At 52.3% G+C, this 60,948-nt stretch overlaps 2 protein-coding genes across 3 annotated transcripts in view; one reads left to right on the forward strand and one right to left on the reverse strand.

Moving 5' to 3' along the window:
- The window catches only part of TMBIM6 (transmembrane BAX inhibitor motif containing 6), a 17,600-nt gene extending 7,953 nt beyond the window's left edge, over nt 1-9,647 (forward strand). For both annotated transcript variants that reach the window (XM_037514692.2, XM_037514693.2), the window contains exons 3-10: nt 1-85; nt 2,724-2,844; nt 4,637-4,685; nt 4,769-4,866; nt 5,048-5,127; nt 5,864-5,964; nt 6,403-6,478; nt 7,734-9,647. The exon at nt 1-85 is cut by the window's left edge and continues 24 nt beyond it. In XM_037514692.2, the coding sequence (XP_037370589.1) occupies nt 1-85; nt 2,724-2,844; nt 4,637-4,685; nt 4,769-4,866; nt 5,048-5,127; nt 5,864-5,964; nt 6,403-6,478; nt 7,734-7,757 (634 nt within the window). In that variant the 3' untranslated portion in view covers nt 7,758-9,647. The remainder of the gene's footprint in view (nt 86-2,723; nt 2,845-4,636; nt 4,686-4,768; nt 4,867-5,047; nt 5,128-5,863; nt 5,965-6,402; nt 6,479-7,733) is intronic.
- Nucleotides 9,648-31,426: 21,779 nt separating this feature from the next.
- On the reverse strand, nt 31,427-60,258 carry NCKAP5L (NCK associated protein 5 like). The gene is made up of 13 exons (XM_037514694.2): nt 60,183-60,258; nt 44,017-44,077; nt 42,164-42,321; nt 41,914-41,982; nt 41,773-41,811; nt 40,938-41,057; nt 38,532-38,645; nt 34,712-37,332; nt 33,649-33,811; nt 33,333-33,414; nt 32,709-33,017; nt 32,491-32,633; nt 31,427-32,185 (listed from the first exon to the last, which is right to left on the reverse strand). Exons 3-13 carry the CDS (start codon nt 42,287-42,289, stop codon nt 31,973-31,975), a joined length of 3,999 nt encoding a protein of 1,332 aa, XP_037370591.1. The 5' UTR covers nt 42,290-42,321; nt 44,017-44,077; nt 60,183-60,258; the 3' UTR covers nt 31,427-31,972.
- Nucleotides 60,259-60,948: the final 690 nt, after the last annotated feature.

Here is a 60,948-nt window from a genome sequence, read left to right on the forward strand (position 1 = left end):
GAAGAAGGTCTATGCCAGTTTTGCTCTCTGTATGTTTGTGGCAGCTGCGGGGACCTATGTCCATGTGGTCACTCATTTCATCCAGGTAAGAATACTTCACACTCACAGTTAGTATAACACATTAGGAAGAAACAAACTCAGTATGGTATAAACCTATACCCCTCCTTAATCATATTTCATAGTTTGGGATCTGAACTCATCAGAACCAGTCATTAAATCTGGGCTTGTAGAACCATTTAAATTTTCTGGCTGCTCTGCCCTCTCTAGATAACAGAGGGTCTTAACCCTGACACTGAGTCATGTGCCTGCTGACGTACAAGACCCCCAGCCACTGAGTAGAGGCATGATATGCATGTTAGGATTCTTCTACACAGCAACCTTTTAACCTTTTCTTCTGTTCTTCTTTTTGCCTGAATGACTGGAACACTTGGGTACAAAAAACTGATTGTATGATTGTCAGAGACAGGGTTGAGACCTTTAACGAATTGGGCCATTTTGCTCTCTGATCCTTTTATATTTACATGGTGAGTGAAAATCTTCAACAAACTCTATGTTAGGGGAGTTTGGATTTGGCCACCAGGAACAGAAGGAATTATCAAAAAGTTTGAAGCTCTTACTAGCCAAAACTTAAAAGTGTCCTTTTTAGTGTAAGTATAGGCTGTACCTGTATTGGCATATGTCACTATTTTTTTTTTTTTTTAAAGATTTGTTTATTTTATACAAGCATTGGGTACAGTCAGAAGTGCGGGAGGGTGAGAGAATTCACCAGAGCCAGAGCGGGGAGCAGAGCAGGCAGAAGGACCGAAGTACACTGCTGAGGGGAGCAGCGGGCGGCAGGAGAGGTCTGCGCGCCATGTGGGACCCTCCTCCAGTGGCCGGGGAGCAGCCGGGGATTGAACCGGCGCTGCAGAGGCTGCGGGAAGCTTCGCAACACAGAGCTCAACCGCTGCGCCACCGGGGAGGCCCGGCATATGTCACTATTAAGGAGAACTATCTTTATGCTCTGGCTTTTCCACACAGAGATAGACAAAATTACTCCAGACACTCAAAGAACAGCACTTAGTCCCTGGAGTTTAAACTAAAACTATTCCACCTTTTAGGCAGAAGTGACACTTTAGATTTCTAGTTGTGTGTCTCTGTGTTTTCAAGTAGTGTAAAATAGTCATCATTATTTGTAGATTTCATATTTGTGAATTTACCTACTCACTAAAATTAATTTGTAACAAAAAAATCAACATTCATGGTGTTTTTATGTACATTTGCAGTTATATTCTGAGCAACAAATAATTTGACTTCCCCACTGTACCATGTTCTAGCTGAAGTTAAACGATGCAACACACAGCCTTGTTGCAAGCTCTTTTACTATAAACGAGTATCCTTTTCATGGTCTATTTCGTACCAATTTTTTTTGCATTTTTGTTGATAATTTTGTTGTTTAAAATGGTCCCCAAGCAGAGTGCTAAAGTGCTATCTAATGTCCTATGAAGACTGATGTGCCTTGCAGGGAAAACATATGTGTAGATAACCATTGTTCAGGCATGAATTACATGGTATTGGCCATGCGTTCAATGTTAATGAATCAACAATACATTATTAAATAGGTGTCTTTGTCCAGAAAACATGTATAAAATAAGGTTGTAAATGATCAGTGGTTGAAAATGTTGTGATCAGAGGCTTGCAAGAATCTAGCCTTTAATTCCTCCAGGAACAATTGTTCATTGTTCACTAATTCGTTTGTTCACATGCCTTTTCTGTGAAAAATGGCAATTGACTAGCTCTTCACGGAAAGCTGGCGCCTCATTGTCTATATGTATCCTTAACAGTTTCTCACTTTTTCTAATGCCTGTAGCTTTTGCAGCTTAGTTTTTATAAAAATAATTTTTTTCTTACAAAACTAACATGTTCATTGTTGAGAATTTAGAAAACAGACTAGTGAAAATATATGGGAAATACAAAGCATCTTAATCCCACCATCCAGAAATAACTACGGTTACCATTTTGGTACTTACCCTTTGTCTCAACATTCAGGCTGCTGCAGCAGAGTACATAGACCGCGTGGCTTAAACTACAAACATTTCTCAGTTCTGGAAGGTGCAAAATCAGAGTGCAGACAGAGTTGTTGTATGGTGAGGGCCTGCTTCGTGTTTTGTAAGTGGCCATTTTCTCGCTGCAGCAGAAGGGGCAAGGGAAGATTCCTTTTCATGAGAGCAGTAATTCCCTTTTTGAAGGCTCCGCCCTTACAACTTAATCACCTTCCAAACACCTTAAGTTCTTCCAGATGGAGGTTAGGATTTAAACATGAATTTTGGGTGGACCCCAACATTCAGTCTGCTTTCTCACACATATTTTCTCTATGTGTATATGTCTTCCTGTGTATTTTGAAGTGTTCACAAAGGGATCATTTCTACTTGTTCTACAAATTGGAATGTGCTTTTAAAAACACCTATCACTCTGCTTCATCTTTTCTATTTTTTGCGCAGGGCTCATAGCTTGACTTTTAGGTAGTTGTAGTTGATGGACTACCCAGCCCGGCGAAACCTACAACACCCACTGTGGTCCTTCAACGCTTCTGGTTTCTTTCCTCAGCCTCCACCGCCTCTTACATTGTCTCTAGGTTGAAGGAAGTATTAGGAAGTTCAGATGATTTGCACAATGAAGAAGCAGTGAAGTCCAGAAAATTTGTTAGTTTTAAGTATTTAATTTTTTTACTCTGCATCTAACAGGCTGGCCTGCTCTCTGCATTGGGCTCTCTGGGCTTGATGCTTTGCCTGATGGCAATACCTCACAGCCATGAAACTGAGAAGAAAAGGCTGGCGCTTCTTGCTGGATTTGCTTTCCTTACGGGTATGTTAAGGGATTAATCTAATTTTGCGGGTACTAGAGTGACTTTTTTTTTTTTTTTAAGATTTATTTATTTTATTTATACAAGCACTGGGTACAGTCAGAAGCACGGGAGGTTGAGAGGATTCGCCAGAGCAGGGAGCAGAACAGGCAGATGGATGAAGTACACTGCTGAGGGGAGCAGCGGGCGGCAGGAGAGGTCTGCACACCATGTGGGACCCTCGCCGGTGGCCGGGGATCGAACCGGCACTGCAGAGGCTGCAGGCAGCTTCGCAGCCCAGTGCTCAACCGCTGCGCCACCAGGGGAGGCCCTAGAGTGACTATGTTTTTAAAGAATTACTTCTTTATTGTAAGATTTTTGCGTAGAACAACTGGGGCGTAGGCCAGAGGTGCGGGGGTGGGGGGTGGTGGTGAGAGGATTCACCAGGGATGGAGTGGGGAACAGGAGATCCACTGAAACACACTGCCAGGGGAGCACCGGGTGAGACAGGAGAGGTCCACTGCGCTGTATGAGTTAGCTCCCTGGCTGGGGATTGAACTCAGGCTGCTTCAGCCAACGTTGTGGTAGCGCTGAGACTTTAATCCCTAGACCACCAGGGAGGCCTAGGACTATATTGTTAATATCTTTTTAGACTAAGGCCTGAGAGTTGTTTTGTTTTTTTTTTGATTCCCTTCAACTGGCACACTTAATGTTGTTCAATCTTCTATTTGAATATATTTTGCCTTGTACTGCTTTCTTCATATAGGTGAACCTTGCTTCCCCATCTAGAGGGTAAGCTCTGTGACTAGTGACTCTGACTTCTGCTTTTGTATCAGAAAATAAGCATTTGTGTGCTTGAATGAATAAAGTTCAAAAATTTAGGTGGCTTGACTTGTTAATGGTGGAAGATGTGGGAATCACATAGGCCCAAGATTCAGACTTCTTCGGGCGCATGCTGCTGGCGTGGGGCTGGGACCCGTGGCAGCTCTCATAGGCGCATCAGTTTGCACCTTGTAGACGGTTAATTAAGCCACACATTGAGTTCCGTCATAGGTGCGTATCAGCTCTGCTTGGCTGAGTCTCAAAGAATAAAAGCACGGGGAAGCAGGACTCAAAACTACATAAAATACTTCCAAAGCAACAATTGAGTACAACTCGTTCTAAGTGAGTCTGATATATATGGTGTTGAAATTCTAGAAAGGAAGGGATTTAGAGATTAAGATTTTCAGATCAGCAGAAGCTGGTGTTTGAAGGCATGAAGAAGTAGATTTATCAGAAGGAGATGGTAGAGTAGCCAGAGGAGAGGAAATGTTGGCGCGGGAACAGATTGCTGCTGTGTCCTCTTGTTGGCAAGTGTTCACCTCCAGAACCGGTCTGGCCTTTTTTGCTACAAAGGCATTCAGTCCTACATGATGACTACCAGGTGGCTCACCACTAGACTCTTTGCTCTCTTTATCCTTCTCTTGTATTTGAATTCCTGATCTGGCCCACATCATGGGCTCATGTCACTCCTTTTTGGAATTTTGCAGCCTTATGACTTGTCTCGAAAATGTTTGCTGTGTTTGCTCAATTTTTCCTGGTGTCATCTAGGATTTTTAGCTAATAGGACAGTTTTTGCATCTGTCAATAAAATAACTCAGTTAAATTTACATTCTCTTAAAAATAAGGATGGAGGAGAGATTGATTTCTTTTGTACACATTTCATGTTTGTCTTAGGAGCATGGCATACCTGTGCCATTACGTCACCAACTTTTAGGTGAGTGTCTTCTTCAAGAATTGATAGTAATATTGTGCCTGGGACTTCTTGTTTTCTAGGAGTTGGCCTGGGCCCCGCTCTGGAGTTGTGCATTGCCATCAACCCCAGGTGACTTTGTCTTCTTAGTTGTGTGAATATACCCTTTGACTTCAGACCTCTGGCCCTCGGTCTAATGGTCTTTTCCTTAACAGCATCCTTCCCACCGCCTTCCTGGGCACAGCAATGATCTTCACCTGCTTCACCCTGAGTGCACTCTATGCCAGGCGCCGTAGCTACCTCTTTCTGGGAGGTAAGTGTGAACTGGCAAACAGTGGAGAGAGTCTCTGCTCTAGCAAGGATTCTCACCCAACTTCTTGTGACTGTTGAGATTGAAAACCTTCATTTTCAGTGGGGGAAAGTAGGAATGATCTTACTGGCATTGCTTTGCTTTATTTTAGCGTCTCTCAAGATGACTTTGTGTTGTCTTACAGGTATCTTGATGTCCGCCATGAGCCTAATGCTCTTTTCTTCCTTGGGGAACCTTTTCTTTGGATCCCTTTGGCTTTTCCAGGTAAGACTGCATATAACTTTCTAGGACCATTTGCCTAACTCTAAAGCAGACTAAGAATCCTTCAAAATACTTTTGTTGGGAAATGCTCGTGAAGCCTCCCCTGTATCCCTCCTGGGATAGAGCCTTCTGCTACGGGTGAAAGGTCAGACTGACCGGGCATTGCACATTTGTCAAGAGATGGAGAATTATTCATTTTTCTAAGGCCACTTCAGTGGTGGCTCCTTGTTAAAATGATTGAAACTCTTCCAGTGGCCTAAAATATAAATGCAGAATTGTGCCTAGGAAAGTAATGTGGTCTTTACTGTAGACTTTAGTTTCCATGACTATTCATGTCTCTGTGGTTAGCATTTTTTTTTTTTTTTTTAAAGATTTATTTTCATGCATACAAGAACTGGTTGTAGACCAGAGGTGCGGGGTGGGGTGGGGTGGGGTGAGAGGCTTCACCGGAGAGTGGGTAGCAGAACAGGCAAATCTACTAAAATACACTGCTGAGGGGAGCAGTGGGTAAGACAGGAGAGGTCTGCTGAGCCATGTGGGTTGCTTCCTGGCAGGCTGGGACTCAAACTATGTGCTGCAATAGCTTAATAGTGCTGTGTCTTTAACCCCTGTGCCACTAGGGAGGCCCTTCTGTGGCTAGCATTTGATACTTCTAAGTGGCCTAGAGCCAGAAAGAAGTACGACTGTCTTTTCCCTACAGTATATACCGCATGGTAACTTCACCTCATTCTTTTATCAGGCAAACCTGTATTTGGGACTGGTGGTGATGTGTGGCTTTGTCCTTTTTGATACCCAACTCATTATTGAAAAGGCTGAAAATGGAGATAAGGATTATATCTGGTGAGTGTGAAAACTGGTCTTTATGAATATAAAGGGTGAGGCATACTGTTCATTCCAAGGCTCTTTTCTAAAATTCTGGGATAATCCTTTGCCTGACCCACCTTTCTCTCCACAGGGGGCTGAGGGTAGAACAGGTTCGCTGAACTTATGGGGACCATCTTTGGGAGAGTATATGGTCGGGTACCCATGGTGATGGAACAAATCTCAGGACTAGTTATTGATAGTTCAGGGGTCAGACATGGACCTCCGCAGAGTCTAAGCCCAGTTTTCCTTTCCTCTGGTACGTGATGGCTGCTTTGCGTGAGAAGGGACCCTGACACTGGAGTCACTTTCTAGATAGTGTTGAAATGGGCATGGGGGTGGGGCTTTATGTCATTTGCCTTTGTGAACTTATAAAGAAAATTGGGAAGTAGAGTTCGCCATCTGGTTCTCTTTCAGGCACTGCGTTGACCTCTTCCTAGATTTTGTTACCCTCTTCAGAAAACTCATGATGATCCTGGCTATGAACGAGAAGGTTAGTCGGCCCCCGACCTGGCGCTGAGCTCAGCATGTCTGTCCTTCAGATTTGAAAACCTCACACACTGTGTAAGGTCCAGGGTAGCTGTTGGGCAGGCCATTGGTAAGAGGTGAGCCAGAAATCTTTAGCTGGTGGGGGAAAAAAGAACAAATACAAATAATCCTTAAAGAGAAAAAAGAATCTGAGATTAGTATCAAAGGGAAAAAGCTAGTGGCAGCGACACCCAGACATTGAGAGTACATAATACCGGGTTCATTTTTTTTTTCTCCAGAGACACATTGTGTACATGGTTAGAGTCTGACATGGTTAGTGTCTGACATGGTTCAACAGGAAGGGAACAAACGAAATGAGGAGCTTTTTTAAAAAGGAGCAAGAGACAGTGCAGTGGTCGCAGCAGGAACTAGATGGGTTGATGGTTCTTTGCCTGAATGGACCGAGCACCAAGGTCATTGCCCCAGTTTCTGTCAGAACAACTCAGTGTTGAGTCTTTTAGTACATTGGGCTTTACCTAACATGGAACGAGATTCTCTCTGAATCGTGGTTTATGCCCTGGATTGATGCTGCCTTCTCAGGTTTAATGGGGAAGTAGTGGTCTGCACTTCTGAGTTTTTTTTTTTTTTTTTTTATAGAGGCATTTTTTTTAATTTATTTGTTTGTTTGTTTGTTCGTTCGTTTTGTTTATACATGCGCTGGGTACAATCAGAAGCGCGGGAGGGTGAGAGGATTCACCAGAGCCAGAGCGGGGAGCAGAGCAGGCAGAAGGACCGAAGTACACTGCTGAGGGGAGCAGCGGGCGGCAGGAGAGGTCTGCGTGCCATGTGGGACCCTCCTCCGGTGGCCGGGGAGCAGCCGGGGATCGAACCGGCGCCACAAAGGCTGCGGCAGCTTTGCAACCCAGCGCTCAACCGCTGCGCCACCGGGGAGGCCCACTTCTGAGTTTTTTAAGGTGACCTGCCAGGCCGTCGTCCTCGTTGGTTGGCACCTGAGATGGGGGTGGTCGAGTGGTCGGGCAGCTCTCCCAGATGCTCTGGGCGCGGGAGTGGGAGCAAGCGCTTAACTCTTGTTCTTGTCAAAGTGTCAGCAGACTGGGGGACCGCCAGTGGAAGGTGGTTAAGATTCGGTTCCTGCTGTGTCATAGGAGCATTTCTGGTTCTTTCCTGTTGGCCTGACCCCCTCGGGTATGGGCTCGCTCAAGAGCTTTAGCTGGAATGGTAGATGCCAAAATTAATTGATTCCCCCCCTTCGTTTCTAGGATAAGAAGAAAGAGAAGAAATGAAAGGCCATCTAGCCTGTCCCGGTTTGACTTCCCTCCACCCCTCATTTCCTCTTTGCACACATTACAGGTGGCGTGTTCTGTGATAATGAAAAGCATCAGAAAAGCTTTTGTACTTTGTGGTTTTCTCTATTTTGAATTTTTTGATCAAAAAACTGATTAGCAGACTATAGTTTGGAGTTTGGCTTCACATTCCCGAGGTTTGTCCCCATTCCCTTCCTCTCAGCCCCATCCCTAGCCTCTTCCTTTGCCCAGGCTGCCAGTCCTCCGTGACGAGGAGCGTGACACAGAGGAAGCAAACTCCAGGGGTCTGCTTTCCGACATGGCGGCACCAAGGGATTCGGACTGTTCGGTAGCGCCTCCTCGCCTGTCCCTTCCGCAGCGTTACTCAGCTGGCGCGGTTGTTGTGGAACCAGGCAGTGTTTGCCACTGAAAAGAAGTTTGCTGGTGGGTCTGAGCTTCTGTCAACCCCTACAAAAGATATGAAGAGCCTCTTTGGTGGATGCTTTGCTTCCTTGAATTGCCCAAGTTGCTGCAGGTCTGGCAGACACGCCTTTCTGCCTGGCCGTATGAAAGGAATATGAGTTTGTGTGTGTGTCCCCTTTCCTGTCTCTTTTCTGGCCCTCCACGAGTCGGCCTGCTCTCCGGCCATGGGGTGGGAGGATTTCAGCACAAAGGGAAGACCTTTTCTTGTGTGGCATTTATGAAAAGGCTGTGTGGCAACCATAGAATCCCCAAACTTCCTGAGTTTTTTTTTTTTTTTTTTTTTTAAACTGGTTATCACCTTAGTTGCTCCACCAGCTGACTGTGTTAAATGTTCTAGAAAGGAAGATACAGGGAAGGGGATTGGTTGAGCCATGGGGGTAGTTGGAACTAATCCTGGGAGACAAACCCAGAGAAGGACTTGTTTGGGGGAGGGGAGAGCTAAAGCTGATATAACTGAGTGGTTCTTTGATCAGATCAACAGAGTGGGAATGTGATGACGTGGGCGGCAGCATTCCTCACAGTTCCTCGGTGCATTTCTCTCATTTCCCACCTTGACACAGTGGTCTCAAGCCAGAGACTCGGGGCAGTAGGTGTTTGTTTTCCACATGTGCTTTAGTTTTTGGCTTGTTTACCTGTTGAACAAAAATGTACAACCTTCCAGAGGAGGCCCAGGTACTAAACCTGCAGTATCTGATCCCCTGCAGTTTTGTGCTTGCAGGTGTAGGAGGCAGTGCTAGTGGGGATCCCCAGCTCCTCCCGGGGGTGGCGGACGGACAAGCAGCCTTGGCAGCTTGTAGTTCTGGGATTTCAGGGTAAAGGGGCCTGAGCCATTGAAGGCGCGCGGCGGCTGGCCTCCCCGTGAGGCTGTCGCTGTGCACAGCCGGCGGCCCACGGAGTCGCCCCGTGGCTGTGGGGGCACAGTGCACCTAGGAACAGAATGCTTTGTTCCTGGGCTGTGTGTATTCCTGGAGGGACATGACACTGCTGCCTCCAGTCTCTGGCTTGAGAACTTACTAAAGCGACTTCCTTCTCATGCAACCCCCACTAGCAACTTTCCACAAATTGGTTGATTCTCTGCTAGTTCTGAGAATCTGAATTATATCTCTTGAAGCCAAACTCCACCTCTTGTGCTTTTTTGCTTGGGATAAAGGAATTTTTCTTTAGAAACAGTGCCAAGAATGACAAGATATAAAAAACTACTTTTAAAGAAAATGCCTAACAGGTTTTTAATACAGTAATCACTGTAATTATCACTTTCTTTTCTAGTTCCTTCGTTTTCAGCTCAGGCTGCATTCTCTAACTCATACTGTGAAGACAAAGGTGTTTTTGATTCAGAAATATATGAGATCTACATAGTCTTAATTTGTAAAAAATAAAGAAAATTCCTTAACCTTTCCTGGTAGTGTGTGTTAAATTCCGCGTCACAGTTGAACATCGGTCTTGGGTATTGTCTGACTTGCTGGTGGGGGCGCTGGGAGTCAGTCAGGATGACATTTCTGCTCAGGTTTGAACAGTAAAAAACAAGGCCCACCCCCCATCCCCACCCACACTTAGGTGCTTGTTCCGTGGTGCTGCAGCTCGCCACAAATGGGGATTTTCTCTGTTCACTACACAGCCCGGGGCTTTTTCTGGTTCTCCCCCTTCGCTTTTACAGTAAGTGGTTTATGGTGACCGCATTTGCAGTTGGTTCCATTGTACCGCTGTGCTTTGGAATTTGGGGACTCATTCTGCGTCTACCCACTGTGGCCAGGCTCTATTCTGGGTGCTAGGAACCACCAGTGAACAGTATAAATAAAAATCCTGCCCTAATAAGAGTGTGTGAAATGATAAACAAGTTTGCATCATAATCAGATACTCCATTTTGCCATGCCTGCCCTCCGCTTGTTCAGGTCGCGGATTTGCCTGCTGGGCCGCCCACTCCCCGTTGACCTCTTGGGACTCCACCCGCCCCCCCGTCCCAGTTAAGGGTCTCCGCTTCTTTCCCCGACTGGAAAGCGCGCCTTAATTATCTTTTCATCTTTTTTTTCTTTCTTGCTGACGGAGAAGTCTCGACTCCAAAGCCCAGTTTTGCCCTGCGCTGCCTTCTGTTTTGGGTCTGGGATGCGAAGTCAGGAGCAGAATGGGGCTGTGACGACTTGGGAGGCAGCAAACACAGGTTTTGTTTCATATTCCCAATAGCCTTGAGTAACTTCACGGTCATGACAGGTGTGGGTGCGGGGAGAACACGCAGGTGCTGTCCCCAGCAGCCCCTCCTGCTCCTCACCGTTGCGCTGTATAGGTTGGTGCCACCTGGGCTGATCCCGTCCTGGCCATTCTGGCTGGATCTGGTGGCGCCTGCTGGGTTGAGAGGGCGATGGCAGCAACATCTCCCTCAGGAGAGTGTTTCGGAGAGGACACCTGAGCTAAGGCTGCATCTGGAAAGCTGGAAGTGATGAGGGAAGAAGAAAAGCGATGAGGGAAAACAAAGCCAGAGGGAAAACAAAAACACCGGATGATTTCACGTACAGCAGGAATATAGGGGAGCCTAGAAGACAGTGTGGGAAAAGATAAGAGTACACAACACAACAAAGCACAACAGACAATTACAAATCAGACATGCTGCAGGGGAGGAGGAGGGAGAGGGCTCGGAGGGAGGGAGGAGAAGAGACTGTGGTGATGGTGCCGGGGAAGGAAATTCTATGGGGACTCAACCTGAGGGGGTGGCGGAAGAAAACACTGTTTTGAAAAAAAGGAAAAAATTAAAAAAAAAGCCATGGGAAAGACTTCCCAGATCAAGAGGTATTAGAAAAGGCACACGGTTGGCATGGGGCGTGCTGGGTGAGACAAAGTTGTTTTGCTGAGTTGGAAAGCTTAAGGAGGCTAGTAGGAAATGCGATGAAGGTTCAAATAGGTAAACGGGGCCTCCCTGGTGGCGCAAGGGGTTAAACTCAGCACTCTGAAGCCAGCACCAGCCACTGCAGCGCGAGTTTGATCCCTAACCAGGGAGCTGACCCATGTGGCCAGCAGACCCCTCCTGTCTCTCCCGCTGCTCCCCTCAGCAGTGGATTTCAGTAGATCTGCCTGTTCTGTTCCCCACTCTGTCTCTTCCCCCCACATCTCTGGCCTACACCCCATCTCTTGCATGCATAAATAAATATTAAATAGGTAAACAGCTGGTTTTAGGTGCTAAGGAACTGGTTTTGTCCTGTGGGAAGCAGTATGGAAGGGCTGTGAGCAAGGGAGTGGTCAGGTCACATTTTCCCTTCTCAGGTAACTAGAGAACAGCCTGGGAGAAGGAAAGGTGCTTATATGCCAATGTGGCTGTAGTTTCTCATCTCCCACTAAAAGGAGCCAGAGCCTTGAGAAGTGCATAGAGGTCTGCATGGGGGGTGTCCAAGATGAACCTGGAACGTGGTGTTACAGCAGAGAAGCTACCAAAGATGACTTACAGGGGCCTCCCTGGTGGTGCAAGGGGTTAAGACACGACCTGTGAAGCTATCCGCAGCCACTGCAGCACGAGTTCAATTCCTGGCCAACCAGGGAGCTACCCACATGGCGCAGCAGACCTCTCCTGTCTCTCCCGCTGCTCCCCTCAGCAGTGTATTTCTGTAGATCTGCCTGTTCTGCTCCCCACTCTGGTGAATCCTCTCACCCCCCACACCTCTGGCCTGTACCCGGTTCTTATATGCATAAACAAATCTTTTTTTTAAAAGATGGTAAAAAAAAAAATATATATATATAAAAGATGACATAATTCACCAGGGCTCAGGCTAACCTAGAGAGACTCCTGCTGGCTGAAGATGGATCATTTGAGCTTTGATAGAGTTGCAAGTGCAGTGGATGGAAAAATTTTAAAGCCCTAAGATCATGGTGACATTTTAAAAATATATTATTGGACCTCCCCAGTGGTGCAAGGGGTTAGAAGCTGTCCTGCAGCCACTGCAGCATGAGTTCCGTTCCCACCCAGCCAGGGAGCTAATCCACATGGCACAGCATGTGGAGATATACATACACACACACACACACACACACACACACACACACAGCTCCCCTCAGCAGTGTATTTCAGTAGATCCACCTGCTCTGCTCCCCACTCTGTCTCTGGTGAATCCTCTCACCCACTGCATCTCTTACCTGCACCCCAGCTCTTGTATGCATAAATCTTAAAACCCCTAAAATGAGGGTGAGCGCCCTGCACTCCCTCTTTGCACCACAAGGTGGCAGTTCAGACCCACAAACCTCCCGGGTGGGCGCTGCTGTCTGTACCACCTCATGGCAATATTTTCCAATTGTTCTGTAGGAAATGATTTTTTTAGTTTAAATAATTGAAAACAACATATGGGGCAACATTAAATTTTCATTTTTAAAATAACTCCTTGGAGAGCCTCTCTTAGAGAGGCTCTCCAGCGCTGCTCTGTTGGTATCCACCTCAGGGAACCGTCCGGTTTCCTGACGGCTTCTGCTGCCCACTGCCCTGCCGGGTCTCCCCTGCGGGAGCCACTCTCTGCATTTATCAGAGACCCGCCGCCCGCTCTCCTGCTCCATGACCCTTCAGAAGGCCTTTGGGTGACCTGCTACCAGCTACCGGGTCCTGCATCTCCACCCCTCTGGGGGTTTTCACCTCTGCCTCCTCCCGGCCAGCTACACTGGCTATGGCGCCCCGCTCCTCTCTCTGACACACCCCACATCCTTCCAGCCTCGCGTCCCCTCTCCTTTTGTCTTTTCTTTTTTTATAAATTATTTTATTTTATATAATTCTTACATCATTTTTCATTTTTGCATGATGTATGCATTTTCATCTGGGTTATATTCCCCGTACAGTTCCCAGCCCCTTATTCTAACCCAAATCCCTCTTCTCCCCCCCCCCCCCCGGCCCCCACTGTGGTGCCCTCGCCCTTTTTCACCTACACTTTGGTTGCATTGAAACCCCAGCCCTGACCCTTAAGTCCCTCCGCTTTCTCCTGCCCATTCAGCTCTCTCCTACCTTCACCTCTTCGCTGTGATTTTGGGTGCAGACTGCAGAGCTCCCCTGGCTTTCGATCGATCACAGATCGCAGCGCTGACGTACTTCAGCTCCCGAACCTCACTCTCTCACACTGAAATGGGGGTAACAATGACACCTACCTGAAAAGATCCTGGTGGGCGTTAAGCTGCACTTAGATTTACATATGCACATGCGCTAAGAACAGAGCCTGGCACACTTCACGTGCTGCGCCTGGGTTGCTCGTATTTGGTATCAGCGCTGGTCAGGCTAAGCCTAGGGTGCATCAGCTCATCAACCACCTCAGCTCCTTATCAGCAAAGCCCGTCCTTGCCCTAACCCCACCATCTTGCTTCTCTACTCCTAGAACCAGGCTCTGCACTCTGTTAAGAGCAAAACAGCAACCAGGGAAGCCCCGCTTTCCCGCAGATCGGCGCCACAGGACATGCCCGTTGCTGGGCCTCCACTGCACTGCAACTTCCTTTGAAAGTCTCTGACTTGTCCTTAGCCTGTCCCTGTTCTCTGCCCGCAGTGACCATTCCAGCTTTCCCCACTGTCCCCCTCCACATGGTGAAACGCAAAAGGTATAAAGGGGACAATGAAATGTGATCCTCTGTGGTAAACTGAGCAGCACAATCACCATATTTTGTACCTGATCCTGTTAATGTTTTGACTCCTCGCCTTCCACACGCCACTTCCCAGAGCCCCCACATTCCCTGTCAGTTCCTGTCTCCCGACACCCTCCACCGGCCTCTCCAGTTTAAGGCCCTTCATCACAGATGCGGGAGCACAGCCCCTGTGAGGGCCCCTCTGCTCCCCTCTCCCTGTGGAGTGGGTCCCTCAGTCGCAAGTCACTTTAAAATAGTTTAGGAGAAAAAAGGTATTTTGTTCTGTACTTGAAAGAGTTACACAAGTTTGAGATAGGGGCCTCCCTGGTGGTGCAAGGGGTTAAGAACCTATGAAGCTCACCGCAGCCTCTGCAGCACGAGTTCCATCTCCAGCCAGGGAGCTACCCACATGGCGCAGCAGACCACCCCTGTCTCGCCCACTGCTCCCCTCAGCAGTGGATTTCAGTAGATCTGTCTATTCTGCTCCCCACTCTGTCTCTGGTGAATCCTCTCACCCCGCCACACACACCTCTGGCCTGTACCCCAGTTCTTGTATGCATAAATCTTTTTTTAAAAAAAGTTTGAGATAGTTTCAAAAATAAGAGTTAAAAGTAGCATAAGATTCATTTCTTGACCCCTCATCCCTCTCTTCTCCTCTCCCAACTCCTCAGGCGACTGTCTATTCCCCAACCTCACCTTTCTCATCTTCTGCCAACCGCTCCAAACAGCTTCCATTTCCATCACTGATTTTTCCGAGGTTACCAATGAACACTGTCGCCTAATTCAGAAGACAATTTCTGGTCCTCATTGTCAACAGAATTTGTCTCTGATTCATCTTTCCTGAAATATTTTCTCCACTTACAGTCTAGGCCCCACATTCTCTTGGTACCATCTTTCCCGCCCCCTGTTCTGTGTCTTCACTTCCTCGAGAAGAGACGGAGTAGCCCGGGGCCTAGGCTGAGCCATCGTCTCTTACTCCCTTGGTGATCTCATCCAGTCCCCTGCCTTTAAATAACATCCATATGCTGATGATTTACTAATTTATATCTCCAACCAAGGCTTCTTTTCCAAACTCTGGACTTCCATAACCAACTGCTTACTCCACAGTTTCCACTGGACGTCGTCCAGTAGACATCTCAAATGCAACACGTCCAATACTTAACTCCTGCTGATCATGCCCAAGTCTGGACGATACCCAGTCTCCCTCAAACCAGCAACCTCATCCTACCAGTTACTCCCGAAGCCTTGGAGTTATCTTGGACTTTTCTCTTTTCCTCACATCAATCATGTTAGTAAATCTTGCCTAGGGCACCTCACCTGGGCACAGGGGTCTGCCTCTCTCACTGGCGTTACCCAAGAGACCTGCTCACCCATCTCTCCCCACACTTGCCTTATACAGTCTACTTTTGTTGCTGTCCTGCGGCTGCCCATTGCATGCTGCGTGGAAGCCACAGTCCCTACGCTGGGCTGCAGGACTTAACGTAATCACTCACTCCTACCAAATAGGCTGGGAATAATATCTTTGTTGAATATCGTAAACAAATTCAAATTCAACATACTCTATCAACCAACAACTTCATTCATAGGAATTTCTCCTACAGAATTAAATTGCAGAAAAACAAGGGGTCAAAGACACACATGTGATGTTCACTGTGTAACAGTGTAACCCCCCATAGAAAGGGGAGGCTCGGGCCTCCCCTGGTGGCGCAGCGGTTGAGCGCTGGGCTGCGAGGCTGCGGGCAGCCTCTGCAATGCGGTTCTTTCCCTGGCCACCGGTGAGGGTCCCACAAAAAAAAAAAAGGGGGGGGGAGGTTCCAGACTCCTGCCCCACCTAAGGAAGGGTGGAGCTGAGTGGCCAGGGAAGCTAAAAGAATTTGGGAGGGCCTCCCTGGTGGCGCAAGGGGTTAAGACACAACCTATGAAGCTAACCACAGCCACTGCAGCACGAGTTTGATCCCCGGCCAGGGAGCTACCCACATGGCACAGCAGACCTCTCCTGACTCACCCGCTGCTCCCCTCAACAGTGTACTTTGGTCAATCTGCCTGTTCTGTTCCCCGCTCTGTCTCTGGTGAATTCTCTAACCCACCCCCCCAACCCTGCACCTCTGGCCTGTACCCCAGCTCTTGTATGCATAAAAAATAAAATAAATCTTTAAAAATTAATAAGGGCCTCCCTGGTGGCGCAGACGGTTGAGTGCCACACGGTTAAGATGTCTGCAGCCTCCCCAGTTCAAGTTTGATCCCAGCCCGCCGTCGAGAATCCCACATGTCGAAGCAGACCTCTCCTGTCTCGCCTTCAGCAGTGTATTTTGTCAGTCTGCCTGTTCTGTTCCCCGCTCTGTCTCTGGTGAATCCTCTCACCCTCCCGCGCATCTGGCCTGTACCCTGGTTCTTGTATAAAAATAAATCTTTTTTAAAAATTAAAAATAAAAAAAAATAAATAAATACAAGGACTTGGGAGAGAAGACTTGAGGAGGCGTGTGGAGCAGAGAGACCTGTGAAGAAGCAGCCACACTTGCTTCTCAGCCTTGGACTTGCACTAGGGATTTGGGGGACATAGGAGACACTTGAGAGACGTGGGTGAGAGACCCGTGGGGAGGCTGTCAATCGCAGCCTTTATCTTGCCTTGTATTTTGATTTTGCGCCTTTTCTTCCAGACTTGCCTGCCACTTCTGCCCCTTCCTGTGATTCCCTGTGAGAAGGAGCCTTAGACTAGTGGCAAACTTAGAATAGGGCCTCAGTGGGCCCTGCTTTGGGCCAACACTGCTTAATCCCATGAGGGGATGGGTACTCTGGGTGTGTAATTGAAAATGATTATCTTCTCTCTATTGCACACTCACTGTATTAAATTTCTTTTCTATTGACAGTCTTTTTTTTTTTTTTTAAGATCCATTCACCTATGCATACAAGAGCTGGGGCACAGGCCAGAGGTGTGGGAGGGATGGGGTGAGAGGATTCACCAGAGATAGTGGGGAGCAGAACAGGCAGTCTGAAATACACTGCTGAGGGGAGCAGCGGGTGAGACAGGAGAGGTCTGCTGTGCCATGTGGGTTTCTTCCTGGCGGGTTGGGGATTGAACTTGTGCTGCAAAGGACAGCTTCATAGGTGGCGTCTCAACCCCCTGCACCACCAGGGAGGCCCCTCTATTGATGGTCTTACACACTAAGGGTACGTTTTCTTTATGCGGCAGATAGCAGAACCTATTTAGAACAGGCAGGTTTGGGGGCCCTGGGGTGCCCCTCATTCTGTCTGCTCCAACTGCAGCACTGTTTGATATCACAAATCAAATATATATGGCACATCCACATGTGGAAGACTCTGTACAACAGTGGAGATCCATGAGCTTTGCATGATCTCCGGGATAGATTATATTAGTTGCCAAAAGAATATAATGAGAGTGGGCCTCCCCTGGTGGTGCAGCGGTTGAGCGCTGGGCTGCGAAGCTGCCCGCAGCCTCTGCAGCTCAGGTTCGATCCCTGAGGGTCCCACATGGAGCGCAGACCTCTCCTGCCGCGCTTCTGACTATACCCAGTGCTTGTATAAATAAATAAAAAATCTTTAAGGAAAAAAAAAAGAATATAATGAGAGAATGATCTTGTTGTCTAACCAGCATAAACATTTAAAAAAAAAAAAACATTTGAAAGAATTACCAGTTATGTCTGGGGCATGAGACTAGGAGTCAGAGTATGAACGAGAGACTCTTCCTCTTCCTTGGGTAATATCCTATTCAATGTCAATTACTTTAAAAAAAAATTAAAAAACATGAACATGTACTTAAATTTTTGTCTTTAAGAAATAAAAGATTTTTTTTTTTTTTTTTTTTTTAATTTTCTAGAGGCATGTCTTATTATTTATTTATTATTTGTTTGTTTTGTTTTTTGGTTTATACATGCACTGGGTACAGTCAGAAGCGCGGGAGGGGCCTCCCCGGTGGCGCAGCGGTTGAGCGCTGGGTTGCGAAGCTGCCCGCGGCCTCTGCAGCACCGGTTCGATCCCCGGCTGCTCCCCGGCCACCAGAGGAGGGTCCCACATGGTGTGCAGACCTCTCCTGCCGCCCGCTGCTCCCCTCAGCAGTGTACTTCGGTCCTTCTGCCTGCTCTGCTCCCCGCTCTGGCTCTGGTGAATTCTCTCACCCTCCCGCGCTTCTGACTGTACCCAGTGCATGTATAAACAAAACAAACAAACAAACAAATAAAGAAAGAAAGAAAACATGCCTCTATAAAAAAAAAAAAAAAAAAAAAAAAGAAGCGCGGGAGGGTGAGAGAATTCACCAGAGCCAGAGCGGGGAGCAGAGCAGGCAGAAGGACCGAAGTACACCGCTGAGGGGAGCAGCGGGCGGCAGGAGAGGTCTGCGCGCCATGTGGGACCCTCCTCTGGTGGCCGGGGAGCAGCCGGGGATCGAACCGGCGCCGCAGAGGCCGTGGGTAGCTTCGCAACCCAGCGCTCAACCGCTGCGCCACCGGGGAGGCCCAAGAAATAAAAGATTTTAAGTTTTCTGTCCTCACTCCCAATTCACCTGTCTTTTAAAAATGTGCTTTTATACAGAAACTCACACAGGATAACAGGATGGAGGCTATGCCTAGAGTTTGCTGCAGGGCACAGGGGTTAATTTTTTTAAACAAAGACAACAAAATACGTTATTTATAGAAAATCTAGAAAAAAGTAAATAAGAAAAAAACCCATTGGCATGGCCACAGGAGAAAACCTCAGTTAACATTTGGAACATTTCCTGCAAAGGGCTGGGGGCCCTGTCAGGCGGAACCCGAAACCTTTTCATAGTCTTGCTGATACTTTGATGCCATTTGACGCTGGGGGCGGGTGGTGGTAAGTGGTTTGTTCTGGCATTTTGGTGTCCTTTGTTTGGGAAATCCAGCAAAGGGTCACACACAATGGCGAGACAAACTTCACACATTGTTTATGGAGAAAACACTGAGGTCACCTAATTCTGCAAACAGATGTCGCAAACTGAGATCTGAAGTGACTAAGTGAGTGATCTTTAAGTGAAACACTTCCTTGAAATGAAAGGAGAAACTGGTTTCCCGGGAGGGGGGATGCACTCACCTGCGTGTCCCCCTCCGTGGAACAGTTTCAGATGGGATACTGGGTCTCTGTGGAGGGCACACACAGTTCAGTGGGCTATGGAGGGTCCTCTGGGCCCAGTACCCCTTACCAGCACGCTAGGAGGTTAAGGAGTTGAGTTGCCCACCTGGAAGCAGCTGGTAGGGAAGGGCTGGCTCTGGGCACCAGGTGGGGCCCATGCTATCCTGCCCTGGTGACTGACACTACACATTTCTCCCTGACAGCCCACACTGCCAGGGGACCAAGGTGACCATTGCATGTGCAAACACAGGAGGACAGGGCCCTGCAGCCTACTGACTGGATGCTGGTGACCGAAACATGAGGTGACAGAAACATGGATGGACCCCTTGGTCTCAGTTTGTAAGAGGGGGAGTCCTGAGTCAAACCCACCATGCCAGCCTCCTTCCCGGACAGGAAATAGTATAAATATCCAGCAGGCCAACAATTTTGTTCTAACAAGGAAATGAGGTAATCTGTCAGGTTCAGAGAAAAGGGCTTAAAAATCCAAGAAATAAAAACTTAGAAGAACGTAGACTTCTTTGAGCCTGCCTGGCAAGAGGCAGAGATTTTGCAGCTTGATAAGATCAGACATAAAAGCAAAAGGAACAGAGGATTAGGAACCTGAAGAAGAAAGAAGGAAGAATGGGATTCTGACATTCAGAGAAATCCAAGACATCTGACTTGGCCCTTCTTTAAGTCTTGATAATTTCTTCAGTGGTCACATCAATTAAGGCAAGTAGGAGGGAGGGTGGCCAACTTAGAGAAGGGGGTAGAAAGACCAGTTGAGAAGGATTTGACACAACCTCTGTAACAGGTGGTCCCCAGGAAACAGGGAGGTTCCAGTTTCCCTGCCCTGCTCAGGGAAGGGTGGAGCTGAGTAGCTAAAAAGGGCAGAAAAAGAAGACTTGGAAGAGGCGCTTGAAGCAGAGAGACATGGGAAGAAGAAGCCATGTTTGTTTCACAGCCTTGACCTTGCACCAGGAACTTGGGGGACATTGAAGGGGAGACTCGGAAGAGACATGGGTGAGAGATCTGTGGGGAGGCTGACAATGGCAGCCTTTATCTTGACTGGATTTTGGTTTTGCTCTTTTCCTTTCAGACTTGCCCAGCCCCTTCTGCCCCTTTCCTGTGGGTCCCCACCAGAAGGTGCCTTAGACTTGTGGCAAGCTTTAGGGTCTCAGTGGCCCTGCTTTGGGCCAACCCTGTTTGGCTGAGCAGTTACTCATGAGGGGCTGAGTAACTCTGTTGTTTCATTGGGAAACTACATATTTTTTTTCAAAGATTTATTTATGCATACAAGAACTGGGGTTCAGGCCAGAGGTGTGGGGGAATGAGAGGATTCACCAGAGACAGAGTGGGGAACAGAATAGGAAGATCAACTGAAATACACTGCTGAGGGGAGCAGCAGGTGAGGCAGGAGAGGTCTGCTGCACCATGTGGGTACCTCCCTGGCTGGGGTTCGAACTCATGCTGCAGTGGCTGCGGACAGCTTCATGGGTTGCATCTTAACCCCTTGTGCCGCCAGGGAGGCCCAGGAAACTATATATATTTTTAAGATTTTTTTAAAAATTTTTTTTATTATTTTTTTATAGAGGCATGTTTTATTTATTTATTTGTTTGTTTGTTTATACATGCACTGGGTACAGTCAGAAGCGCGGGAGGGTGAGAGAATTCACCAGAGCCAGAGTGGGGAGCAGAGCAGGCAGAAGGACCAAAGTACAATGCTGAGGGGAGCAGCGGGCGGCAGGAGAGGTCTGCGCGCCATGTGGGACCCTCCTCTGGTGGCCGGGGAGCAGCCGGGGATCGAACTGGCGCCACAGAGGCTGTGGGCAGCTTCGCAACCCAGCGCTCAACCGCTGCGCCACCGGGGAGGCCCCTATATTTTTAAGATTTATTTTTTTTTATTTATGCATACAAGAACTGGGGTGTAGGCCAGAGGTGCGGGGGGTGAGAGGATTCACCAGAGACAGAGTGGGGAGCAGAACAGGCAGACTGACTGAAATACACTGAGGGGAGCAGCGGGCAAGACAGGAGAGGTCTGCTGCGTCATGTGGGTCAGCTTCTTGGCGGGGGATCAAACAGCTGCAGACAGCGTCATAGTCCTGAGGCTTGTTGCGCCACCAGGGAGGCCTTGTTTGGGAACTATATTCTTCCTCTTCTTTCTCTAGTGCACACTGATTGTATTAAAGTTCTTTTCTATTGAAGGTCTTCTACACCAGGAGTATGTTTTGTCTTTATGCAGCAGATGACAGAATCTATTTAGAGCATGAGGGGATTGGGGGTCCTGAGGTGACAAAGGAGTGTGACTTTCCTCTCACAAAACCAGGCTGGATGGTTAACACCCTTGATTTCCTGTCCAGTGCTCAGATCCTGCCTATCGGGAGTGATCCGAGGCCAAAAAAGGAAGATTACGTAGGAAGTGGCTCCAAATGTTGGGGTCCCTTCTCCCTCGAAGGCATCACGTACCAGAGGAAAGGAAGACTGGGCTTAGACTCTGTGGAGGTCCATGTCTGACCCCTGACCTATCAATAACTAGTCCTGAGGTTCTGAGAGGGTTACTGCATTTAAAAAAATTACTTACTAGAAACATTTACTTGCATTATTTTCTCACCTTTAAAGGTTTAAAGAATTCAAAATCATAGAGTAATAGGTCAAAGATCCTGAAAGGGCTGGCGGCAACCGGAGTTACTAGGGCGAAAGGCATCTGGTAGGAAGCCCACCTAAGGCCGAGAATGAGGAAGCCCACTTAGGGGCGAGCATGAGGACCTGCGGACGCCATCAGAAAACAACTGTTCCTCGTTCCTTGCAAGCCCGGTTTCCCTCTCCCCATCCTATAAAAACCTGTACCATGGAATATTACTCAGCATTCAAAAAAGATAAACACATGCAATTTGCAGCAACATGGATGGCGCTGGAAGGGATCATGCTCAGCGAAATAAGCCAAAAAGAAAAAGAAAAATACCGGATGGTCTCACTCATAGCAGGAATCTAGAAAACTTAAATAAGGGACCAGGAAAATGAATATAAGAAAGTGAAAATCAAAATCAACAAAAAACTATGAACCAGAGACACTTTTTGGGGGGCGGGGGGCGGGAGGGGAAGGATTGGGGTCAGAATGGGGCGTTTGCAATTGTATGGGGGAATATAAAAATAAAATTTAAGATTAAAAAAAAAAAAAAAAAAACCTGCCTTCCCCTGACAATAGGCGCCGCTCCACCCACCCCCACCTCGGGTCCGTGAAGTTCACCCGGGAACGCAATAAAGCCCCTTGTAAACTTGTTCTGTCATCCTCTTCTTTCCCTCCTGGTCTTCCCCCGCCGAACCTTTCAGATCCCGTTCCCTCTCCTCTGCCCAGAGGACACCACTTATTAAATAACAATAATTAGATATTATTCATTCAGTTTTTAAAAATCTGATGCCTTTCAGAAATGGATGGAAAGTATGCTACTGTGCATCTTTCCATAACCATGGGTTCCTGAACATACACGCTCCCAAAGATTGGTCCCCTTAAGTTCAGTGCACCTGTTCTACCCTCATCCCCCTGTGGACAGAAAGCTGGGTCAGGCAAACCTAGTCTAAAACAATCCTGCCTTTTGCTGAAAACCTTCTTGTCCCACCCTCTTTCTGCTGATAAACAACTACATTTTTTTTGCTACAACTCCTCGGAGCAACTTTCTACTTGTTAGACGGGTGCTGCGTGGTGATGAATTGTTTAATGGTGCCTCCTAGATATTGGAATTCACGAGGATGAAATAACAGGCTTTCGTGGTAGTGGCAGGACTGAAAATTTCTGGTGGCTTTGAGACAAGATGCACAGGTGAGGTGCCTGGAAACCCCTTGAGTTCTCGTTCTGTTGTTTCTGAGGATGGCTGGTAAGCTTTGAGCTCCCTTTGTCTGTCAAGCTCCCTAATTCCTTATTTTATCTTAAACTCTAGCCCTTGGTTCTGTCCCCAGTTTCCATGTTGGGATTGACTGGTGGCAGCTGAAGTTCCCGTTTGTTTGAAATCAATTCACCGTCCCCAGTCTTCGGGATCTGATGGCTCAATCCCTTCTCTCAACCCGCATATTCCACGCAGGGAACTGTCACTGGAGTTGGGCTGGGGCCAACCGCAAATGGAACTTAGACATTGGATGAGGTGCTATGAGGGCTAGACTGGGTCCAATGGGAGCTGAGCGGGTAAATTAAAAGGGCTCTTTGCGAATGAGACACTCAGAAATTAAAAAACTGCTCTCCTCAAGTCCTGACTTTGATTCTGGGATGCCCAAGGGCCTACCTAACAAAAATGGAATCCTTTCTACCCGACGAATCAAGTGGCATAGCCAGTTAGTTCTGGAAGCTACAGATATCCAGAAAAATGGAAAATTTTGGCTGAAAATAGCCTAGAACTGCAATGACCGTTATGGGGAATATTACAATTAGACAAGATGGCTTGTTTAAGGAGCAAGGAATCCCAAGTTGAACAAACAGAACAGGATGCCTATTTTAATTGGTATGCAGAACCTTCCAAAAAGGCTTCAAGATTCCAAAATAGCTTCATTAAAGGACTCATTAAGAAAAGCTATGAAAAATTAAAAGCACACGCGTTATCTAAACCAAAAGACGATGGGGCTAACAGAACTTCTGCTCCACCCCATCTGAGTACTCACACTTTACTAATTCTCTGTCTGAACTGCCTTTCCACTCTGAAGAAACTATTAGACAATCACCTTTTAAAATAAAACCACCTACCTTGGCTCCCACGCCGCTGTCTTCTGCAGAGTCCGCACCACTGTCTACTTCCCTGCGGGGGGCGCTGTGAGGCCTCGCGCGTGCTGCTGAACACAGGTGAGCTAGGGAGTTGCTGGTCTCCAGGTTTCTCTTGCACCTCAGATGGTGGGCATTGCTGGTAGGACATACTGACCAGTTAATCTCTCTCTCTCCTTCTCCCTTTGCCCTGGTAAATAAACCTTAATTTTTTTTTTTTTCCTGTGTGCCCACTTTTGGGTCTTGTCCTGAGTTCTTAACGTCCCAGGTGAGGATTCACACCCAGGTCATCCTTCCCCACTCCAACCCCACCCCCACGCCCCTGGCTGCCCTATAATAATGGGACTCTGAGGGGAAACTAAAATTAATGGGATACTTTGTCAAATTTTAGTGAGTACAGGAGATAATGCTTTCTACCACCCCACCCGCAAAGGACAACAAATTCTTCAGAGTAAAGAGGTTTTCATAGTGGGGGTATTTACGAATTTTTATTTCAACCTATCTGGGACCTTTTACTGAAAAACATTTCTTTTTGCTATGTGATACAGCCCAACCAATCTCTCCGGTAGAGATCTTTCTAAATTAAAAGGGCTAATACATTTCGCCTCTAATGGAGACCTCGCCTTAGAATTTCCTGACCAGACTGAACCTGCTCTTTTATGTTCCTGACACTCTGTTCTTGACACAAGAGAAGGAATTCCAACAAAAGTCCTTAATTTAACTGAGGTGCCTGAAAATCTCTGGGCTGCTTCTAATACTGACATTGGAAGAATAAAAAAGTACAAGAGTAATACAAATTACAGAAAAGATTGAGAGCTACAACTAAACCTCCCCCTAAATTAACTCAGTATCCATTAAAGCCAGTGGCTATGCAGAGAAGGCCTCACACCCAGATCCAATTGCCCAGGGCCTAATCATTTCCAGTATTAATCCCTGCAAACGCCCATCTTGCTCTCCGGAAACCCAGTGAATAGGGGTACTGATCTGTCTATGATTAGGGGGCTGTTAAGATTCCTTTTTGTCCAGTTGTTCTATTTTTTTTTATTTTTTTTATTTTTATTTTTATTTTTTTTTTATAGAGGCATGCTTTATTTATTTGTTTGCTGGTTTGTTTGTTTATACAAGCACTGTGTACAGTCAGAAGCGCGGGAGGGTGAGAGAATTCACCAGAGCCAGAGCAGGGAGCAGAGCAGGCAGAAGGACCGAAGTACACTGCTGAGGGGAGCAGCGGGCGGCAGGAGAGGTTTGCGCGCCATGTGGGACCCTCCTCCGGTGGCCGGGGAGCAGCTGGGGATCGAACCGGCGCCGCAGAGGCCGCGCTCAGTTTCGCAACCCAGCGCTCAACCGCTGCGCCACCGGGGAGGCCCTTGTCCAGTTGTTCTAAACGTGAATGGTCTGTCACAAGTTTACCAGATTCACAATGGTTTATGGGTACAGACCTTTGTCCAGTCTTTCTCAGCACCGCTGTGATTCCCTACAGCTGGTATCTACTTGCCTTTAGCTTAGAAAACTGGCCATGCACCTGAGCAGTTATGCCCCCTAGAGTTCACTGAACTCTCTTATTTCTCTCAAGAACTTCACCACCATTTCAGCACCCTCCAGTTCCCTGGGAAATCAACCCTCTCTCCAGTAGGCAGATGACCTCTCCAGTGCTCAGTTACCAAAGAGACATCCATAAAAGATTCCATTTATTTGCAGCAGCAGTTAGCTGTAAAGGGACACAAAGTCTCTGAGGAAAAATGAAGATTCTCTCTAGACACCATTCATTACCTGGGTCATGAGCTAAGCTCTGAAGAAATTCAACTGTCTCCAAAAAGCTAATGCAAGAATTTCCTTGGACCCACAACTAAGCAACAGTCTCGTGAATTTCTAGCTTGTCTGGCTATTAGATCCTCATTTTTCTCTATTAGCTTCCCCACTCTGTGAGCTTACTAAGGTTCCAATCCCTGAGTCCCTTCCTTGGGAAGATAAACATGGTCAGGCTTTTAGGAGACTGAAGTAAGCACTGCAAGGATTACCTGCCTGAGGGCTACCGAACTATTCAAAACTTTTGACTTTATTTGTACATGAAAGGGACAGTGGAACCTGGGGCTGCTCACACAGGAACATGGTAATGAACAGACCCACTGCCTATTAAAGCACACAGCTTGATGGAGTTGCTCACCGCTCTCCCAACCTCTCAGAGCTGTCACCACAACTACAAAGTCAGTGGAAGCCTCTGCAGATTTGATCCAAGGAAATGACATTTATTTGCAAAATCCACACTGCCCCAAATCTGAATTGAGTCAACATTTCTCTGCACGTAGACTGATTTCCTAGGAGGGCTCCTGCTTTCACACCCTCATCTACATCTTAAACGCTACATGGTCCTCAATTCTGCTCCATGACTACCTCTATTCCTGGTGGCGGTGAGTTCCGTGACTGCGAGGTAATGTCCTATTTTGTGACACCATTTCCTGATCTGTGAGATACTCTTTTAAGCCTGATTTAATCTTGTTTGTTGAAGAGTTAAACCGTAAAAATGAAGGGAAATTTTTAAGCTGGTTATACTATTACTACCCAATGACCTACTCAAAAGGGAAAAACTGCTATAAGCTAAATTTACCCAAGAAGCTATTGCACCATGCACTTACCCAAATGTTTTGCAATCATCCCAGGTAGGTTCAGCGTCGGTTCAGAGAGCTTAAAAGAGAACCTTGGAGCCCTTGGCATCATCCCAACAGGTTTTTTAATAATGCGCAGGGGAAACAAGCCAGCAGGGAGCCAGCAACTTGGGCCCCCTGCAAATCTCTGCATCCTCTTTCCGCTGGGCTTCCCCTCACAGCTGTTGCTCCTCCTCTCAGCCACGCCTTCTCTAACGCCCCCCCTTATATGGCTGACCTCTAGGCTCAGGTGAGCACACTTGCACATGCGCACACACCCATGCTCAGGTGTCCAGAGTCAGGCACGCGCGCCACACCATGGACCAGCTCTCAGCATATGGATTAACCGTTTGTCTCAATTACTGGAGTGCTTGTCGGGTAGATGAAGATGCTCAGGCTTTTAACGCCATTGGCCTCTATGGCTATCACCTGCGGCCTTGAATGCAGAAGGTGCTTGGGGGTGTGGGTGTGGCGCGCGTGCCTGACTCTGGACACCTGAGCATGGTTTTGGCATGCTGTGGAAATGAAGGGTTTTCTTTCTTTTTTTAATATCCAAAAGGGCAGGCTTTTTATGAAAAGGGAGAGAGGAGTAAAGGACACTTGCACAAACATAAGGGGGCAGAAAGAGCTGCCCCTCAAAGGAACAGGTTTGTTACCAGAGAGGCTGCGTAGTCCCACGTGGCAGCCTCGGGAAAGGAGCTGCTTCTGCTGCTTTGCCAAGGGGGAAGGTTGGTGAAAAGAAACACCTGCACAGTCACAGGCGGGCAGGAGGGCTGCTGCTTGAGGGTTTTCCTTTTTTTTTTTTTTTTTAAAGATTCATTTATTTATGCATACAAGAGCTGGGGTACAGGCCAGAGTTGTGGGGGTTGAGAGGGTCCACCAGAGACACAGCGGGGAGCAGAACAGGCAGACTACACCACTGAGGGGAGCAGCAGGCGAATCAGGAGAGGTCTGCTGCGCCATGTGGGTTTCTCGCTGGCGAGGGATGGAACTCATGCTGCAGAGGCTGTGGATTGCTTCACAGGGCAGTGCTTAACCCCTTGCGCCACCAGGGAGGCCCTTGAGGGTTTTCGTATGTCTTCTGGAATGCCAATCATACATGGGCAATAAGTAAACACGGTTCTCACTACTCTTCTCCTCTCTTCTGTTGTTGCTCTCATCAGAACTGAGGCTCAGGCCTCCCTGGTGACGCAGGGGGTTAAGATGCAACCTATGAAACTATCTGCAGCCACTGCAGCACGAGTTCGATCCCTGGCCAAGGAGCAACCTACATGGCGCAGCAGACCTCTCCTGACTTGCCTGCTGCTCCCTCAGCAGTGTATTTCCACCGATCTGCCTGTTCTGTTGCCCACTCTGTCTCTGGTGAATCTTCTCACCCCCCACATCTCTGGCCTGTCCCCAGTTCTTGTATGCATAAATAAATAAATCTTTAAAAAAAAAAAAAAACTGAGGCTCACGCTGAGTATCGGGAAAATGTGTTATTTGACTTTCATGCAAAGGCAGCAGCCACCGAAGAGTCTAGAGATTGTGGCACATGTGGATGAAGCTCATTCTGCTTCTAAAAAAAGGATCCTTCGTTGTCAGATTCTTGCCATCTTGAGGCCCTTATAACATGAAAACAGTCTGCTCCTGAACCAGAGAATTATGAGTAAACAATGGTTGTGAATTAATATCAACCCCAGTGGACAGTCGGGGCTGTGGGAAATGCAAGATGCTCACTTGGTTCTTCTTGGCTCCCTAGAAAAGCCCATTCTTTGGGCTTTTTACATTCTTTGGGTTTTTACATTCTTTCACATTTAGGATGACACAAATTATGAACTGACATTGGTAGAGAAACATCTATAAAATTGCAAAATCACTCTACCAGCAAAGTCTGACCTGTAAGTTCATGATCCTGGAAAACTGTTTATCCCCAGAGGCCTGAGGCCTCCTTCCTCTGGATCTTCTCGACAGCTGCAGCTGGACTTTATTTGACAGCCACTTCGTGTCAGTTACCAGTGTGTTCTTGTTACAGGATGTATGTTTTCTGGACAAACTGAAGTCTTTCCCGTTGCGAGGCTGATGTCCTCCCAGTGGCAAATAAATTGTTAGAAAACATGTACACCTTCCACAATCTCAAGTGATCAAGGTAGATACTTCAAAGGGCAAATCACAGACCCTTAATGATAACCTTGCAAACGTCTTGAAATTATCACTGTCCCTTCCGACCGCAACCATCAGGCAAGGTCAAGAGAACTAATGGGATCCTCAAACTTAAGATTTCTAAACTTGGCAAAAACACTGGACCCCGTGGCGTAAGTTATTACCTCTGGTCTTACTGACTAATTTGCAGCACCCACTTTGGAAACATAAGCTCACTACATGAGAGAGTCCCGAGCAGACCAGTATGTACTCATATAAAATCTTCTGCTAATCCCTTGTCTCACACTAGTATACAACCAGCTCCTGTAAGTCTCATGCTCAAGCACACCATCATCTGGTTAAAAAAAAACTCTCCCAAGGCCTCTCTGGTGATGCAAGAGGTAAAGCACAGCAGTGTGAAGCAGTCCGCAGCATCTGCAGCACCAGTTCCATCCCTGGCCGGCCAGGGAGCTCCCCACATGGTGTAGCAGACCTCTCCTGTCTCCTGCTCCCCTCAGCAGTGTGTTTCAGTCGATCTGCCTGTTCTGCTCCCCACTCTGTCTCTGGTGAATCCTCTCACCCCCTGCACCTCTGGCCTAGACCCCAGTTCTTGTATGTATAAATAAATCTTTAAAAAAAAAAAAAGAACTCTCCCATATCTCAATTCACAGGATCCTGTTGGTTATAGTCAGGAGCGCAGTGACTGGGCATTCTGGAAGCACCACCAGAGGATGACAGCCCTCGAGCCCCAATGGAAGGGACTCTAAGTACTCCTGACTGCTTACCTGGCTACAAGACTAGAAGGTGTTGAGCCTTGGACTCACATCTTCCAGCTAAAGAAGGTGCCACCTGATATCTGGTGCTGTAAGGGCGGTGAAGACCTACAGATCAAATTGACGAGCAAGAGGAAGAGCTGACACGGAGGTACGCTGCTTCCTCCCAAGATGCTGATGGAGACTCCAGGCACTAACTAAACACAAAGCCCTTTCCCTTCCTTTGCTCTGCATTGGCCTGGGAAAATAAGGCCCTGGTCCGTGCCTCTCGGGCCAGCTCAGCGGAGGCAACCTTTGGGATAGCTGATGTCCTGTGAGAGAGCCACACTCCTCCCTGTGACCGATTTCTCCTCTATTACTAACATCACTGCAAACTACAACTGAGCCCCTCAGAAACTGCCCACCGAGTTCAACTTCTAGAGCCAGAACAATCTCTGTTCCTTAAAGATTATGTCCAGAGTTGTCCCTGCTAACACTACCTGCTGTACCTAGATTGAGGCCTCTGGGGAAGCTGAAACAGTTTAAGATCATTGAACAAGCCATAAGCCTTTAAAAAGTGACTTCTGGGCCTCCCTGGTGGCGCAGCGGGTTGAGCACCGCGCTATGAAGCTGTCCGCAGCCTCTGCAGCGCGGGTTCGATTCCCGGCCGGCCAGGGAGAAACCCACATGGCGTGGCAGACCTCTCCTGCCTCGCCCGCTGCTCCTCTCAGCAGTCTCTTCAGTCTGTCTGCCTGTTCTGCTCCCTGCTCTGTCTCTGGTGAATCCTCTCACCCTCCCATGCCTCTGGCCTGTACTCCAGTTTGTGTATAAATAAATAAATCTTTAAAAAATAAAAATTAAAAAAAAATCTTAGTCTCTTTCAACTTTACAATAATAAAAACAGTGACTTCTTCAGCAGGGTTTTTCTTTGATTTGATTTTGACTGGTTTTGGTCCGAGGGACTGTGGCTCCGGAGAACACTCAGCACACTGGGAACTCGCCTTGTACTTATTATAACAGTCTCCCTGGATTGCGGGATTCCCTCAAAAGGTTTTTTTTAATTTTAATTTTTAATTAGATTATTTTTATTGAGGTAGTATTTACAGCATTGTATGTTTTAAGGGTACAGGTTCACGCCTCTTCTCTCAAAAACTTTAAATGCACACTCACAGCTGCCAACCCCCCAGCCAGTGACGACCTAAGACCAGCACGCCAGAGAAGGAGCAGGCGAGCGACTTCACGACGGTGCGCCTGAAGCCACGGCCTGCGAGCAGCACGGGGTGGAACCGAGTCATCACGCTCTGCGGGCACTGGGTGGGCGGCGCGGAGTGCTTCGGAGCTGTCACTGGGAGCGGCGTTAATTAGTGCCTTCATTTTGCCTGAAATTTTGATCCCACCTCGGTAAGGCTGAGAGTCTGATGGGGCTTGTTAGAAAGGAGACAGCAGGAGTCCGTCTGTGCTAAGCCGCGTGCCGTCAAGCCGAGACGGACTCCCTAATTAGTCTCAACCCTACTCAGGAGTGGACTTTGAAACCAGGCCTCCTGGTTTCCAGGCCAGCACGAGTGAGGTCACCTGCCCGACAGGACCCCCTGCCTTCCCTGAAGTGAAGGGAACCTCACCTGAATCCACCCTTTCCGTTTGCTAATCACCTCCTAGCCCCCCACCTTTCTGCTTGGGATGCTGCTCAACTCACGAATCCTTTCATGGAGCCAAACAGACCTTGAAATTGACTCAGATGAATTTTCCTTTTTAACAGGTAACGTCTAAGGAGGGATCAGAGGTGGCAACAGCCTGAGACCCAGCTGTGCTTTGCTTCCCAGCAACAGGCGGCTGCCGACGCTGAGCTGCACCTACCCTCCGGTACCTAGAGCTCAGGGTTTGCACCCGCCACCCCACCCTGTACCTACATACAGGGTCTCGGTGCCCGCCTATGGCCACCCCCCCCCCCCCCCAATGGGCTGCCAAGCCCTGGGTCAGGGGAAAGTCCCCAATCCCAGGTATCACTCTGGGCCTAAACAAACCTAGATTCCCCAAACCTCAGTGACTTTCTAGATGATTCTGCAGGCTCCCTGGTGGGGGCCGCCTCACAGGATGCCTGGGCCACCATCCTGGTGCCCACACAGTCTCTAGCCACCTGCCCAACTGAGTCCTCCCATTGAACAAGCCGAGTCAGGGGCTGGAAGGGGCCTCCATGTTTTATTGGGGATACAGCAGAAGCAGAGCCTGGAAGCAGAGCAGCCCTGTTTTTAATGACAGATAAATTAACCACAGTGCGGGGGGGGGGGGGGGAGGGACATGGCTGGGAGTCGGGCTAGGTGCTTTAATATTAAAAAAACACAAAAAAGATAGACAAACGGACCCCAAAGACACGGGGCATGGGAGGGCAGCACCATCCAGACAGCAGGGAGGACCAGGATAGACAGAGAAGGCAACTTGACCCCTTGGCCCCAAACCTGACCAGCTTGGGGCCTCTGGACTGGCCCCACGGGGCTCCGGGGTGGGCAGCAGCCAGGTTGGGTGGAGATGGCACAGCCGGTGGGCAGGGAGCCCAGCACCACAAGATGGTTTAGCCTGAAGTGGGAGCTGGGAGCTTGGCCACAGCAGTGCCGAACTCCCGTGCCCCAGAAGAGCCTCACTCTGGTGAGAGAAGGGACCAAGGGCGAGGCTCCTCCCTGAGCTGAGAGCGGTTATCTCCTCCACAGCAGCAGTAGGGTGTCAGGAACCCCGTCACCCTATTATCCACCTGCCTCCTTGGTCCTTTCAGGGCCTGAGGAGAGCCAGTCCAGTCTGCGGCCCCCCACTCCAGGGGGCTGGGGGGCACCGTCCTCAGCCCTGACTCCCGCAGGAGGAGAGCGAGTCATAGAGTGAGTCACTGAGGGATTCTGAGGTCTCCAGCCCGGGGGGGCCCACACTGGCCACTCTCCCTTCCTCACCCATGTCCGAAGTGCTGGGGGTGCGGCTACCCCCAAACGCTGAGCCCTGGGGCGTGGGGGCTGGGCGGCTGGGCTCCAGGCTCCGCTTCTGGTCCACAGGCAGGACCTGGGAAAGAAGGGGTGCTCGGGAGGGAGCTCCTCTCCTCTGGGCTCTGCCACCTGCCGCGGGCACCCTCAGAGGAAGCAGGCAGAGACCCGAGTGGGCTCGGCCCCGGCCCGGCCCGGGGCAGGCTGGAGACCCTCTCCCGGGGGGTGAGACGGTGACGGGCGGCCAGGAGAAGGCTCCAGGGGCGCTTGAGCCACCCTCCCCCCAGGACGGGCTGAAGCGCGTTGGCGAAGCGGGTTCCCCGTGCCACTCTCTCCCCTCGGCCCCCCCCCCCGCCTGTTCTCATTCCCCTCAGCCGCGCTCACCAGGGGGGTCCTGGGCAGCCCCTCCAGCTGCCGGGGTGGGCACAGGAAGGGGTCCGAGGAGCCGCCGGCTGCTCTGGCGTTGGGGAAGGTCCAGTTCTTGGCCAGCTGGACGGCAGGGGGCGGGCCCGGGTCTTCGCAGGGATCTGCCCGAGGGAGTGAAGTGAGCAGGCGGGGCCGCTGGGCAGCGCTCCCGGGACGGCCCCCGCGCGGGCACTCACCGTCGGGGCAGGCCTGGTGGCCCCGGTGGCCCGGAGCGGCGGCGAGCAGCGCAGGGAAGGCCGGCATGCTCGGGTGCCGCCCGCTCACCAGCAGCTCCTCCAGGCCCGGCACCTCACGCTCCAAGGTGTGGGCGCGGCGGGGGACTTTGGTAAGGGGTGGGGGCCGAGCTGGGTGCACCCCCGGGGGGGGTTCCAGTCGTGGAGGCTTCGTCTTGGGAAGATTCTTGCTGGGGGTCCCGCTGCCGCCGTGGTCCGGGGGCGGGAAGGTCCCAATGCCACTGTCGAGGGTTCTAGTCAAGGAGCCGCAGGCTGGGAAGGGGAAGGAAGTCGAGGGTGAGTGGCTGCGGGTGGCTCAGCCCCTCTGCCTTCTGGCTTCCTGCTCCGGCTCCACCTTGGCCAGGCCCCTTCTGGCCCAATAGGCTGTCACCCCCGCTGGCCCGACCTGAGGAAGCGGGTACAGAGCAGGTACCGCCCCGATCCTGTGCAGCTCCAATGCCCACCCTGTGCCGACATCAAGCTGGCCCTTGGGCTGGCACCTGCTGCAGTGACAGGAGGAAGAAGGGGGAGGAGGCCAAGGGCAGGTCTCATCCTGACCCCAACCCTGCTGACCCCAACCCTGCTTACCTGTGAAGTGTGAGGTGGGCACCGGCTCGGCCAGGCTTTCCTCCGGGGGCAGCTCCTCCTGCCTCCCAGGCTCGCTGCTTGGCTGTGTGGGGCACAGGTGGCGTCAGAGCCCAATCCTCCCGCAGCCCAACCCCTCCCCAACTCTGCCACTAGGTGCCCAGAGTATGGTTCCGAGTCCCCACAGCTCCCGGCCCTCAGGAGGCCTCTCCCCTCCCAACACTCAGCAGCTCCCCGGGGAGGGAAGCCTCAGGGTGAGGCCTGGCAGGGCTGCAGGGCTGGGCCTCTTTCCAGCCTCGCTCCCGCCCCAAGCACCTACCTTCCCGGAAGCCTTTCCACAGCCCTGAAGAGGACCCACCAGGCCGTTTCGGGCCCCGCAGGCTGGCCAGGGGGCCTTGCAGTCAGAGGACACCGGCTGGAAATCGCCATAGTCGGGTTTGGGTTCCCGCCAGCTCTTGGGTGGCAGCTCCTTGCCATCCACCCTAGGGGCAGCAGGGCAGGCCGAGGTGAGGGCGTCTGGGCCCACCCAGACATTTTTGCTCTCTCCAATGGTGCTGGGCTCGGGGAGCACCCACTGCCCCCTGCCCCTGGGGAAGGGGACATAACCCTGGTGGTTGTCCCAACTATTTCTTCTGACACTGAGAAGAGCAGTTCCTAGAGAAAACCCCAGAGAACAGGGGAGGTGGGAGAACTTCCCCCAGAGCTAGGGATTAGTCCCAGGATTAGTCAGGCCTAGACATCGTGCAGGAGGGCAAACCCCATCACTCCCAGGTCCACCTCGACTGTCCCCGCTGAACTGAACGCACTTGCAACCCAGGCCTCACCCTACCTGGGGCCCAATCCCTCAGACCTTCTATCTGGTCCAAATGGAGCAACTGAGATGGGGTGGCCCCTTCGCTAAGCCACAGCTTCCATTGTTGAGTCTGTGGTGTGAGCCAAAGGGCAAGACGGGAAGGGGACCCGCCTTGTTCCACAGGATAGTAATCCCCCAAGGGAAAAGCCTTCAGCCCATTGTTAGGAACCAGCGTCCACTCTATTGCGTGCAGGCGCTAAGATGGATGCCTCATCTGACTGGAGACGATCCAGGAAAATCTGGGCTGTTAGCTCTCCTCAAGGAGACACAAACTGGGCCTCAGTAAGTCGGACATCAGGCAGCCAGAGAAGACGGGAGCTTGGGCACAAGCCCCGTGCTTTGGGTCTGAGTCCCTGATCTTTCCTGCAGGCCAATGACCCCCAGATGCTTTTACTTGTCCTTCTACCCCTCTGACTTCCGGGAAGCCCGCGCTCCCAGGAAAGGCACCTGGAGCTGCAGCTCCAGGTGTGTCCACAGGAGGACAGCACCCCCGGCCACTGAGCACCTCAGAACTGGTCCAGGCCCTCACCTGTTGAGCAGCTGCTGCATGAAGGTGTCCGCGCCCTGGTACATGCCGGCCAGTTGACCTTGCACCTGCCCAAGCCCTGCACTGGGCCCTGGGGCTGGTCCTCCGGGCCGGGGCCGGGCCCGGCTGCTCAGGTAGGCCTTCTCCTCCTCCAGCGCCCGGCGCAGGTCTTCCGCCTTCGCCATCAGCTTGGAGATGTTGAGGCTCTCGGCCTCCAGCTTCCGGGCTTCCATCTTGACTTCCTTTCGGAGGGGGGAGCCCCCACTGGCCCCTTCCTTACTCTTGGTGGCCTCTGTGCGGCGGTTCAGCGCTGGCAGCTTGCTCTTCTTCAGGCCAAACCAGCTGGCGATACTGCTGGTGTTGCGGTGCTTGGCCTCGGAGCCCGGCACCCGCTCCTGGCCCTGCAGACGCAGCACGTTCTCCTCGATGCCCTTCATCACCTTCTCCTCGATGGCAGAGTGGGGGACCCGCCCTTCAGGGCCCTGGCTTGGGTCGGCAGGGTCAGGCGCCGGGGAAGTGGGCTGGGAGGGGGTGCTGCCACAATCTGCCCAAGGAGGGCCCTTTCCCTTGTCAGCTTTGGGGGGCTCCTTGGTGGCTGGGGGGGCGAGAGGTCGGGGCACCACCTTGGTGGGGGACTTGGAAGGCAGCTTTGTAGGGCTGCCGTGGGGGCTCTTACTGGGCTTGCCCAGGCTGGGGGCTGAGGTTGGCACTTTGGCAGGGGTGCGGGGTACCTGGGGGCACAGAGCCCCTGCCAGCCGGGTCTTGGCCAGCTCCACTTTGGTGAGGCAGCTCCTTGGTGATACAGGCTCCAGGTCCACCCGGGCCCCCATGGAGTGGGATGAGTAAACTCGGGCCCCAGGGTCCCCCAGGATCCCAGGTTCCTGTTGCTTCAGGCTGCTTGTGCCTAAGGCCACTGCCCCCCGCAGAGCTCCTTTGGCTTCTGGCTGCTCAGGCCTGGGGGTGGGGGACACCGTGTCTCCAGTGCCTTCCCCTGATCTTCCTGCTCCCCGGGCCTTCTCGGTGCCAGGCCTGGCCGGCACCCCATTCTTCTCTGAGCCCTGAAGTCCATCAGGGCCCGTCTTCAGTTTCCCTAGGGCTGTCAGCCTATCCCGCAGAGGTGTGTAGCCGGCATCACCAGGCCGCCGGCCTGCCCCCTGGCTGGGCTTCTTGGATGAGCTGCCTGGAGTCCTGCGGCCGGGATGGGGGGACTCGGAGCCTGCCTTCTCCAAACTCTTCTCCTGGCTGCTCCCATAGGGACAGGATTCTGGGAGGCAAGGGCTAGGGGGCACTCCAGGGCTTCTGAGGACCTCAGGGGCCTGTGGCACCTCCAGAGTTAGTTGCGGGTAGGTGGGCACCTGCAGTGGGGATGGAGGAGGCTCTGGGGAAGGTCCCCTAAAGGTGCTCCGGGAAAGGTCCAGGATATTCTCATAGCAGGGAGACACTACCGGTCCTGGGGACAGCGTGGTGGTCAAGGCTGGAGGTCTGAGCTGTGTAGAATCCAGCGTCGTGGAGCAGGGTAAAGGGCTGGTGGGCAGGCCCTGCGCCCCCTCTGGGGACAGCTCTCCTCCACCCAGGCCCCTGCGGGCCAGCAGCGGGGAGGGGCTGCCGTCTGAGCCACTGTTCCGACAGGGGATTCGGGAGTTCCGAGGGAGCTGGGGACTGAGCTGGGGCCCTCCAGGGCTGGGGATCTTTTCTGAGGCTGGAGGCAGCTTTAGGAACTTGAGGCCTCTGGCTGAAGAGGGCAGAAGGGGCCCCTGGGCTTCCCCAGGAGAAGGAGGGCCAATTTGGAGCTTGCTTTTCACCTGAGATGAGGAATGGGAGTGGCCAGGCCGTGAGCCCAGGGGGGCATCCCCCGCACCCATGAACATGCTGAGGAAGGGCAGGGGCCCTTGGCCCTCTGAGGTAGCAGCAAAGCCCGGCCTGTAGGCCTCTGGGGTACTCCCACCCCATGCAGACTTGGGGAGGCCTTTGGACTTGGACAGCTGTGGGGTCCCTTGGTCTGGGGAGGTTGGTTGCCCAGGACCTGGGTGGTCCCCATTGAGAGGCCCTGCAGCTCCAGCCAAGAAGACCTGTAGGTAAGACTCTGTGTCCTCAAGGAGCTGGCCCAGGTTCAACTGTTTCCGGGTCAGGGCCCCAAGCAGAGTGTCGGGGCTGGGTGCCTCGTTGGGGTCACCTGCCTCATCAGAAGAAGAGGAGGAACTGCTGCCTGGGGCACAGGGCGGGTTGCAGCTGGCACCCTGGGCCTGGGGGGAGCCTCTACCGGGCCCCCAGGACCGTGCAGTACCCTCCTCCTCCCCCAGGCTCCCCAAGAGGCGCTCCCAGTGCAGCAGGCCTCCCAGGCTACCAGGGCCGAGGAGCAGGTAGGGGGCCCAGGGTGCAGGTTCAGGCTGGGGTGGGCCGCACAACTCGCCGTTGATGGGCTCTGGGGAGCCTTGACCCTCGCCCGGAGGCTGCCAAGGGGTGGCAGGTGAGCACAGAAGCAAGGGGTCAGTCTCTTCCAGGGCTCTTAGCACCTCCAGGATCTGGGCTTTCTTTCGAAGAAACGGGGAGAGGGCATCCAGCACAGGGGGTGGGGTGGCTGGGGTTCCCAGGCCTCCTGTCCGAAGCTGCTGTTCCCAACACACCTTGGGGGAGAAGCGGCACAAAGAGGAAACCATTGGCAGTGTGCTGGGAACAGAGTCAGTCTGGCTTTATCTGTGTCCCCAGAAGAAACTGACACTCCCGGGACATGTCCCCAGAAGAAGCTCAGCTTCCTCGAGGGTCACTGAGCCCTGGTTACCCTGACTCTTCTTCCTGGCACACCAGGGGTCTGGTGGGCCCCCCTACCTCCTTTCCTGGTTACCCCAATCCCCCATTCCCTACACTCCCCACGGCTGTCTGGGGCAGCAGGCTGACAGTCACGCTTGCCCCAGGCAAGGGAGCCCTGTCCATTTTTTAGACTCAAGCGGGGGTTGTGATGTCGTCAAGTCCTATCAGTCACTGAAGGCAAAGCCCAGGCCTTCTCAGGTCGGAGAGCCGACCCGCTGACCTGATTCCCCTGGGGAAGGGGGACGATTCTCTGGCAAGCCCTCCCTGCTTCTGCCTGGGCCCTTCTCTGGCTTGGTGCCATCTGGGATAGTGGTAACTACCTGGCCCCTGGAACCAGTCTCCGGAGGTTCAAGTTCCAGGTGTATCACTGAATTAGTTCTATGACCTCTGGCAACTCATTTGAGCTCTAAGTTATATTGTATGGCCTGTCAAATAGGTGATAACTTGTCTAACTTCATAACATAAGTGAGATGCAGGTGTGCACAGGGCAAGCGTTCAGGAAGCATTAACGGTGACACTGCAGTGCAAACCATCTGCTCCAGGCCCAGTGGCTGGAGGAGGGATGTGTTTTTCTTGGGGTGATACTGACAGCTGAGGGTTCCCACTTCTGGCCCAGACAAGAATCTGCAAGGGGAAGCAGCCCTCCTTAGGAAACAGCAACGGGGGCCTCCCTGGTGGCACAAGGGTTAAGCACAGCACTGTGAAGCTATCCACAGCCTCTGCAGCACAAGTTTGATCCCCGGCCAGGGAGGTGACCCACATGGCGTCCCACATGGAGCAGCAGACCTCTCCTGTCTCGCCTGCTGCTCCCCTCAGCAGTGTATTTCAGTCAATCTGCCTGTTCTGCTCCCCTCTCTGTCTCTGGAGAATCCTCTCACCCCCCACACCTTTGGCCTGTACCCCAGTTCTTATATGCATAAATAAACAAAGCTTAAAAAAATACACTAAAAAAAAAACCAAAATGAAACAGCAATGGAACATTGACTGATAAGATCTCTGTGTCCAGCCTTCCTACCTCTCTCTGCCCAGCACAGCGCCCGAGAGGCAGCAGAGTAGCTGATCTCTCGACGGAGCTCAGGGAAGGGGAGGATGGTGGCTCTGATGGTGGCTGGAGTGGGGCGAGTGGAATCTGCAGGAGAGAGACAGAGTTAGCACAGGCACTAGGCCTTCCCATCCAGGGACAGGAAAACACTCTTCTATGTGTGAGCCTGCGGGACGGCTCCAGGCCTGAGGGCAGCTCTTGCCGCTCACTGTCCCCACCACTTGGTCAGAGGCGCCTTAGGAGCTCAGGGCCCAGGAAGAATGAAGACAGTGTAAGCCCAGGTGGCAGGGGCGTGTGGGGAGGTGTGGGTCTGGTCTGCAGACCTGCCTTCACCCCCAACAGTGCCAGCCTTCTGGGTTGACATCTGCTCTGAAAAGCGGGGGCCTTGGAAAGGCCCTGTGGTTCAGCCCAATTCCATATATGCTGGCAAAGGCAGCGCTCACAGCAAGCAATCAGTGTTTGCTCAATTAGAGCTTTCATCCCAGCAAAGCACAGCTTGGGAGGAACATCAAAAAATAACTGCCATTTATTGACTATTTACAATGTGTCAAGAGCTAGATAGTATCTCATTTAATCCTGACAACCTGCAATGCAGGTATTTTTTAATCCCGATTTTTTTTAAGATTTATTTATTTATTTATTTATTTATTTGTTTATACAAGCACTGGGTACAGTCAGAAGCGCAGGAGGGTAAGAGAATTCATCAGAGCCAGAGTGGGGAGCAGAACAGGCAGTCCAATGAAGTACACTGCTGAGGGGAGCAGCGGGCAGCAGGAAAGGTCTGCGCGCCATGTGGGACCCTCGCCCGGCGACTGGGGATCGAACCGGCGCTGCAGAGGCTGCGGGCAACTTCACAACCCAGCGCTCAACTGCTGCACCACCGGGGAGGCCCTTTTATCCCGATTTATAAGGAGAAAAACTATGGTCCGCAAGGTTGAATAGTTTGCCTAAGGCCACACTGCTAAGAATTACCTAAGCCAGGGCTCCGACCCAACTTATCTGAGGCCAAGGTTCATGCTCTTCCCATTATGTCATGTCACCTCTAGGGAAGATAAATCTAATGCTTCAAACCCCAGTAGGTTCCAGAATTTAAGTAAAAAACAAATCATCTAAGGATGACCTGCACTCTGCTCTCACTGAGAAGGGCATTGGGGGGGGGGGCGCGGGGGTGGTGAGCTCAGCTATGTGGTTAGGCCTCTGGAGGCTCCTGGGTGGACTCTGTCACAGGGACAGATGGGCTAAGGGGTGCTGAGTCACGGCCACCGGTCGGTGGCCCAGGGGGTGGGAGCTCTGCAGTGGCCCAGCTCTGCAGTGGCCCGGGGGTGGGAGCTCCAGAAAGCCCATGTGGGCGAGAGCCTTCCTTTGTTGGGGCTCGGGCTTTCTAAGGTGTTAAGGGCATACTGCTCCGGGCTGCCCAGCTGGCATCTCACACACACAAATTCAGACCCACACAGAGGTGCTCTTCTTTCTGTCAAGGTTGGGGTGGGGTAGGATGTCCTCATTGGCTGCAGAACCCCCTGTCAACCTCAGATGCCTGGTGTTGCTCCTGATCTTCCCGCCCCCATGTGTCCCCCTATCCATGGGGCTTCTTGACAGACCCTAAGTGACATCTTAACTGGGCAGGATTCACTCCTAAGAGCCTTTTCTCGGGCGAGGCAAGCGTCAGGGCTGGAAGCAGAGACCGGTGTCCGTTCACACCTGCGTCAGTGGGTGAGCCTGTGTGACTCTGTGGGGGGAGCACTCATGACAGCTCTGTGCCACCAAGCACCTCACACCAGGCCCCACGCCTGCCCCTGGCCAAGAGGAGGCACTCAGGGGCCACAGGGACCCCTGCACCTCCTCATACAGGGTGGAAGCAAGCAAGAACCTTCCATGCCAATAAGAAGGGATGCAGGGCCTCCCTAGTGGTGCAAGGGGTTAAGCACAGCACTATGAAGCTATCCTCTACAGCACGAGTTCGCTCCCTGGCCAGCCAGGGAGCTCCCCACAAGGCACAGCAGACCTCTCCTATCTTGCCCGCTGCTCCCCTTAGCAGTGTATTTTGGTAGATCCACCTGTTCTGTTCTCCACTCTGTTTCTGGTGAATCATCTCACCCCCCGCACGTCTGGCCTGTACCCCAGTGCTTGCAAGCATAAATAAATCTTTAAAAAATAAGGGGTGCCATCCAGTGGGTGGGGAGCCCCCAGCAGGTGCAGGGCACAGGCTCAGATCTATCAGGCAGATGCGTCTTCCCGGGGTGGCCACAGACCCTGGAATGAAGAGGGAAGGTCTGCTGCCTGCTTCAGTAGGCCTTGTGAGAAAAAGGGTCGTGATGATCAGGGAGTGGGGGAGGAGGGAGCTGAGGCAGCTGAGAGGGGAGGAGAGTGGCTGGTGCCCACCTGAGGGAGGGAGCCAGTCGTGAGCTGGAGTTTCTGCTGAAACAGGGCGCACAGCATCTGGTTCTGCCGTTCCAGGTCAAACACCCTCTTCTTCAGCTTGATGCACTCTTCCCGCAGGTCCTGTGCCGGCCCAGGAATGGCGGAGAGAGGGATGGTGGTGGGGAGGGGGCATGTGAGCAGCGGGCACTCCTGCCGGGCACGTCTTCCCCCGCACCCACCCCCGCCACGTCCTTCCACGAGGGAGTCCAGCCTGCCCAGGTCTGCAGCTACTGAACCTTCTGGGGATGGGAAATTCTCTAAAGTCCACCCCTTCTGGTAGCAGGTGAATCCCATTTCCTCTGGCATCTTTCCCATTCCTGAAGCCGGCCCTCTCCTTGCTACACATCAAAGGGCCCATATAAGGCAAAGGAAGACCTGGGGTCAGAGTGGGGGTCAGAGTGGCCCATATGCCAAGAAGTTTCCCACAGCCCTTGAGTAAATATTTAGATGCTGCCTTGTGCTCACACCAACGCAGCTTTCAGGGCCATCACAACTTCGAGAAACCAGCGGGGCTAGGATGCGGGGATGGTTCAAGAGCAAATCGAAGTTACCACAGCTCAAGAGACCTGGGCTTCAGTAGCCCACCCCTACCAGCAGGCAGAACAGCACGGCCCTGCCTCTCAGGGGAAGGAGGACACTGTCCTCCGGCAACAGGATTATTTCCACCACTTCCTCTCTAGCCCCTGGCTGAGCAGCTTCGGGGTCCCTGGAAGCGCCTCTTCTGGGTACCCAGGATCTCAGGTCTCTCCTCAGGGATCTGGGTTCAGAGGTGAGAAAGCTGCCCAGGGACGCTTACCTTCTGGTTCAGCAGCGCCTGCACCACGTGGTTGGCAACCTGCAGACAGAAAGCCCCGGGCAGAGCCGTCAGCCATGCCAGCGGCGGCCCAGAGCAGACAGGCTGGGCCGCCTCCCGGCACAGCCCCGCAGACCCACACACCTCGTCCAGACAGCGCTCGTAGGTCTCCCGCTGGTTCTCGTTGGCCTGGGCGAGGGCTGAATTCTCCGCCTGCAGGAAGGAGCAAGAGGGCAAAAAGGAGGCTACGGGGTCCTTCCTCCCCAGGGGCAGATTCCTTTTGGGGAAAGGGACAGATGGAGTTTACCGGCAAAGGGAGTGGACCCAGAAGGCCTGCACCGGCTCCCCAGGGCTCCGGCCAGCACTGCCACCTCCACCGCACCCCAAGACCCACCTCCAGCTCCCGCAGGCGGTGCAGGAGCTCCTGGCAGGTGCCCGGCTCCATGCCGCCGTCACCGCCGTCTCCCGGCCTCGAGTTCCCAGGACTCGCAGCCAGCTGGTCCATGGCGTCCAAAGACATCAAGTCCCTCCGGTGAGAGAAGCCCCCGCGGGCTACTCCGGGGCACGGGGAGGTGAGCAGAGGAGGACGACAAAAAGGAACCTTGTCAGTATCCTGGGAGGCTGGAGCCGTGGGACCAGAGCCCCACAGTCACTGTAACAAGCACCCCAGGGTCAGGTGAGGCCTCCCCAGTCCTGGGGGACACCCGCTCGGCTCATCTTCAGAACAGAGAGCATTGCTGTGCAAACCCCGCATCTGCACTTGCCTACCCCAGGCCGCGCCGACACGCCCGGGAGCTGAGAAACCTGCGTTCTCCGCCGAGACTGGCCTCGGGCTGGCAGGCAGGATCCTCCCGGGTGCAGCTAAGGCAGCCTGCACACCCCAGGACCCTTGCTTCCGGGGAGGCTCTCTGCGAATGCTGGCCGCTCGGCAGGGTCTCCTGAAACCCTCATCCCCTCTTAAAGTTCTTTTTAAAGCAAAAACAAAACACCCACCATCACCCATTCCATCCACCCCACAAGCTCCCACCTCCACCCCCTTCATTTCTGGGGAACTCAATTCAGCTTCCGTGTCCACTAGTTCATTTTTATTTTGTCTGTTCTGCTTATACTGCACATATAGGTGACACCCTCCAATAGGTCTTTATCTTTCTAATTTCATTTCCCACAGTCCCCATGAGTTCCATTTTGCTGTAAATGGCAAAATTTCATCTTTCATCTTTCCTTGTAGCCGAAGAGCATTCAATTGTGTATGTTTCCATATCTCTAGCCAATCCCCTGTAGGCAGGCCCTGGGGCTGCTTCCATGTCTTGGCCATTGTCACTAAGGCTTCAGGAAACATTGCGGTGCCCGTAATTCTTCAAATTGAGGATTTCACGTCCTTTGGACAGACACCCGGAACGGAGACTGCCGGATCACACGGTACTTCTGTTCTCAGTTTTCTTGACAAAGGACTACACCACTTTCCAACATGGCTACAACAATTCACATTCCCACCAGCAGCGTGAAAGGGCTCCTCTTTCTCCACATCCTCGCCAATAATTGTTGCTGTTGTCCGCCCTCTCCCTTGGCCAGCTCCTCCCTCGTCACTCTTCAGGCCCCTGCTCCCAGCCTGGGTCAGCTCTGCCGCTGCATGACTCTGTATTGTGTCCCCCAGAACGTCAGCTCCGGGAGAGGAGGGCGCCATGTTGCCTTCACTTTTCGGATCCCGGGTCAGAGCACTGTTTGTGCACGATGCTGGCGTGGCGGAGAGGGACTGACAATGAGGCTGACAGGTGTGTCGCTGCTTAGACAGGACACAGCCAGGCTTCCGACCTGACCTGCGTCACGTCATGTGAACCCCCCCACCCCGACCCCACCCCAGACACCACACTGCACTCTTGCCATCATCACTGGCTTTATCTGACTAGTCAGCCACTCGAGTTCCAATTTCTCTGTTAAAGGAAAGAATTCATTTCCTTCTTCTGCGCAAAAATTGTAGACATCCCCACCAGGTGCAAAACCCTTCCTAACGAAAACCAGTGGATGTTCCTATTCTGCCACAGGCCACTCACCTCTCTGACCCATTGAAGCCCCCACAAAAAGGGGCCTTTAAAGCTTTTGGACCCAGGAAAGAGCAGCCCTCGGCGGCTCAGCAACCAGGCATCTGAGAACTGTCTCCTGCATCCTCCCCGAGGCACAGGCTACCTCGCCCACCCCCAGCCTTTTCCCAGCCTGCACCCCAGTGCACACAGGTGCAGCGTCCCTCACCTGTCTCTGCCCCTCACCCAGGCCGGCACTCTCACTCTGGCAGCCAGAATGGTCACCTTGCCTGTGGAGAAACAGAGGAAGTCCAGTCAGGCACGCGTTCCACAGCGTTTCCGGGTGCTGGGCCACAGGGATGACACCCAGGGCGCCCTCCTGCCCAGGGGAGGCAGAGAACACGCAGATAAACCGACGAACATGTGTCGGGTCCTGGGAAGGTGCTGAGAGGGACCAGTGAGGCAGAGATGGAGTGAAGTCTGGAGCGGGAGAAGTGGTCAGGGCAGAGGAAAGAGCTGGGCCAAGGCCCTCGGGTCGCAGCCAGCAGTCACTGGTAACAGGAGGGCAGAGCCACACAGAACTTTACGGCCCTTCCACCATACACACCTTCTTCACGCCTCACGACCACAAGAGGATTAGCAACACCTGTATGCGAGATGCCACCTCTGCATGTGTCCCCTGTGCCACGGTGTGCGGCACCTTCTCAGGCATCCCAGTATCTGATTCTAACAACCCTGTAAGGGGGGCACTAGCCTGGTGCGGAAGCAGCCCCAGGAGCAAGGACACCGCCTACATCACGTGTCTGCTTCACGAAGCCCACTGCATGGGCCTGGACTCCGCTGCCTACGCGGCCACCTGCACACTCAGGTTGTACCCTGAGCTCCGGAGAAGGCCGGGGCTCCCAATGTGTCACAGCTACAGCTGTAGGTAAGCACCTGACTCCACAGAAGCCCCCAGGTCTGTTGAGGGGAATAGAGTGAAAACACGTCTGCAGTGTCCTGCGTGACCTCAATAAAGGGAGGCTTCTCGTGGGGCAGCCTGCCCAGGCACCATCCTGGGCCTGCCTCAGGCTGCTGCTGCTCACCTCTGCCTGTGAGCGGCACCTGACGCGCACCTGAAGGTTTAAGAGCAGCCTTCATCCTGTCCTTGGGTAGCCCCCTCCTCCTCAGCCCCCCTTGACAGCCCTGGGGCTCCAGGGTCAGCCCAGCCCTCACCCTTCACGCCTGACATCCTAGAAAGAGAAAGGGTAACAGCAGAAGGGCTGCAGGGGTCTTTCTGTGCGACTGTTTTGTGTATAACTGGTGGGAAGGGTGTTTCTGAAAACTAGAGGCAAAGGAAAAAATTGTGTAGTTATTTACAGCTGTATAACCCTCTCCAGTCCTTTGTTATTTTAACATCACAAGAATGTATTGTGTGTAACTTCCTTTGCTCAGAAGGTTATCATGTTTGATGTTGAGAAATGGACAGCCATGGAAAAAAAAAAGAAAAAAATTCAAGAATATCCTCCTCACATATATAGGGGTTAAAACCAAAGAAGGCCTTGGGTGTCCAGGTTAGGGGTGAGGCCTAGATTTTGAGGACTGGCTATGCATTCTGCATATGTGGGTTCATGTGTTGAGGAGGGCAGGGACCCAATACACCCCCAGAAAGCCAACCCCTGCTACTTTCCCAGTGTTCTGTGGATCCCAGAACAGGTAGGCCCGAGTCCCACCGCGACCTTGGGGAGACCTTCTAATTGGCAAGAACAGCTATGTCACGCAGGTCAGTCTTTGTGTCCACAGTAAGGCCTAGGCTGGGCTCCAGAAATGTCAGCAGAAAGCTGTGACTCAGCTCCACTCTGGGGAGAAGTGTTCTGTCAGAGCCAAGATGGACCGGCCAAGTCGGGACAAAAGGCCTCTTTAGCCCTACAGCCACTAGCAGAGGCAGGGAGCTGTTAGCCTGGCTTGTTGGAGAGTCACGGGGAAGTGTTTTACATTTACATTTGGTGATAAAGAGGACAGTATAATGACTTAGACCAGAGCTTGAGGTAAAGATTCAAAGGTGAAAACTTCCTGTACCTTTACCCTCCTCTGGGGAATATTAAGATGCCAAGGAGGGGGCCTCCCTGGTGGTGCAAGGGGTTAAGCACCGCACTATGAAGCTATCTGCAGCCTCTGCAGCACGAGTTCGATCCCCTCTGGCCAGGGAGCTACCCACATGGCTCAGTAGACCTCGCCTGTCTCCCCACTGCTCCCCTCAGCAGTGTATTGCAGTAGATCTGCCTGTTCTGTTCCCCACTCTGTCTCTGGTGAATCCTCTCACCCCCCACACCTCTGGCCTGTACCCCAGTTCTTGTATGCATAAATAAATCTTAAAAAAAAAAAAACAAGTTGCCAAGGAGGGATAGCACCATTTCCAGCTCCTAATCAGCCTAATCAGAGTTTGGCCTGGTCAAAGCATGGGTTTTGGGCCTAAATCTCATGAGAATAAAACAGGCCCAGATCAGCTCCCCACTGGCAGTCCCTGTTGGGTGTCAGGGGGCTGCCTCTCCCCAGGGCTGAGCACCCCCTCCTCCCTCAGGACCCAGAAGTCCTACTCAGCTTCAGTGTAGAAGGAACTGAGGGACCAGGGACAGACCCCCACCCCCGCCTCCGGGGTTTTCAGGATGGTCCTGGTTTCAAACATTGTTCCAGCGGGCCCATGACACATCTGAGATGTTGGATGTTGGGTCTGGAACACACGATGCCAACCAGGCTGGTGGGTGGAGCCGCAGGGGTGAAAGCTCTGACCGGAACTGGAGGCTTCTCCAGCCAGATTCTGAGGGAGGTGACCTCGGTGCCGAGGGACGGGAAGGAGAGGAAGAGCAGAGCCTTCTGGTCCTTCTGAGGGAGTGAGGGCAGTTTGTTGGCAGTCAGGGACTGGGAAGGGGAACAACTGCTCAGGGGCCTCTGGGTAACTTGAGGACTTGGCTGGTTCAGGCCAACTGTGGAGTGACTCTGGGAGACCACTGTCTGCACAGCCTAGTCAGTCACGGAGGCCCCAGGGATCTCACTGCCCTCCCTTTCAGGCTGTCAGATCAAGGAGTGGGGTCTGCAGCTTCCACCCCTCTCCACTCAGGGCTCCGGCAAGACCCCTCCCTGAATTCAGAGTCCAGGCCAGGGAGGAAGGGGCCAGAGAAGTGGCAACAAGCCCCTTGTCCTCCTGTGCTCCCTCATCTGGGCCCTTAGCCAAGACCTCAGGCCCTGAGGAGCCCCTCACTCACCAGCTGTTCCCCCCAGAGTCCTTTAGGGAGAGCAGCCGGGGACCAGGAGGTGGGGGAGGTGTGGGCAGCTGTGGGAAGGCCGAGGAGCTCACTTGAATAACAGAATGATTCCTAAAACCAACCAACCGTTCCCCCTCTGCTCCCCGCCCCCCCATCCCCCAGCTGCTTTGTAGAATCCCCCAAGGGTCCATTTGTAAACAGCAACTCTTGTGCCCATGGCAAACTCCCCTCCAGCCAAGATCAGCTCTGAGACACGGTGGGAAGGGTTCTAAGGACTGACGCCCTAGGGCCTTCCTGGCTTAAAACTCCAACTGGTCTCCTCTCCCCTCAGGGAAGCAGGGCACTAAGAATTCCTCTCCTCCTCCTGACAACTGGTGCCCCAAGATACAATAGCGCTTCTGAGAGGCATGTGTCCCAGAGAGCGGAGAGCGGAAGGGGCCCACTGCATCCCCTTCCAACTTCCTCTTCACAGGCACTCCAGGGACCTCTGTCTCACAGGGTGAGTGCTTTTAAACGGACAGTAGGCGCTGTCCCCTGCCCTTCCAGGGAGGCAGGTGGAAGATCATGTCATGAGCCCCAAAGGCTTACAGATTTCAACACCCTTTATCCCCCTCACCCCCTCCAATCCCCTAATCATATTGGATCCTTCCTGTTGCCTGTCCATAGCACAAAAAGAGCAGCTGCTGGGGGTGGGGATAGGGAAGGGGCTCCAGCACAGACACAATGGGTTTATTTATAGGGCCACATGCCAGGGACTGTGCAGCCAAGAAGCCTAGGCCCCACTCCCAAGCCCAGCTGGGCCCAGCTGAAGGTACTGCAAAAGGCTTCAGACCAGAAGGCAGAAGATTTAGAGTCTAGTCCCAACTCTGCAGTCACTTGCTGTGTGACTTCGGGCAAATCACTCAGTATCTCAGGGACAAATTCTTTCATGCCAAGTGGAGATTGTTCTAGAGAATACTAATTCTCAAAGATGGGGCCCCCTGAGCCCTTTTCAAAGCAGTTCACAGGGTCAAAATAATTTTTTATAATACTACTAAGACATTATTTGCCTCTTTAATTCTCATTCTCTCATGAATATGTAGTGGCATTTTCCAGAGATGTGATATGCGATATCACAATAGACTGAATACAGCAGCAGATGAGAATCCAGTTTCCCTCTACTAAGTCAGACATGACAGATTTGCAAAAATGAATGATAATGCCATATTTTTCACTATTTTTTCTAATAATTATTTTTCATAAACTATACGAATATGTAATAGCCTTATTATTTTTAAATGCATGAAATAAATGGCCAGTAAATAAATGTTTAAAACCCTCAGTTCTAATTTATGACATTAATGTCAATAGATAGAACTCATATAAATGAAAGTTCTTTAGGGTCCTCGAAACAGTGTACAGGGGTCCTCAGGCCAAATAGTTTGAAAATCACTTTTCTAGAACAGTGTTGTCTAGTAGAACTTTCTGTGATAATGAAAATGTTTATTTTGTGCTGTCCAACATGGCAGCCAATAGCCATGTGGCTACTAAGCACTTGAACTGTGATCTGTGACTTGAGGGGCTGAATTTTAAATTTATATGCCCACAGATGGCTACAATGGTTACTGTACAGGGCAGTGCAGTTCTAGAAGATTCTTGGGATTCCTTGACTTGCGCATTCTAAGTCAATGCTTCTTTCCAGAGTCTAGAGGCTGGGGCAGGAGAGGACAGGATTGGATACTCACTCCTGTTCCCAGGCTTCTGCTCACACTATTTCTCACTCTTCTTGCCAAAGGACAGCCTCCTCAGCCACCTCACTGGGCCTGCCTACACCTACTCAAGGCTGACTGCTGGAGTCGTTCATTCTCCACCATGACTGCATCACACCTGCTCCACTCCCCTCAAAAACGTAGCCTGTCACCTCCCCTGTTTCCCCAGAGGACACAGGCCAGCAGAGGGACCCCTTAAATCTCCCAGTCCCTGGGCAGCCTCTATACCTGTCCATCTCCAGTCAAAGCAGAGGAGCTGCCCTCGTACCAGCATCCTGGCCCCATTAGTCTTCATCATCTACCTCCTGAAGGTATCTTTCCCACCTACCTTTAACACTCAGATGTCTTTCATGGTAAAACCACCTCCCCTGACACTTTCCCAGATACTGTCCTCTTCTGCCTTTCAGAACTAGACACCTCAACACAAACACATAAACAAACAAAACCATCCTCACTTCTATTTCCTCAGCCTGGGTCAACTTCAGCAGCAACTGCCTCGATGCCATCCAAACAACACCTTCAGTCCCATTTGCATCTCAGGCACAGGTGCCTCTGGGGGTCACTTCCTCCTTTTAAGCCTCGAGACACAGCCCACACCCCCCATCCAAATCATACTTTAAAGAGTAAAATTCAGTGCTTTGTAGTATATTCAGAAACATGCCGTCCTGATGTGGCAACTCTAGAGCATTTCATTACCCTTTAGCTAGCACCCCGTTACCCCCACCTCCAGGCAACCACTCATCCATTTTCCAATTCTATAGACTTCCCTGTTCTGAACACTTCACATGAATGGAATAATGTAACAGGTGGTCTTTAGTGACTGGCCTCTTCACACCACGTGTTTTCCGGGCCCCTCCTCTACCTGAAGCAGGTGTCGGCACTAGGGTTTTATGGCCAAAAAACTGCACTTGCACACTACCATTTACTTATCATCTAGCAGGTGATGGACATGTGGGTTGCCACTTTTTGGCCCTTAGGAATAATGCTGCTATGAGCACTCATGTACAAGTTTTAGTGTGAACATGTTTTTATTTCCCTTGGGTATATTTCCTAGGAGTGGAATTGCTGGGTCATATTAGCAACCTCAGGATCACCAAACTTCCACAGCAGATGCACCATTCTAGAATCCAGCCAACAAGGTTCCTTTTTCCCCACATCCTCACCACTTATTATTGTCTGATTGTCTGATTCTAGTCACCTCAGTGGGAAGTGATATCTCATCGTGTTTATGATTTATATTTCCCTGATGAGCAATGCTGAGCATCTTTTCATGTGCTTATTAGACATCTGTACATCCTCTTGGAGAAACATCTACTCAGATCTACTGTCCATCTGTTAATTGGGTTGTCTTTATCATCAAGCGGTAAAGAGTTCTTTATATATCCTGGATGTAAGTCCCCTATCAGATATATAACTTACAAATACTTGCCCCGTTTTTGCAGGTTCTCTTTTCACTTTCTTGACAGTGCTGTGCCCACTCCCCCTGGAAGTTTTCCTCGTCTACTCTCTCACCCGGCCAGCCCACACCCTACTTGTGTGTGCGTTATCTGTGTGTGTGTATACATTTAAAAGGACCAACAGACAGAGAAGCATGTTTTATCCACTATTCCATATCTTTCTTTAGCAGAATGATTTCAACAAAACCACAGACTTGATTTGAATCTTACCAGTTTCCCCACTGGCCTGAGACTCAACACGGGAGCCGCTCTGTGGTCTCGACACTCCGTGACACTTCCTCTGGCTGTCTTCATGGCCTTGACACTTGGGGAGGGAACTGGTTGGTATTTTGGGGATGTTCTCTAATGTGGGTCTGTCTGATGTTTTCTCTGATTAGACTAAAATCATGAATTTTTGGACAGAATACCAGAGGTGCTGTGTTCTTGGTGCATTGTCTCGGGGGGCATATGAGATATAACCATGTCTTATCACAGGCAATGTCAACTAACCATGACCACCTGGTGAGTAGGGTCTCTTAGGGGGTGTCTCTATCATGAAGTTACTATTTTTCCTTTTGTATTAGTAAATATTTGGCAGGGGGAGGAAGAGGCAATACTTTGTGGCCATACAAATATCCTATTACTGCCTAAATCTTAATTCATTAATTTTTTAAGGATTTGTTTATGCATACAAGAACTGGGGTGTAGGCCAGAGGTGTGTGTGGGGGGGTGAGACGATTCACCAGAGTCAGAATGGGGAGCAGAACAGGTGGATTGACTGAAATACACTGCTGAGGGGAGCAGCGGGAGAGACAGGAGAGGTCTGCTGTGCCATGTGGGTAGCTCCCTGGCTGGCTGGGGATCGAACTTGTGCTGCAGTGGCTGGAGATAGCTTCATAGTGCTGAGACTTAACCCCTGCGCCACCAAGGAGGCCCCTTCATTCATTAATTTTAGGGTTCATCAGTGGATCATGCTTGCAGCTCTTGCTACGGTATTCTAATGACCATTCCCCCTCATTCTTTATACACTAATTAATTAGAAGTTTTCTATAAGGAACGGCTGTCCCTTCACTTCCATTTATTTACTCAATTACATAATAATACTAGTATGGCCACATGGATATTTATTTTATTCTTTAGGTTATAATCCAGTAAGATCATCACTTAGTTACTTAAATTCCAGCTTCTGTCACTGAGATTTCTTTTAGATTAGCTACTATGTTCTTTTAGAATGTCTCCATTTTAAAAAACTTACTCATTTTTTTAAAATATTGCTCATTTTCTGGCACCATAAGACATTCTGGGCTTATGTTCTATTTTCCCCTACCACAATCACTTTTCCCAATTTGTTCTACCAGTGCAATCTTCCTAGAACTGAAAATCTGACTGTGTCCTCCATGACCTTCTTGAGAACAGACCAAGCCCTCACCACGACCCTGAAGGTCCTGGTGCTGGCCGGCCCCCAAGCAGTGCTTCTGAAAGGCTGTCCTGACTGCTGTGGGCCTCACTGATGTCTGCCTCCTGTGGGACCAGGAGTTCAAACTATAATGTGTCCTGTTCTCTAGGGCTCCCCTGAATAGGGGAGGCCCCACCCATATTCCTGTACTCCCCTCACGCTTTCTGCCATGTGGCCTTGGGCCTGGTGATCTCCTTTCATTCCAGATAGATAAAGACCAGAAAGAAGGGGCAGGTTCGAGAATGAACAATGAGCTCATCGGGTTCCCTTAAAGGCCCACAACTATCCCACTCAAAAATGGCTTTGTGGGCCCATACGACAAACCACGCTGAGAGACGGGCCAGGGCCATTTTCAGATTTATCCCAACACTGATCTGACCTCTTCCAAGCTCTCAGCCCACTCCCTGGCCCGAGTGACTCTCTGGCAAATGGGACTAATCTATTCATTCTGCAGATATTTCTGGATGAGGCTCACTGCTGAGAAGCTGGGGTGCAATGCAGAGATGTGTCAGCTCTTCTCCAACTTCTTGGAGCTTTTAGTCTAGCAGAGGATGTAGGACATGTAGGTAAGTAGCTGTGTTATGAAGGAAGCTCCACCACAGAAGTCTTTTGGAGAACTTTAAAAACCAGGAGAGAAATACTGAGCTGGAGCGGGGAAAGTTTTTCAGAATTTGGGCTTAAGGACAAGGAAAAAGGAAGAGGGTCATTTCAGGCAGTGGGAGGCATAAACAGAAAGAGACAGAAAATGTCTGTGTGTTAATGGAAACAGAATGACTCAGTGCAGCTGGATCGAAGGACATCTGAAGGTGAGTGTTTCCTTGTTCCCTGGCCCACGCCAGTTACTCCTCTCCTCTGGCTGAACAGGAGTCAGCATCATTTCAACATCTTGGGTGTAACCAGAGACATATGTTGGGTCTCACAGGAGGACCAGGCAGAGAGGCTCCTGGAGGTGATAGTGGAGGTGATAGCAGGGCTGACTACTGGAATGTCTGCTATCTGCTCTCAGATCCGACATAACAGGGGCCTGGGAGGCTGCACAGCCACTGGCTCTCAGGCTGCACCTGTAGGCCCAGCAGAGGCGGGCACATGCCTTGCTAGCCCTCTGTGCTCAGCCCCGTGTTGACTCCCCCCCGATTCACATTTTGGCCTCTTTCTTCAAAGGGAACAGGCACCTTCAGTGTTGACTCAGTGGATGCCATCTGGCTAGAGCCCAGAGGTGACTTCCCAAGCTGCCAGCTCTGTCCTAGGAGGAGAAAGTAGCATCACCCCACAAGCCTCTCTTGTTTGTGCCCACAAATGGGCTCATCAGGGTCCCTTAAAAATGCAGAATTCAGGTCTGGATTTAGGTTCTGACCTGACTTCACCCCAGGTGAAGCCTAGAATGGCTCTGGGACTCAGTTTCCCTATCTGTGAAATGGGATGAACTCTCTCTGGCTCCTCTCTTCCTGCAGGGCATAGGAGAGGTGGATGAGCGCATGTTTGGAAAGGGGCTGCCGTGAGAAGACAGAGCTCCTTGTGTGCGGTGGGGGTGAGGAGCTCAGCAGGGCCTGAGGGAGAAGCCACTGGCTTCGATGCTGCCTTCCTCCCACAGGAACCACAGGCTGCCCAGGAAGGCAGAGGAAAGGACAGCAAAGCCAAGAGCTTTAGCCTTCTTCTAGCTCTGGGGACAGGAAGTGAGGTGCTGTCTACAGAGGAAGTGAGAAGCAAATGCCCTCCAGCCCCCAACTTCCCCTCAGCCTACAGAGAAAACGAAGGATTCAGCTTCAGGGGCATGGAGGCCAGAGCTGGGGAAATAGAAGTGATGGATGGGGGTGGGGCGGAGGCACTGTCAGCACAATCTGGTGCTGGAGAAAGGGGCTCTTGTTTTGGACATAATAAAATTCAAGAGCCCAGGACATCCCAAGCCTGGGGTTGGTGGGGGGAAAGAGAAGCAACTGAAGACAAGCTGAGAAACCCAGCTTTCCAGGTCACGTGGTACCATATCTGCAGTCTTGGGCCCACACTCTGGCCCCCTGCTTCATGCTGGGCCATATCTGTGCCCCCCCCAAGATACATCAGTCCCACACACCCCAGGTGGGTGGGTGCTCTAGTTACCTGCTTGTAGTCCCCATCCTTTCTTTGCAGCCTTCATCACAGCTGTGATTCTAGAACGGCTCAAGTATGTGATTGAAGGCGCTCGCCCCTGCATGGCAAGAACCCCTAGCATGGAGTCTGTGCTGGCTGCAGCTGATGAAGTCCGCAGAGGCTGGCTTTGGCCTAAACCTTGGCACCTGGACCAAGCTCAGTATATGAAGGTGAACAGTCCCTGCTCAAGGCCTGTGATCAACTGGGGGACCCTGGGGTAAGTGGTGAAGGTCAGAACCTGGAGACCTGACAGCAGGGGAGAAGTGCACGCATGCCCAGAGAGAGCTCACGGGACAGATGAAGACAGTAGATACTATGTGCTGCCTGTAGCTAAGGGGGAAAATAATATATATTTGGGGCCTGCCCTGATGGCACAGCTGTTGAGCGCTGGGCTGGGAAGCTGCCCGCAGCCTCTGCAGCACCTGTTCAATCCCTGGCCACAGGCGAGGGTCCCACATGGCGCGCAGACCTCTCCTGCCGCCCGCTGCTCCCCTCAGCAGTGTACTTCGGTCCTTCTGCCTGCTCTGCTTCCCGCTCTGGCTCTGGTGAATCCTCTCACCCTCCTGCACCTCTGACTGTACCCAATGCTTGTATAAATAAATAAAATAAATCTTTTAAAAAATACATACATATATATATATATATTTGTATCTGTTTTGTGCAAAACAGGATAGGTGAGAAACTAATAAGTGATTATTTGTGTAGGGAAGAGAGAGCGGAGATGGGAGGAGAGCTCTCAATGTATGCTTCATTGTTATTATTATTTTTTTTTTTACTGTTTTTTTTTTTTAAGATTTATTTATTTATTTATACAAGCACTGGGTACAGTCAGAAGCGCGGGAGGGTGAGAGAATTCACCAGAGCCAGAGCGGGGAGCAGAGCAGGCAGAAGGACCGAAGTACACTGCTGAGGGGAGCAGCGGGCGGCAGGAGAGGTCTGCGCACCATGCGGGACCCTCCTCCGGTGGCCGGGGAGCTGCTGGGGATCGAACCAGCGCTGCAGAGGCTGTGGGCAGCTTCGCAACCCAGCGCTCAACCGGTTATTATTTTGATTTGGGGACTATGTAAAAAATCTGGTGAAAATACAATGTAAATCTTTTAAAAAATGTTAGAAGGAACAATCACTCACTGGTGATTTCCAACGCCGCCCCCCCCCCCTGCCCCGCACCTGCGCATCTCCTCTCCTCTCAGAAGTAGGGAGCGGTCGCCGGGGCAAAGGAGGGGTGAAAAGGTCTGCTCAGATGAACGTGGCCAAGAGGTGCCAGTCTCTTCACTCCTTTTTTCCCCAGGATTTGCTCCCTGCGCTAGGGCTAGCGTCTCCCATCCTGGGGTGTGGCCCGATGGTGCCAAACTATTCAGAAGGTGGTCAGGCCCACTTTTGTCTGGCTAAGAGCGGGGTTCATTCTAGAGACCTGGGAAGGGAGGTAAGGTCTGGCCAAGGGCAAGGTAGAGCAGGGAGGCTGGGCGAGGGGGAGAGTTTGGGCAGGTGGGGGTAAAGTGGGGTGAACTCCTGAAAGTGCCTGGGGCTGCTGTGGGCAGGCACTGGGGGTGTCTCAACAGATCCCCACACAAAAGGGCCAATTACAGCCCCCACATCAAGCCAGCTGGGGGTGAAGTGAATCAGCCCCTGAGAATGTAGTTGCTGAGAACCCAGGGCCACACCCCAGGAGTTCTGGGGCCCCTCACAGTCCTGTCCAGGAAAAACCTCATCATTCGCGTACTCAGAGGGTCTTTGGGGAGGGATATTTTCAAGCCCTGCCTGAGTGAGACGCGTGGACCGACACCCCAAGCAGCACCCTCCACTCCAGTCTTGCAGGCAATGGCATGAGCTGCAGAACGGAGGGCTACTTCTTTTAAAACATCTACACACACGTTTCTTTAAGTTTAGTGCGTACCGAGAAACTCCCAGAGCTCAAGGACCAGTGTCAGTTTCAGGAGCTGCGCCTTCCTGGGCTCTTCTCAGCAGCTGCTGGATTTTTAGAAATCAGTAATAACAGCAATGATAATTCACCTTAATAACAGCCTGGCTCTGAAGGCCTCTTTCATCTGCTTAACTCCCAGAGCTGGGAAAATGGTAATTACGGAGCCGGTGCCACACCCCAGTGATGATGTGTTGTTAATCCATCAGCACAGGCTGGGAAACTGAGGCCCAGGGAGAAGGATTTCCCCTCACGTGGAGCCGAGACATGGGTGCCAAGGGTCACCAGGCAGTGAGGAACTGAAGGCGCTGGCTCCGTACCTGCTGTTTGGGAGGAAGCTGAAGATGGCACTTCGTTCAGAGTCAGCCTGACCTGGGTTTGGAGTGAAAGTGAGGGGGACCTCAGATACGTCCCCCAAGTCCCTCCCTCTGCTTCAGCAGGGGTGGCGGCGGTGCTGGCTTGGTGTAACAGCCTCAGATCTTGGTCCCACACACTCACTGTCCTAAAGTGATGCAAAGCAGGCTGCCAGGCACTTTAGTATGTCCACCAGCCCCCAAACCTTGCGGGCCCCCAGCGTAGGTGAGGCCCCATCCTCCAAACATCAACACATACAGGGGGAGGGAAACTTGCATCCAGGTGGGTGGATCAGATCTGAAATATTTTAAAAAGTAGGGAGAACCCTTCTTGGGGCCCAAGCCCGTCTCTGCAGCCCCTTCTATCTTCGGCACTGATCTTCGATTAGTGCACTCCCTCTTACAGCAAGGCCTGCCTGGGCTGTCCTGCTGCAGAGAAAGATGCACAAGAGGCCTTCTAGAGGCCTGTGCTTTCTAGGAGGGCAGGGAAGGGTGGGAAAATAGTCACAAAAGACCAGGATCTTTTCCTAGCGTGGAAGGAGCCAGCAGAGACTCAGATAAGGATGGAAGTAGAGTCACTGTCTTTGCAGACCTTTCCTAGCTGACTATGTGCCTGTGAGGGATGCTGGAAACACACAATCTCGGCTCCGGGGAAACCACAGAGCCAAGCCTGGTAGCAACCAGCAACCTTGTCCCCCACGCCTCCAGGTCAGGGCTGGGAGAATGTATTAAGTTCTTTTAAAGGATTTTATGTTGTTTTTCTTCAGCATGTCAGGGCTGACTAGACCCCTGCGGCCCTGCTGCAACACTCTGAGCCTCCAAGGGGCAAGCTCTCCTCACTCTCAGGCTCAAGAACTGCCCCCTCTGCTTTGAATGCGGCAAAGGTCCCCCACACCCCCACCTCCCCATGCACAAAAAATGTAGGCAGAATGGGCCCATGTAAACACGACATCAGAGTCAGGAGCCCCGCCTCTGAACTCATCTGTGTGAATCACCTCCCCCTCTGGACTTCAGTTTCCCATTTTTAACACGAGGGCGAGGGCGTTGGGCCTGACTATCTCCAGGATTCTTTCCAGCCTATGACTCTGTGTTGTTTTGATGTGATGGCAGATCCTAGATTGATTTACATAAATTTGCATGTTCAATCAGAAATCCCAAACTCCAAGTATAGAAAATCCAACCAGTCCATTAGTGCAGCCAGACCGGGGCGGGAGGAGCCTGCCAGGTTTGGGGGAGGACCGTGGAAACAGGCAGTGGCCTTGGCGATGAACTGGGGGAGGAGCTGTGGGGCCAGAAGAGGTGTTTGTGGTGAGAGACGCGACTCTGGTGGCCCAGGGCTGCTGGGGCCAGGGACTCTGTTTCGGTTATTAGGCAAGGGTCCCCTCTCCTGCGGCTTCTAACGGGGCCTCTGCTGGCCAGCTTCAGAGCCACACCCCAAGAGGAGGCAGCAGCCTCTGCCTAGCAACAACCGCATCCTTCACTCTGACAGGGACTCTACCGTTAACACTTTCTGGGCATCTCACCTCCCCAGGAGCTTCCAGTCCCCGGTCCAGGGGCCCCATCCCTGAGGGAGGTTTCCTTGGGGTCTAACCTGCACAGCTCCTGCTGCAGCTTGACAGCCACAGGCAGCAGGGCCTAGGGAAGAGGGTCCAGGCCCAGGAGAGCCAGCCAAGGGAAAAGCAACGCAGGAGAATGGGCCCCACGTCCAACCAATCCCGTGGCTTCTCTAACCACTTCAACAGGCCCCCTCGGCACCTGGGAAACCGGGGATGAAAACAAACAAGGAGAACATGAAGGCCTTTGGCACTTGGGCTAGAGAGCAAGTCCCAACCTGGAGAGTCTGACTCCTCAGAAAGCCCTACCCACAGGAGAGAAGGAGGCTGGGAAAGTGGGGTTGGGGCAGCTTCTCCCTGCTGCTGCCTGCCTGGCATGGCAGGCCTGGGAGGCTGGCTGGGCTGAGAAGGGCAGCGGGCACGATGCCTTAAGCCTCTTCTTCACAGCTGGGGGCGTGACTGCAGAAGTGAGGTGAACAGGGCAAAGGGGTGGGATGGGCACCGGCAGTGGCTCTCCTTGTCCTCTCTTCAGACAGGGTGGGTGAGTGTGCTGTGCTCCCTGGCCCAGATCCTAAAACAAGTCCCAACAGCTGAGATGCAAACTGTCTCCTGGGAAATGTGCTTACCCTACTGGCCCTTGGCTGCCTTCTTCTCTCTCCACCCCTCCCCTATGGCCCAACTCAAAGACTGGCCAGGCCAGGATGTCTCACCAGAGGCCGTGATGGGTGGGCCAAACCCCGGCCAGCAGGAGTTCGTACCCCAACACATGAGGGTGAGCAGAACAATGGCTACTTTTAGGCAGGAAAAGGGAATCTGCTCCCCTCCACCCGGTGTTCTAATCCTAAGCCTGCAGAAGCACATCACCGAACACCGACCTCTCTAAACGGAGCCACCCTGCCAGGGGGCCTGTCACTCTTTCAGGTTCACCAGTGGAGCCACACAATGTCAGAAGTGGAAGGGGATGTTAGCGCTTTCTAATCCAACTGCTGAATTTTACAGATGGGAGAAATCCCAGAGGCAAACTGTCTTGGCCAAGGTCACACAGCAAGCGAGGAAAAGCAGGGGCCAGAACTCCGACCCCAGCCCCAGTGACTGCAGTGTGGGCCTCAAACACACTGATTTGAGCCTGCTTGTGGTGGCAGAGCCTTCTTCCCACAGCCCAGGCCCGCCTCCCCCACTCTCCCGCAGGCCAGAGCTGGAGGGAGATGTTGCAGGACCCACACCACTTCAGGCAGAGGGAAGACACCCCCTCACACACAAACCACGGATTCTGAAGACAAACTTGAACGATGTGGGAATTCTCCCCAGGCGGAAATACGCGTGTTTCTCTGAGACAGGAAACTCAGTGACCCGAGTGTTCTTAGATCAATGTAAAAAAAGAATTTTGTGTCTCCTTTCATGCCAGCCACGTGAGCTGGCACCGTCCACGAGAGGAGGGTCTCAACAAGGCAACTGGGCTCATTTTCCCAAAAAAGTACTGACCACAGGGTAGTTAGACACTGACCCTTCTCTAGTGGCCCTCAGAACCACCCAGTTCCTGGCAGCTGCTGCCAACCGCAGGCGATGGCCCTTAGGTGGGGGACTGTGCAGGGGGAGAGCAGCCGCAGAGAAGGGCTAAGAACTGCTTGTGCAGCCGGGCGACCAGAGCCCGAGAGTCCTGGCTCCTCGGGAGCGTTTAGGAAGCAGCATTTAAGAAGTAGCGGCTGGGCAGGCTGGGTGGGTAGCGCAGAGACACCAGAAAAAACAGGCCTGTGGGAGGCGAGGGCCCTCTGTGCCCTTGGGGCAGTGCCAGGGCTGGGGAAACCGCGGGGCCTCGAGCTGAGGATCAGGAGAGGGCCTGGGATTCGGACAGCCGCTTTCCCAGCTGGACGAGACCAGGGGCGCGTCGGGCACAGAGAAATTCCCTGCATTCTTCTGCCACCGCAGCAGGACCCGGAGAGCCCTCCCTGCAGGCGGTCCTGGCCGCGCTCCCTGCCTCACCTCCTCTCTGGGGTGGCCCCGCTAGACTCCTCTTGGCGCAGGCCCCGAAGCCCACGAGGGGTAGTTCCCGGGGACCCTGACACCCCGCCTCTCTCCGTCTCCCCCAGGCCCCACCGCCCCCGGCCACCAGGACCGCACGGGGTGCGCAGGGGAGCCCCGGGCTCGCCCCCGCGCCTGCGCTTTGGGGAGATGCTGCCCCCTCCAGCCGCCCGCAGCGCCCGGCTCCGCTAAGCGGTACCCAGCCCTCGGGGGGCGGCGGGCGAGGCGCGCGGGGGGCAAGGTCAGGGCTCTCCCGGCGGGAGGGAGCCCGGCCCCCGGAACATCCCCTCTCCCGAAAGTTTCCCTTCCGGGGCCATGGAGTGTGCGCGAGGCGGGTGTGGGGGGCGGCGGGGGCCGGGCGGGGGCACCGAGCCGCAGCCAGACCCCCCGGGAGCGCGCGGGGCTGGGCTGCGGGGCGGCCCGGCGGGAAGCCGCGCGCCCCCTCGGACGGGGCCGCCGCGGGAGCCTCGCCCCCGTCGCCCCCCCAGCCCGGGCTTACAGGCCCCCCGCCCGCCGCCCTTCAACCCAAGTAGGCCCGGAACTCACCGAAACCAGGTGCCGCGCGGGGCCAGGGCAGGCCGGACCCGCCAGGTTCATGGCCGCGGCGCGGGCCGGGGGGCCGAGCGAGGGGAGGGGTGCCGGGGCCGCCGCTTGATGTCAAGGCTTTAAAGGGGCCCGTGAGCCCCGCCCCCGCCGGGCCCCGCCCCCGCCCCGCGCAGCCAATCCGCGCCCTCCCTGCGCGCGCGCCCCGCCCGGCTCCGGCCAGATGTTCCCAGGACCCGCGCGGTTCCGCCGGGCCGGCGCGCGCCGCTTCCGCCCGGGGGGGCGCTCCGCGGGGGACGTGCCCTCCCGGCCGGCCGCCCGGGCCTGGCAGACCCCGCTGCGGGGCGGAGGGGTCCGGGCTGGCCGAGCGGGGCTGCCGTGGGGCGGAGGGGGGGCCTCAGTGAAACACTAAGTAGGTGCGCGGAGCCGAGAGCGTGCGCTGCTGCCCCGTGGCCGCGTGTGCACGGGCATGTGTGCCCCGGGCCGTCGGGGCTTGGGGTTTGCCTTCTTGTGGACGTGTTGGGTTAGGGTTAGATGCTTGAGCGCTTCCTTGACCGCAGCTGCTCCGGCCCCCTGTATCCTCCTCTGGAATCCGCTCCTCCCAGTATGTAGAAAACTGGGCACTGGGCACTGGCTCTGCTTCTCCCAGTGCTTTTTCCTCACTGGCGTAGGGGAAGTGAAGGCTGCGCAGAGAGAGGCTATACCCCTGTTCTCAGCCACTCACTGTCTCGGTGGGGATGAGTTCCTTCGTGGTCGAACTAACCGTGTA

Source organism: Talpa occidentalis, unplaced genomic scaffold, assembly GCF_014898055.3.
Source record: "Talpa occidentalis isolate TD23 unplaced genomic scaffold, MPIMG_talOcc4v2.1 talOcc4.16, whole genome shotgun sequence".
Lineage (NCBI taxonomy): Eukaryota > Metazoa > Chordata > Mammalia > Eulipotyphla > Talpidae > Talpa > Talpa occidentalis.

What these genes read in the sequence shown, in the direction of transcription:
- NCKAP5L (XM_037514694.2), bottom strand. Translation starts at nt 42,289, where the DNA reads ATGTCTTTGGACGCCATGGACCAGCTGGCTGCGAGTCCTGGGAACTCG. An exon ending in AGGCGCTGCTGAACCAGAAG is followed by an intron (nt 41,058 to 41,772) that starts GTAAGCGTCCCT and finishes GGGCCGGCACAG; the next exon opens with GACCTGCGGGAAGAGTGCAT. An exon ending in CGACTGGCTCCCTCCCTCAG is followed by an intron (nt 38,646 to 40,937) that starts GTGGGCACCAGC and finishes TCTCTCCTGCAG; the next exon opens with ATTCCACTCGCCCCACTCCA.